The sequence below is a fragment of the Eubalaena glacialis genome, chromosome 1 (assembly GCF_028564815.1).
Source record: "Eubalaena glacialis isolate mEubGla1 chromosome 1, mEubGla1.1.hap2.+ XY, whole genome shotgun sequence".
NCBI classification, from domain to species: Eukaryota; Metazoa; Chordata; class Mammalia; order Artiodactyla; family Balaenidae; genus Eubalaena; species Eubalaena glacialis.
Window position 1 is genome coordinate 238,564,314 of NC_083716.1, and position 71,045 is coordinate 238,635,358.

The 71,045-nt window shown below is 52.2% G+C and overlaps 1 protein-coding gene across 1 annotated transcript; it reads left to right on the forward strand.

Annotated features, from left to right (window-relative positions):
- Positions 1 to 5,305: 5,305 nt before the first annotated feature.
- TWIST2 (twist family bHLH transcription factor 2) lies at positions 5,306 to 55,562 on the forward strand. The gene is made up of 2 exons (XM_061206409.1): positions 5,306 to 5,915; positions 54,883 to 55,562. Exon 1 carries the CDS (start codon positions 5,398 to 5,400, stop codon positions 5,878 to 5,880), a length of 483 nt encoding a protein of 160 aa, XP_061062392.1. The 5' UTR covers positions 5,306 to 5,397; the 3' UTR covers positions 5,881 to 5,915; positions 54,883 to 55,562.
- Positions 55,563 to 71,045: the final 15,483 nt, after the last annotated feature.

A 71,045-nucleotide genomic window follows, 5' to 3' on the forward strand; every position in this document is an offset into this window, starting at 1 on the left:
ATGAGAGCCTGGCCCCAACATTCCTCCCCGGTGCCACTGCAATGTACACGCCTTGCTCACGGGCCCAGCATCTCTTCCAGGGGGAACCTCCCCAATCTCAGGGCCCCCAGGCCCCCAGCCACATGGTGGAAGTCCAGCCAGTCAGGGTTCCATGCTTACCTTCTCTGCTGGAGCAAGAGGAGAAAACTGTTTAATTAGTGTTGCCATCCCAGGATAATATGACCCTGAAGTGTCATGCCTGTCATCCTCAGGCACAAGGGGGAGGGCAGAGTGAGGCTTGTACTAAGACAGAGTGAGGCTCACACATAGAGGCAAGCAGAGCTGCAGGGTGGAGAGGAAAAAGAGGGACACAACATCATTGAAACTCCTGGATCCAGCTAAACCTGAAGCCAGCCAGAGCCTGAGCTTCCCAAGTAGTGAAGAAATTCCTTTTCTGTTAAGCAGGTACAGATTGTGTTTGTATCATCAGCAACGAAGAGAGTGCTGGCCACTGATCCCCTGAGCTCCCAGGTGCAGGGACCCACCCATTGTGGGGACACCCATGACTCTTTCACCCCGTGGATCTTGTCACATTCTCATCTCTCCTGGTAGACTTGCTCCCCCTTTGCTGATGTCTTTCCCAGCACCCCAGACCTGCCAGGCTCTCCCTCCTCAGCCTTCCCTCAGCCCGGGTCCAGCACACTCCACTACACCCCTCAATGTGCTGCATTGCGAAGTCTCTGCTGCCTGGCTCCTACCCCACTTCTTAGCATGGCATGAACCACACAGTCAGTGATAATGAAAAGGCCTGCACTAATACTCTTCTGTCTTCCATTAATTCCTCCCTCCAGTGTACAATAAAGTGCGTGTTTTTATTAGAGTGTAACCATAAGTCCTCTTATCTCTCCACCCATCAGAGTCAACAGGATCTGCTGGGCTCCACTGGGAAGTGCAAAGTTTGAAGAGCAGTGGGGGAGGGAAGGAGAGGGCGGAAGATGTAAGTGACAGATTTTAAGATTAAAAACAAACAAGACAGGACGGTGAGAACTTAAAGGAACTATCTGAAAGGGGTGGGGGGCTGGGGAGAGAAAACAAGCCTTCCTGAGTCATGAATTCAAGTCAAGCTAAATTAAATCCAGCTACTCCTAGAACCATAGTGGATGACAGCCTCTCCCAATCCACCGTGGTGGGAAGCTCCTGGGCAGTAACACGATCCCAGCAGGACCAGGAATCCCTGAAAGCTTCCTTGCTCTCTGATGTAAAAAGATGCACCACGTTTATCTTGTACACGTCTTGCCCCAGACCTTAAGTCAGCCATTTCTTCAAGGATCTGAGACCGCCATATGGACACCGGTGGTGCTCACTGCCCCTGGGTCACTCAATGCTTCTGTGCTTTTTCGATGGTCAGGGTCAAGAAATACATTGTTGAAGAGGAAATACATTATGAGCTCATACTGATATTTCCAACAGATTTAGAAAGCCATGCTCTTACCTAACTTCTTTCATTTTATATTTGTATCTCTTTTCTTTTAGGGTGGAAATCTCGATTCCCAAAGATGTAAACATAATAACTTGCTTTAGCTCACAGTTTCAGAATGACAGCAGCAATACTGTTACTAGAAATATGAATACTGAAAACAGATTAAGCCTTTATGCGGTTCTTTTCTCTCTCCTTTACAGTCTATCCCTCTAGGGATGGATACAGTCAAATCACAGCGTTTAAAGTGATCTTAAATTATTTCTGTCTGCATGGTTAAGCCACCAAGATGATACAAAATTAGGTACATCTGTCTGATTTTGCTTTTGACATTTTAGGGATTTCTATTTTTTTCTCATTTTGGTTTAATTTTTAAATAATTATGTGAAACATTTATATGGTTTCAAAGTCAAATCTACAAAACAAGGTTTATGCAGAGGAGCCTGGCTTCTGTCTCAGACCCCTACACCTTGTTCTCTCTCTCTCCCATTCTTTTTAGGCCATGGTTGATCCTTCCGGTGTTGTTTTTATTTTTATTTTTAAAATTTTATTTATTTATTTTTGGCTGCATTGGGTCTTCGTTGCTGCGCGCGGGCTTTCTCTGGTTGCGGTGAGCGGGGGCTACTCTTCATTGCGGTGCGCGGGCTTCTCATTGCGGTGGCTTCTTTTGCTGCAGAGCACGGGCTCTAGGTGCGTGGGCTTCAGTAGTTGTGGCTCACGGGCTCTAGAGCGCAGGCTCAGTAGTTGTGGCGCACGGGCTTAGTTGCTCCGCAGCATATGGGATCTTCCCGGACCAGGGCTCGAACCCGTGTCCCCTGCATTGGCAGGCGGATTCTTAACCACTGTGCCACCAGGGAAGCCCCCTAGTGTTGTTTTTAAACTGAAATTTGGTATATATTCCATGTGAAAAAAAAAATCATAGCATGAGTTTGTTGCTGATGTGATCTTAAAGGCATTAATAAATGTGTGGCAAAGGCCCATGTTATTCCCACATTACAAGTGAGAGATGTCAAGAAAACAAGGCACCCTGGGAAGAGCCCTAGTGTTCATCTTCTACACTACGGTCCACAGTTGGGGTGTCTCAGAGTTCTTTGGCACAGAACAGGGCCCACACTGGCTAGTTTATGCAGGAAACAACTTATTAGGGAATATGACAGAATTGCAATGGAGCTGATACACAGACTCTAGATAGAGCTTTTGGGACCGACTTGCAAACCATACCACAGACTTGGAGCCACTGCCTCACTGTACCAGGAAAACAGTGATTCCAGAACCAGCCTGGAATCAAGGAGCTACTGCTTGTGCCATGGCTGCCAGCTCCCAGGCTTGCTGGGTTCCACTCCAGAAAAGGGTTGCTTTTCCCCCTGCCTCTAGATGTGACCAGACACTGCAGTGCCAGGAGCAACCAAACATCTCCACCCCTGGACTTAACAAGGACGGGGCAGAGCCATGGCCTTCTTCCCTTCCACATCCCACAGGACTGCCTCTTGCAGACCAGGGCTGCCAAAGTCTGAGAAAGATCATTTGTAGCTTTTCAACTCCTGCCATTCAGGAAGGATCTGTAGAAGAAGGATGGAAAGGAGAGTGAGCACCCGTCCACCATATACAACTGCACACTGGAGGAACCATCCTTTTAAGCCTTGTCGTGGTAACATTAGACGTGCAAGGCAAGGGTCTAACTGTTATTAACGAGGTCTTGTCCTATGCCCTCTTGAGCGATTTTTCAAAGGGAAATTTCCTACAGGAGAATCTTACCTGTAGGTGATCTGTGCCTTGGATATCAGGTGTCAGCCCCTTGTAAGCCCAACTCCACCCTATTGCTGTGGCTTAGGCAGGTGATCGGCTCTTAGAGGGGACTTCCAGAAATTGTCCTCATGCCCACGGGCAGTATGGCAGACAGAGTCGGGTGGAGCAGCCTACAAGGCAGGCTCCTCTCCTCCTTACACGCTCTCTGGGTTCAAGGGCAGGGGGAGGGCGGAGGGATGTCTCTGGGCTTATGCAAGCTGGGCGGGAAACGGGGGCCTGGGCCCTCGGTCTCCGCAAACTGAGTGACACACGGAGTTGGTAATGAGCAGCAAGTCGCTGCTGTTCCCATAAGGCGCAGGCCCTTCAGACGCGCAAAGCCTCGGGAAGGCTGGGCCCCAGCGAGGCCAGGACGCTCCCCAGGCCCCTCTCGCTCCCTCTTTTGTTCCTTAAGTTTTTATTTTAGATTTTTTAAAGAGACACGGAAAGCTATTTTGCTGCGCTGGATAATCTGAGCGCCATACCAGAGCTGGAGAAGGGGGTGGTCAGGCGCGGCGACTCCCAGGACCCCGTAGTCTTAGGATCCTGTAGTTTTCAGATCGTGAAGCCCGCGGGTGGGGAAGAAACTGCAAACCAACAGCGCTCTGACGCAGCCACATTGTGCGCGGGCCTCTCCCCCCAGCTCTGTCTCCCATCGCTAACTGCGGGGGTGGAAAACGTCCCCCTGGGCCGCCCGGGCCGCACACGCAGCCGCTCGCCCTCGGGTTTCCTAACGCGGTGGGCGCGGCCCGGCCCCGCGGAGCAGCCGAGGCCCAGCCACGCCGGCCCCGAGTTCAACTGCAATAAAAGGGCCCAGCCCGTCCTTGATCACGCGGCTCGCCTGACAGCCCGCTCAGGCCCGGGTCTAATTGAGCCCGGGTCACCTGGGAATAGGTTCAAAGGCATCCAGACCGTAAACCACCTCCAGGCCCCGAGCCAGAACGGCCTGGCGAACAAAGAGCCCCCGAACCACTTCAAACGCGCCCGCGCTCGGCGTCCAGATGGCGCGGGGCCGACGTCCCCGGTGTCGCCCGCCGAGGCCGGGCCCCTGCTCTGCGGCCGCCCGGGCTGCCCCGCGGGCGCCCAGCGCAGGGGAGGCCGCGCGGCTCCCCAGACCGCCCTCTGTCCACAGCCGATTTGCGAAGCAGAGGGTGGGCCTCGAGGCTGGGGCCCGGCACCGCGGCCTAGCGGGCGCCCCCGCCCCGCTCCCGCACCCCCTGCGGGGCCAGGCAGGTGGGCGCGGTGGGCGCCGGGCGCTCCCGCGGAGGCTCGCGGTGGCGCTGAGGTTTTAACGCACTTAGAAGGACGGCCTGCGAAGGCCGTCGGGGCCGAGGCTCCCCAGCAAGTTGGGGTGAGAAACTCCCCCATACAACTGCTTGGCAAAGCAGGCCGCGTCTCCACGGATCCCCGCGGCGCGTGCGTGGAGAGCGGCGTCTCCAAGGGCACCCGCGTGTCCGTACGCCCGCGGTCTGGGCGCCAGGGCTACTGGCCCCGCACGTCCCCCACCCCTGGCCGAACGTGCGGGCCACGGCGCGAACTCGCTGTGCGCCCGGGAGCAGGCAAGGCGCACACTGGCCCGGGCGGCCCCGGGGGCTCCCCGCCGCGTCCTCACCTCCTGGGAGCGCATCCAGGGTAGGACTCGCCACCCGCACCCCTCGCGGCGCGGGAGAGACCCCGCAGCCCGGCGGGTTTCGATCTCCAGTTAAGGAGCAGACAAAGCCGGGTCGGCTGAGCCCAGGGCGCGGCGCGGCCGGAGAGCGGTCAGAGCCCGGGATGGAGGCGCGGGCGGCGCGCGAGGGCCCGGCACTCCCGGGTGCCCGCCGCGGCCGGGGCCTAAGGGGGAGGCAAAACTGAAAGTGCCGCGCCGGGGGGCGGGGGCGGCCAGCGAAGGCCCCAGAACTTGTCCTGCCCCCGGGCGCGGCGGCCAATCAGCGCGCCGCCCTCGCTCCTGACAACTATTTAGCAACCCAGCCCGGCTAGGGTTTCCAAAAAAGTTAGAATAACTTCCTCTCCCGGAGACCTCGGTTTTGCACAAGCCGGCCTTGAAATCAGAGCCTTTCGAGCAGCTCGGAGAGCGTGTGCTCGGCGACCGCGGGCTTGGCCAGCGGCGCGCGCTCGGCGCCCGGCGCCCCCAGCCCCACGCGCGCCGGGCGGGCGCCATGGAGGAGGGCTCCAGCTCGCCCGTGTCCCCCGTAGACAGCCTGGGCACCAGCGAGGAGGAGCTCGAGCGGCAGCCCAAGCGCTTCGGCCGGAAACGGCGCTACAGCAAGAAGTCGAGCGAAGATGGCAGCCCGACCCCCGGCAAGCGCGGCAAGAAGGGCAGCCCGAGCGCGCAGTCCTTCGAGGAGCTGCAGAGCCAGCGCATCCTGGCCAACGTGCGCGAGCGCCAACGCACCCAGTCGCTCAACGAGGCCTTCGCTGCGCTGCGCAAGATCATCCCCACGCTGCCCTCGGACAAGCTCAGCAAGATCCAGACGCTCAAGCTGGCCGCCAGGTACATAGACTTCCTCTACCAGGTCCTGCAGAGCGACGAGATGGACAATAAGATGACCAGCTGCAGCTACGTGGCCCACGAGCGCCTCAGCTACGCTTTCTCCGTGTGGCGCATGGAGGGCGCGTGGTCCATGTCCGCCTCCCACTAGCGCCGCGCCACCCACGTCCGGACCGGCGCGCCAGGGTAGGTGCTGCGCGCGCGACGGGCGCCCTCCTCAGCGGGCGGGCCGCGGCGGCCAGGATGGGGTGCGCTTTTCCTCCTAGCAACAGATGGGGGTCGATCGGGAAGCTTCCAGGTGCCGGGGCACCCCTGTGGTTTTGTGCAAGCTCCCAGGCAGGGTGTCAGTCGGGAACGTGCCGACTGGTGACAGTGGTATTTTCCGTCCTTGCTGCTGTGGAGGTGGGGGTCTGTGGGTGACTGTCGGGGGAGTGGGCATCAGAAGAACTGCCCGGAGCCGGCCGGGACAGATCTGAGGACCAGCTACCCACTGCGTCCCTCGGAGCGGAGGCCGCCCGGGAAGCTGCCTGGGCCGGGCCGTGCCAGGCTGTGGCTTCGCCCCGTTCCCGGGGAGTGGCAGAGCGCGCTCGTCGTGCGGACACCCAGTTCTCCTCGACTGCTCTTGCAGGGCGTCCCGGCCCGCGCCTCGGGGACCCGGCCGTCGGCGCCCTGGCCCGCCCGGTGGGCGCAGAGGTGCGGACCGGCGGCGCCTGGGTTTGCCTGGGGAAGGCGGGAGGACGCTGCCCTGTGCTGGCGGCTCCGGGGCCGGTGCAGCCCGAAAGCCGGGGACCATCCGCGCCCCGAGCGCGGAGGACAGGGCCGAGGCTGAGGCGCGGAGACCGGAGCGCGGACACCGCCGCTGGGAACCCCGGCTGCCCGCAGGCAGGTGGAGTGGACCTCGGAGCTGGGAGCCTCTGGCCCCAGCCTTGAACCTCGAGAGTCTGGGAGGGGGCTCTGCCCGCGCTGCGTCCGAGCGTTCGGCCCCGCAGGAGAGCGCGAGGGGTCCAGGCTGGGAAACAGGTTTGCGGGGAAAGGGAGGCGGTGCGACAGGGCCCGGCGCCGGAGAAGGCAAAGGGACACGGCTGCCGAGAGCACTGGAAGTTCTGGATTCCTCTAGTAGAGCGCTCAGGGCGTCCTGCACCGGCCCCTTTTCACCAGACACCTTGGAAGTCCCTTAGACAATGTCTAACTGCGGAGATGCTGTCCTGACCTTTCCAGAAGGCTCTGTGACCATGCCTCTCTCAGACAGGATTTTTGGTGGAGAGAGAGCCGGGTTAAAAATCCTTCGTACTTGGTATGTTTTAGTTTCTCGCTCATCTTGCAGTGTTTTTATTCACGTCTCCACTTCACACAGAAGGAATTTAGATTAATCAAGAGCGTGCAGCCGCCCATTCTCCCAAGCATATCCATTTCTTTCCTGTGTGTTTTATAATATCTGCAAATGTTTTTGCTGTGGCTACGAAAGGCTGATCTAGCACAGGTGGATTTTATTTTATTTTTTTAGTTTTTATTTCTGTGCCACTGAAAATTCTTTTGGTGAAATAGGCCCCTAAGACAATAATCATTTTATGGACTTTTTAAAAAGAATTTTTAGCCGAGAATAACTTACAGGGATCTTCTCCTATCTTTGTCAAAAGCAGATGGAAAGTGTCTCAATCACATATTTCCCTAGGAAAGAAAGTTTGGATTGGCCGAGTACTAAAATGCTACAGTGGGATGATACATTAATTCTGGTTTTTGCTGCCTAAATTATGAGCTTCCATTAGTTAATTCCATGTACCCTTTCTACCACACATAGTTTATAGCACATCTGAAATAAGAAAAAACATGAGGAATGTGATCTTTTGAAAACGTACACATATATAGCTTTGTTTAAGGAAAAAGTCAACAGAATTATCATTAAGACTTCCCGCCAGAAAGTTATTGAAAACAAAAGCAAGAGGTATTACCTTAATGCAAGAATTTCGTAGGATCTTTTAAGATTCATTTGAAAAGAATTGCATTCCTAAAACAGAGAATCAGACATAGAGCACAGTTAACGTTATATAAAAATAAAAGGTATTACTTATAATGAATACATGAAAAGCATTAAGAGTTTTCTTGGAAAAAAGTCCCTGAAATGTAAGAGAGAAACACGTTCAGCTGGAGAGCAAATGATCTCCATGGGGCCCATTTATTTTTATTTTTCTGTTCTTGAATATAACTGACTAGGTCTGATAAACCAGTTTCCTTAGGTGGATAGATACCCACTCTGTACGGAAAGAGAAGGGAAATGTGAAAATCTTTGACACACTGATGATCCTGGGCGCACCTTGTTTTTACTTATCAGGCATGTTCGACAAACTTCTGTATTCTTTCTGTTTTTAAGCTGTTAGTCTGTATGAGTATAAATACAGTCATAATTGGTTTGATTTCCTGAAAATGTTGCTCCGTGGCATTTGTTATTTATTTGTAACATTTTTAAGATGCATTAGGTATATGTATTAGTAAGGAATTTCTAGACCTTTCCATAAATTGTATGTGATTTTAGTGTCTATTGAGATATATGAGAAAAGCTGTGTCTAGACGAGCAGCAACCACATTAAACGCCGAAATTGTCCCTTGATATAAAGAGAAACACAGGGAAAATCAGAGTACTGCTGGTGCTAATGTTTATCCTGACTTTTTCCTTTGGCCTGGTATTTAAAAATACAAATACACAATAAATCAGGTGTCTTTGGACAGTCAGCAGGGTTCATCTCATCTGAAAATCTCCAAAGGAGTTTTCAGTTTTCTCGTTAAATGCCTGAGTCTTCGGTGCAGGGTTGGCGGGGGCACCTGGCTGGGAGGGTGTGGGGAGGTGATGATTACTTATCAGACATTTTTCGTGTTCTCTGCTTTGTGGTTAAAGATGATATCTCTCTAACTTCTGCAATCTGCATAGATTTTCAGTAGGTTCCCATCCTCAAAATACTACCTTTTTTTCCCCAAGAACTTTTAGTTACTTTGGAGAACAGAGTAGGACCCTCTAACCATCCAGTATCTGTAAGCCTTTTCCTCTCTCCTGAAAATTGACTTTTTGGAAGTGTTCGTTAATGGCTAAATTCAGAATGCTAGCTGGTCGTGAAAGAAAATGAATTCCCTATGGTGAATGGAAATGCAGAATCCTAGGAGAGCTTTTGATTGGTCAGGGGAAGAAGTAGAATGAATGGCCCAGCTACTTGAAATATAAGTAATGTTTTGTTATAAAATGCCCACTGAAAAGATCTGATGTAGGGGCTGACCTCTGTTACGTGGGTATTGTTTCCTTAAATATTTGTAGTTACTCTTTAAATCTTGCAGGAAGCAGGTCTTGCTACCCATCTGGCCAGAGTGGGAGCTGGAGGCTTGGGACTTGGAGAGTGGCTGTTTGAGGTCATTTGAAATGTAGTACTTTGCTGAGGTTTTCTGAAAGCTGTACTATTTTCAGACAAGTCTTGAACCTGAAAGAATTGAGTTTTCATCCTCCTTGCTTCACTATATTTTGGATAGACGGCACAGATGCCAGATTCCTTTCGCCTGGTGAAAAGATCATAAAGTAAACTCTTTCTGAGCAGAGCACCATAACTCATAACTGTAGTTTAAATCTGGGCTTTAAAAAAAAACAAATATTTTAATAAGCCAGTTTTAAAGGCTGAACTTTTATGACAGTTTTTAAGCTTAGTATTTATATTAATCTATTCTCACTGGTGTCTTTAAAAACCCTGTGGATGTATGCTGGAAAGTCTGTTTATGTTTGTGTCTTGTCCTGGGAAAGGATAAATGTGCTGCAAAAAGCAAACCAAATACAAAGCTTTCTGCTAGCAAAGAATTCACGGATGAGGCAATAAAATTCAAAGAAGAGATGAATACGTTAGTGTAGCCAAGAAGCAAAGCCATAAAGAAGACATAGAATCTAAGAGATACAGACATGGATGCATTCAAAGGTAAAGCCAAGATGAAACACTAAAAGCAGAAAATGCTTAAAAACATATTTCACATGGTCACCTGAGTCTACACATGTGATAAAACTGTATAGAATGAAACACACACACACACACACACACACACACACACACACACAGGGGTGCACGTAAAACTGGCGACATCTGAATAAGGTCTGGAGAGTGTATCAGTGTGAGTTTCCTGGTTGTGATATTGTATTATAGTTTTTTGAGATGTTACCACTGGGGGAAACCGAGTGAAGAGTGTAAGGGAATCTCTGTGTACTGTTCCTTACAACTTTCTGTGACTCTACCATTATCTCAAAATAAAAAGTTTGAAAGAAAAGATATTCCACAGGAATTTTTAAAATTTCTATATTCAAATGGGCAAATTATATAAGGAATGATTATGCCTATCTCAGAGTAATAAACCAAAAAAATGTGCTTTGAGCAAAAATCCACGTTTTTCCCTGATATCATTTGCATTATTGCACTTTTCAGAATTTTAGGCATTTCTCATATTTGCAATATATAATGAATTAGAAGTGGTTCCTTATAATTCTAAAACAAAGAGTAGAATCCCAGAAATTTAGAGGAGAAATACCAATCAATACATTTATCCCTTTGCTAATAACGAATATATTTTTCGAAGGAATTTTAGGAAATATTCACTTGAAACTGACACAACATTTGCTTTTAAGATACTAAGTCTATATTGACTTACATATCCCCCACACACACTGTTCTAAAGCCGATGATTTATCAAAATTATTCATGCAAGAAGTGTAGAGATTGAAGTCTTAGTACACAGTTGGGGGGTGGGGAGAGAGAAAGACAGAGAGAGAGAGAGAGAGAGAGACTGACAGAGATATCAAATCGTAAACTGAGTCATGGTTATTTTAAATTAATATTTGTTTGTTTTTAATAGGAACGTATTTTGCGTTTGGGTAAGTCTTTGACCACAATTTAGTTATATGCCTTTAATGTTTATTTTGGAGTGAGATACAGTGACATTAACGCTGCGATTTCCATGCTGATGTCAGCTAAGGCATGGTGGGATTTTTCTTCAGTGATTGCTAACAGTTGTCATGCTAAAAGGAGACTCGAATCAGACACTGGAAAAGCCAGCACGTAACTTTATTCCGACCTGAGAAATGTTTCGTGGTTAGTTGAAAATAGAGTCATTTTGAATCAAAACAATGTCTTACGTGCTTTGAAATCTGTATTATTTTATCTATAACTCTCTTGTTTAGAATAATGTGATCCTGTGATTATGTGTAGGAGGGAACGTGGTTGAGAGAGCGAGGCATGGTGTCTGTGGAGGCCGCTGTTACTCAATTTCTTCCCATAATATCGTTTTCCTCTGTTATTTATTTGATCAGGGGAAGATTTAGATGACCCAGCTTCTCGTGGTGTCTCCTGTAGAATGGTAATTTCACTTCTCACATCCTAAGAGCAGTGCCTCTAAAACTGGGCACATCCCTCCTTTCTTTAGACCAGAATTTCCCCATCCGTTGAATGAAGGACAAGGTTGAGCCCAATGAGCTTTAAGTTATCAAATTCGGTTATTCTGAAAAATACTCCTTTCTTTTTAGCTCATGTTCGACCTTAAAAATAGCCACCTGCATCTTTGGGGGGAAATGGTAAATTATGTTGTCTGCCATTAGATTCCTTTTCCTTGCTGTTCGTGATGGAGGGTTCACATTTGTTTTTCTGGACGTGCAGATCCGGTGTGTGACTGATGGGAAAGATTTGGGCAAAAACCCTAATTTTATTAACACTGCGATGGAGACCAAACATCCAACCCCAACCCCAGGGCTGAGGCTTGTGCTGGGGTCCCCAGCCAGGGCCTCTCCGGAGCGTCAGGGAGAGCGACGCAGAAGGGAAACCGGCGGTGGGTGTTTAGCCTTGTGCTTGGGGAGGGGAGGTGTGGGGGTCCTTTGTCCGACTCCCCACGGAGAACAAATGCCCCCACTTTTGTTGTTCATGCTGTTTTTCTATTGCTGCACAAATGAAATACCACACTGGCCTTTCTGTTCAATTCTCTCTGAGTGTGTCCCTCTTCTTAGAGATGCAAGAGATTTTTGCCTGCTCCAGAGACAAGTGAGGGCTCCTTGAGGAACAGCTTGTAAAATAAACAAACTCCCTGAAAGAAAACACAGGCCAATAGTTTCTAGTCTCTGCCTCTGTGGCCGTGGTGGATTTCTGTGTGTGTTCGACTTTGATTTAACATTCTGGAAGTCAGAATGCAAGCAGGCAGCATGTTCTTTCAATCATGAGATCTAGAAATGAACATTGAGCTGCTATTTCCTTTCATTAATCTCAGCTCCTTAAGTAGATTTGTTTGCAGGGAGTGTAGTGGGATCAGAAGTCAAAAGCCATTTGCCTTGTTTGACTTTCTGGCCCTGTGGGTGCGAAAGTGCCTGCTACCTAGTCGTCTGCCTCCATAACTCAGACTGTTAACTCGGGAAGAGTAACAGGGAAAGCTAGCCTGCAGGATTAGGAAGATCTGTATTTACTGGGTCACTTCTGGAAGGCTGTGTACATTGAAAATCCCATTCCTAATGAGAGTGCCTTGATCAACACACAGGTGCTTATCATTTCTTTGGGAAATGCCTAAAATGACTGCAAATTGGAGAGGAAAGGGGCGGGGCGGGGGTGGAAAGGGCTTTATTTTCTTCCTTGAATTGAGAGCATCGCCACGTCTCTATTCATATAATTGGGTTTGACTGATGAACAACATCCTCACTGAAGATTAATTTTCCTGAGTTTAAATCATCCCAAATTGCATACTACGTATACATTGGGTCGTAACTAATCAAAGTCTTCAGAATACACGTGGCCACCTTGTTGTCCTTTTTCATGATATCTGTATGCGTCGGCGGGAACCTCAGAAAGACTTGATCCTTCGTGCATTTTTTCTGTCTGGTGAGCCTTTCTTCCTCAGTTCCTACCCCGCCCCGACCCTACAACCCTGCATCCTCTCTCGTGCTTATTCTTTAGCTGAGATCTATCACGATTAATAACTGAAGTCCACGAAAGCGTTCATATTGTAGTAAGTGATAAAGGATGAACAAAAAGCCCATCATCAGGCCACAGCAACAGCACAAACAGGCATGGGGAATAAACACCCCGTCTCAGGTTCTCTCAGTAGAGCAGTCCTGGGTGTTCTGGAAATTCAGTGCAGCTCAGTAATAGATGTGCAGCCAGACCGCCCGTCCCCCAAACTGTGTGCTGGGTGACTCCCTCTCCTTCGTTGTCTATCGTTACTCTTTTCTAAGAAAATTGTTCCACGGATACTAGAACAAAAGTGCCCCTAACGGATATCTGTACCCTAGAAAGCCTGGTGTGTCCTGTTTTGTTGATTTTTCTTGTGCAAAATGACCTGCTTCAACCACCTGGAACTGCACGAAACCATGTGGTGACTCCACCGGCGGATGCTTGCGGGCTGGTATTTCGCGGTGTCCGTGGTGGGGCTGCACGGGATCTCCACGCACACCCCTCTTGTGTAAAGAGTCCACACAGTCAAGTATTTTAAGGGCAGAATTAACTCAAGGCTATTTTGCCGGGTGTTAAATTACTGCCGGTTCCGGAACTCTCTTTTAGACGATTTTTTGAGGCTAGAGATTTTCTTTTAATTAAACAATAAGCAAAAAGCGTGGATTGTGATCTACTTATCTGCTCGTTTCAAAGATCACTATTATGCGACATCCACTTTTGTTTTATTACATTTCAAAAATGAACGATTTCACATCATTTCACCGTTGAGTGATTTAATCTTCTTACGCGTCTCCAGCGATTCTGGAAACATGAATCGATCATTTATGATTTATATATGACAAAGGTAACTTTTTCAGGAATGGCAAAGTAAAAGAGAAAGTGAAGGTCTGAACGGGAAACGTGACGTGTGGAGAATTTCACACGGAATAGGGCGATTGAGGGGATCGGGGCCCCTTAATAAGGAAACAGAAGGATCAGGTGTGTGTGCGGGCGCGGACCTCCCTCTGCTGGTCCCTGAAGACCCATCGCGTCTCCCCAAGGGTCCCTGAGAAACCTAGAAGACAGTGGTTTATCAGAACAAACACCCTCCCGGCCTTCCCAGAAAAGTGACACTTCGTAAAATCCAGTAGGGCTGCCTCAACGCTGCTGTGATGATGCCCCAGGCGGGAGGCTTTGGGGCCGCATGACTTAACAAGGACCTGCAGAGCCTTCGCCTGCCACCTGCTCCCGGGCATCAGCATCACCCCGAGAGGGCCGTCAGAGATGTTCCAGAGGTGGCGCCCGACTTGCAGGACCCTGCCAGAGTCACCGGGTGCCCCAGGTGCCAGAGAAAGCAGAGGTCCCCGAGAGCTCGGTGGCTGAGGTGGCCCCCTGCATAGGCGTGGGGAGCCCAGGAGGCGGATGCTCAGCTGGGCTGGACCGGCCTCGGAGCTGCTGCTGATCTGCCCTCAGGTCACGCGGACGAACGCCTGAGCGTGAGCCAGCGTGGCTCAGCCTCGGCCAGGGTTAACGAGAAGACGTGGGAACTCAGCACTGGTTTCCTCCTCCTGTAGATAACCTCACTGTCAAATTTCACTTTGAAGCTTTCGCTCGTCCAAAGACAGTAGACTTCCAGGAGATGACACCCGCCCACCTCTGAGGTTCACAGGGGAAGCAGAACGCGCCTGGCTTTGCTGAGAGAAGCCAACTCACCATGCTGGCCATCTCGTGAAGCATCCTTCTGCTGGAGCGGCCGAGTTCTCTGAATGGTGATAAAGCGTTATTTGCACAGGTGACAGATTTCATCCTCCTGGCTCGTTCCTCAGAAGCGTGTCAATGTGCAGATTTTATGAAGCAAGCTCTCGGACAATCAGCTTGTGTTGTGTATGTTTTGAAAGGTACAGCAAGTATCATTCAATGTTAATTACATAATTTCGCTTTTGCTAACCAGAAAGAGGCAAAGAGGAAGTGAGGACACAAAGAGCAAAGCTGGTGTGTTTCTGGCTCCCGGCACCCGCTGTGCTCTCTCCTGCTTGCCTCTCCACAATGTGAATTCTGGAGGTTTTAAATGATCGCGACTATATGTGGTCAACGTGTGTCTCCCCAATGGATTTTGCTCTTCAGTGAAATCACCGTTTCCAGAACAAATCATATGTAATTCTTTCCCTTAGTGAATTTCTCTGACATGGTATTTTTTCTATTTGGGGAAATTTTAATTAGACAGAAAGCAAAGGCAGTTGCTCTTGCAGGGGCAGTCTAGGTCCCCAAGTGAATCTGTTGGGAAAAACCCATTGTCTTGGGTCCAGGGGATTGAGAATCCAAATAGGACTTTTCCTGAATTTGAACATGCAGTGGACATCATTTTCCTGCTCTCAGCCCTATATTTTTGGGCTGAGGCGTGTCATAGCTTCGCTGGGACTCAGTTTTCCTGCCTGTAAAATGATGGGGTAAGTTTCTCATAGTCCTGCGGTTATCAAAATTCCAAGAGCCAGTAGGACCCAGCCATTCCCTCCTGGGTATATGCACCAAAGTATTGAAAGCAGCCGTTCATACAAAAGTGCACACTCAGGTTCATAGCAGTGCCATGTACAATAGCCAAAGGTGAAAACAATACAGATGTCCATCAGCTGAGGAAGGGGTCTGTACAGTGCGGTCTCTCCATACAGTGGAAAGCTACTCAGCCAGAGGGCATGCTCTGGCTCATGCTACAGCATGGGTGAATCTTGAAAACATTATGCTGAGTTAAAGAAGTCAGACACAAAAGACCAAATAGTGTGCGATTCCATTTACAGGAAATATCCAGAAGAGGCAAAAGTAGATTCGTGGTTGCCAGGGACTGGCGGGGAGGCAGAATGGGACAGAATTGCTTAATGGGTGTGGGATTTCTGTTTGGGGTGATGAAGAAGGTCTGGAACTAGATAGCGATGATGTTTGCACAGCAGTGTAAAATTCCCCTGAATTGTATACTTTAAAATGGTTAAAATGGTAAATTGTGTATTTTACCAGCAAAAAAATCCTGAGTCAGACTGTGGGCCTCTCTGGTGACTTGATGGGACTTGGGGGTGGAGGTGTGCTAGACCTTTACCTTTTCTCCACTTTCCAGAGATGTAATCCAGTTTATCCACTTGATTCAGCGCTTGTCAGATGCTTCTCATCTAGTCAAGTTGTGTTGCCTAAAAACATTTTCCTTTCGAAATCTCTTTCCTAATGTGTTCATAAAAAAAGTCCCTCAGACAATTCTGATAACACACTTAGCGGCCTGTTGATTGTACCTCTGGAAGCCTCTCCACGGTGGACTGGGGGACGGGGGGGAGGGGCGCAGGGGCGGGAGTGGCCCCAAGGTTCTGCACTGCCAGCCATCGACCCCACAGACAAGAGCGGGGAGCATCTTCCGCACCTGTTGCAGGAGTGGCCCAGGAGCGTTTGGACCCATCGCATTCAGCGGTGGGCTCCGTAAAGCCCAGGGCCTGCCCACGAGTGAGCCGATTTCAGTCTGGTTCGCAGGCTCAGAGACCCTCAAAGGGGATGCTGTGGCCACCCCGAGCTGGTGATTCCTGAGAAGGGGGGCCTCTGGCCCTGTGCTGCTCTTTTGGGTAAATCCCTCTCTTTCTCCAGTGCCACCTTCTAAGGGCTGGGACCCTAGCCCAGTGCAGAGTGGACATGTGACCAGCATGGTGGGGACCGCGCCCAGAGAGAGGGACATGGGGAAAGGGGTGGCACGCCATCATTCAGGGCCAGTTGGGTGGTGTTTTCTCCTTTGATCTTTTTTCTCTCCTTCCCCCACTGCCAGGTTAACTCCTCGCCTGCTCCCTGAGCCACTGTGCCCCAGGGACCCACCAAGGGAGACGGGTGGGAGAGTGGCCCACCCGGTGCTTCCTCCGCCGTGATTCAGTTCCGTTTCTGAAAACACCGTCACCTTCGTGGTGTCACACAGTCAACACTTTGAGACACTCGCAGAAACCCCGGAGATAGTGTTGGGCTCGTGGACTGTTTCGAGAATCCAGACAGGAGGGCTCAGGAGAACGCGAAGCAGGTCCGAAAGAATCTCGCCAGCAGGGGTGAGTGGCTGAAAGCAAATTTGCTGCTGCTCTTCCCCTCTTCCTGGTCCTCTGTGCACCCCTGCCCCCAAAAGAAAACCACCAGGGAGGGAAGAAGAGAGGCAGACAGATTCCCTCAAGCTGCTGAGAGAGAGAACTCAGATCGAGGCAGGAGGACAGGACTCAGGTTGCCTGCCGGCCCCCTAGTTAAGTTGTGTCGCCGCCTGACAAGAACCCAGGTCACCCCCGCAAGCCAGACGCATCTTGTGCCGGGGCCCCGATGCATCACTGCCGCGTGGTTCCTCCCGCAGCTGCGAGGACGGAGCGCAGGTGCGAGGACGGAGCGCAGGTGCGAGGACGGAGCGCAGGTGCAGAGGGCATGCTCTTTGATGCACAAGTGCCGCCCAGCGCTACTGTGCCTGGGGGATACTGCTCCTCTCTCCGGCCACCTCTGCTCTGAGTAACCGAACCGGGGGCTCGCCATATCCCCCCGGGTGCCACACACTGTGGACACTGGGCCAGCACCCAGGGTAGGGCAGTGCCATGTTGGGCGGGTGGGCTCCATCCTTCCTGCAGCTGGTTTTCATATAACCGTCCGGGTGACGGGAACTAAGTCGGCACCCTTGGGCGCACACACACAGGGTGCCCCCTCCCGCCTACCCCGTCCTTCTCACTGTCCCTGCAGCCAGTCGGGTGTCACAATGTCCACCCACCCAACCTCTCCATGAAAACATCGGCCGTCAAAGCTAATAGAAAATCAGGCCTCCTGGTGAATCGTGGCGGACAAAATGGATGTCGTTTCGTCCCGTCAAGGTCCGTGGCTCTGTCCGGCGGGGATCACTGACATGGGTGCCCACCCCCAGCCCACCGGGTGGGGCGCAGCAGGGGCACCGCAGAGCCTGACGGTGGACACGGAGGGAACGGAAATGACGGTGCTGATGTGGATGGAGCCTTCACAGCCCTGGCTCCTGAAGCTGGTCATTTGAGGAATAGCAGACACAAGTCACAAAGAAAAGGAATAACTGCAACTCAATTAAAAAATTAAACTTCCAAATACCAAAAAACTAGGATGTCCAGAATTTTCAAATGAACTGGGAAGGAAATATTTACACTGTGTTTTACAATGGATCAATATTCTTATGAGACAAAGAGCCCTTAAAAGTCCGTAGGAGAAAAGACAATTACCCAGTAGAAAATAAGGGCAAAATATATGAATTTACAAAAGAAGAAATTCAGTTGGTCGATACACATATAAAAGTGTTGCACTTCAACAATAGCCAAGAAATTCAAAGTAAAACAGGAGGATACTATTTTTTTACTAAAGTGGAAAATATAGAGAGATAATGATAATTCCCACTATTGAGGAAAGTGTGAGGAGACAGGTCCTCTTGTCCCTGCCAGGGAGAAGATAAATTGCAAAATCTTTCTAAAGAGGTTTGAACAGTAGGTAAAAAAAAGATTGAAAAATTGGAAATAGGCTTGGATGGAGCAAATACACTTTTAGGAGTTATCTTTGAGTGAATCACGTTGGCTCTGCCTAGCAGCAGAGACATTCATATCAGCTTTGTTAATATGAGGGAAGTGTTTAAAATGTCCTAAATGAATTGCTTGAATAAACTGCAGTTTAGCCATATTCTGGAACACTATACGGTCAGCAGATTTTGTGTCGTAAGCAAATATTTAATAATGTGAGGGAAACGGTTATACAATGGAACAGAACATATGATCCCAGGTTGAAAATTCAGAGCGTGCTTGCATGGGTGTGTTCGTCCAGAGAGAGAGAGAAAGGTAAGGACAAATGTCTCTAGACCAGAATGTTAGTGGAAAATCTTCCTTTCCTTCTTATTTTTATTGCTTTTCTTTATTTTCCAAATGTTCCGCAAATGCCGTGTATCACTTATGCAATTTGAGAAAACCAACCAGGACTTTTGAGAGGGAGAGTGGAAGGCTCTTACCAAGCATCCCTTCCTCTGGACTCTGGCTAACCCTCCTACCCCCAGGCCCACGCTGGTAAAGCAGGGCTCCCGCAAGACAGCCTTCTGCCCTCCTGCAGATCCGCCCTCGCTGGAACTTTCACTCCACGTCACAACTTTGGTTCCTTCTGAAGTAACATACGAAATATATTTTTTTTGGTATCTTCTGTACTCCACCGCCACTACCCTGTCCCCTGTCCACCGTTTTCTCGGAGTGCCTTTAATGCTGGGATCATTTGATGTCTTCTTCCAGAACCCATCAACTTGGCCCAGCTGGGCTCCCTACCGGGACCCCAGGCCGGCTTCTGGCGGGCCGGGCGGGGGGGACCATGTATCTTTCTGCTTTCTGCCCTTATCTGCCGGGCAGATCGGCATAAGCGCTTAATTACAGGAATTAGCTCATCCTCTTCCCCTGTGGTCACCCCACCCTCTGTTTGGTTTCAGCATCCTTATTTGTCTTTCTTTTATTATTCTTCTCTCTGTATTTGGGGATATATGCTCTTAATCATAAGGCACTTCAGATTTGTGGAAGCAAGTGGAGAAAATACAGTGAACTGACTGTTCCCCGAATCCAGATTGAGAGGAGCCCCAAGAAAGAAGCCTCCTTACCTTCTGGAGGCACTTGTGTTCACCAGTCACTGGAATCCAAGGTTCAAATCAATCACCCCCGGCTCCTGGCCTTCGGGGATGAACGGCACACGTGCAGGACTGAAGGAGAAGCTGGCGGTGCCGGTGGGTTTACACCCCCTCCCATCCTGACAAGTCAGGTTCTCTAGAAGCCTGGACCCCGGTGGTTTGCAGCCTCACCTACTATCTGAATCACACCTGCACCTCCCAACCTAGTGTCACTGGGCTGAGCCCCCAGCTCTGAGTCTCACATTTCCTTTCCAGTTCTAAACCTTAATCTAATTTGCTCTGAGGCTGTCTTCTTTCACACCCTGGGCTGCATCGGATGCATACTTCTGGCACATTCTGGGACCACCCTTGCCAGATGGCCAAATCCTTTTCAGAAAGACGACTGAAATGTTTGTAAGTTTCCATCACCGCCGGGTGAAGTGGCTCTGAGGTCTCCAGGGGGGAGAGCCCTGGGCAGGCACTTTCCTCCAGGCTGTCTGTCCTCTGCAGGACACCCGTGACCACGCGGATGCAGTGAGCTGTGCTTGAATTCTCAATCCGAAACCACAGTTGCCTTTGCCGTAGAGACATAAAGAAACCAGGAGGTTAACGGCTGGGTTAGTCCCCGTCGTGGGCCTCCTGCATGAATCAGAGCCGACGGGGGAGCATGAGTGAGTCAGAGCGATGGCTTTTTGTCTTCTGGCTGTGCAAATAAACAGAGCAGGAAGGCCCGAATGGGGCGCCAGGAGCACAGGGCAGGAGGCAGCGCCCTGCTTCTGAGGGTCAGCCTGGGCAAGGGGAACAGGGGCGCAGGAGGTCGGCACCCAGGCCGGGGCCTAGACCAGGTGGGACCCGGGCAGGGAAGCTGGTGCCATGGGGCACAGCCGGGCCGAGACGGGTCTGGGGGAGGCGGGTGCAGGCCTTGGCTGCTTTGCTGGGACACAGAGCCAGGGTCTCCCCTGCCTGGGGTCCACCCGCCCCTTGGTGCACCCTGCCCAGCCTGCACGGGCATAGGAGGGACATTGTTCCGTGCCCTGCGCTCGGCCCCTTCTGAAGTGCCTGTTGGGCACCTCCCCTCAAGCAGCCCCCTTCTCTGAGCTCCTGTGTGCCACGGAAGGGGGTTTGTGAAGCCAGCCAGGTGCAGCTGGGTGGCACCGAGGTTTGGGGGTGGCTCGGAGGGTTGCCTCCCACCGCAGGCCTGGCCGCGTGGTGTTGTGAGGGCCCTCCTCCCTCCCCCCAAACTGGTACAAAGAGAGGAGCCACGCTGCCCCAGAGAAGCTCAGGGAGCAAAGGAAGACCAGTGAGGGTGTTCACTGAGGCTGTGGTGCGGAGCGTTTACGGGTCCCGGCACTTGGCACGTAGAGTTATTTTAATCCTGAAAATGGCCCAGTCAGGTGGGTGCTTTTACTCCTAATGCCCCGATGGGGAAACTGAGGGGTCTTAGCTGAGACCATCTAGCTAGCAGTGGGCGGAGCCAGGATTGCACCCAGGCTGTCTGTGCCTTTAGCAGGTGGTCTGAAACGTGAGACTCCCCCTCGACGTCAGGTGTGGCCCAGCTCCTGTTCCTGGGATGGGTGGTCACACTGGGGATCTCTATTTCAGACGAGACGGGGACCCCCACATGCCGCTCCCTGGGGAGGGAGCAAGGGCTGGACCTGGATGCTGGCTGGGCACCGGTGGCATTTCCTGCACCCCTGCCCACTGCCTGCGGGAGCCCATGCAGCCCTCTGCCGGGGGGAGGCTGATTCTACTTCCAGCCGCCCCCACTCTCGTCGCCGCACCTGTGCGTTTCTGTTTCCGTGCTGTCAGGATTCGACAAGGCAGGCTGGGCGTGATTCAGCCTGAACACGGGAGCCCCAGGTCCAGAAATGGATTAAACCCCTCCCCAACCCAGGTTACCCTCCTGGGCATCAACCCACTAGCCAGAGGTGAAGCCTCTGAACTTACAGAGCCCGGGGACGAGGTGAACCTTGACTTGTCACCGGAGCTTGTTTTGTTGCTGTGGTATTAGAAACACGTTCTTTCTAACCCAGAGAATCCCTGCTACCTGTTTAAATGTGTGGTGTAAATAAATAAGCAGAGGTAATGCTCTCTGTCAGCAGGGAAGACTCCCCACTGTCTACACAATGCCAGCGTGGATCACATGTGGTTCCCAGTAAGGGAACATTTCCTGTCACTCAGTGCCCTGCACGGCAGGGGAAGGTTGGGGCCCTTCTTCTGGGCCCGTCTTAGGACCTGTAGTCCGCTCTCTCAGGGTCGTTCTTTTAAAAATTTTTGTTTATTTAATTTATCCTTTTTATTCAACTACTTTTTAAGAGCAGTTTAATTTTCACAGCAAAATTGAGGGGGAAGTACAGAGATTTCCCATATACCATCCGCCACCCCCCACACACAGCCTCTCCCACCGGAGTGGAGCATTTGTCACAATTGATGAACCTGCACGGACATGTCATCATCCCCCAGGGTCCACGGTTTACATCAGGGTTCACTCTTGGTGTGGTACATCCTGTGGGTTTGGACAAATGTATAATGATGTGTGCCCACCATTGTAGGGTCATACAGAACAGTTTCACTGCCCTAAAAATCCTCTGTGCTCTGCCTTTTCACCCCTACATTCCCCCCAACCCCTGGCAACCCCTGATCTTTTTACTGTCTCCATAACTTTATCTCTTCCAGAATGTCATACAGTTGGAATCATACAGTATGGAGCTTTTTCAGATGGGCTTCTTTCTCTTGGTGATGTGTATTTAAGGTTCCCCCTTGTCTTTTCAGGGCTTGATAGCTCATTTCTTTTTAGTGTTGAATAACATTCCATTGTCTGATGTGCCACAGTTTATTTATCCATTCACCTACTGAAGGACATCTTGGTTACTTCCAAGTTTTTGGCAATTATGAATAAAACTTGTAAAAACATCCACGTGTGGGTTTTTGTGTGGACATAAGTTTTCAACTCCTTTGGGTAAATACCAAGGAGTGCGTTTGCTGGATCACAGGGTGAAAGAATAGGTTTAGTTTGGTAAGAAACCCTAAAACTCTCTTCCAAAGTGGCTGCACCATTCTGCAACCCCACCAGCACTGACCAAGAGTTCCTGTGGCTCCACATCCTCACCAGCCTGTGGTGATGTCAGCAGTCTGGGTTGTGGCCCTCCTGGTAGGTGTGTAGTGTTACCCTGTTGTTCAGGACATCCGTCACCTAGTCAGCCGGGCATGTTTGCAAGTCCCTGATCTCACCTAATCACCTCCATGGTTGATGGAGAAGTATTTGTAACATGGCGCGCAAAGTGCCGCCTCCCCTGGGCCCTGTCGAATGTCGATTCTTTAAGCATCCCGCCGCCCCACCCCCTGCCCTCAGCGCTGCTGCAGCTTCCCCTGTGACCGCAGCTTCTGCGCACTTCTAGCCCTGGGCATCCTCCCCGATCAGCTCCACCAGGGGACCAGGTCTGTCCCTTTCACGTGGTGCTCTGCACCTGCAGGGGAGCTGCCGGGAGCAGGTGTTCCGTTGGAACAGGTGGAGTGAATGAGCAAATCCTAGTGTTGTGTCTTGAAAACATCCCGTCTCCTCATGCTCTGTGCTAGCGTGCCCCCGCCTCCGCCCCTCTGGTACCCCCGTCCCATGTCCCCTTCTCTGGGGGGACTGTGGCATTTGTCGTGACCCCCCCCATGCTCCCCTCACAGTGGCCCTGTCGCTGTAACTCTCTCCAGGCACGTCTGACTGCCCAGTATCTCTCGAGTGCCCCCGAGACCACGTCTTGCTTATATTTCCACCCGCCTAGCCCAGCCCGAGGCCGGGCATGTGGTTTGTACACAGGGTGTGTTTGTATGATGCACAGATGCAGGGGAGGGGATTGCAGGAGGACCCTCCGTTTCCCTACCAGGTACACAAAGAAATTATGCTGTGTCTGTGATACAAAAGCACATTTTCTCTTGTGACAGGAAAAAGTATCTGTGATTTATAGTTCCCTCGCTGCCTTCTGAGGGGAACGCTCCTGGCAGCTGGGGGACCTTGAGTTTGCTGAGAACAGAGAGTCGGCCTCTCCCTGTAAGAGCCTTCCCCATCCTAGAAGCCTGTGGCAGTTTGCCGGAAGGGGGCTGTGACATTGGAGGGAACACAGCTCCTGAACTGCTGTTTGCAGAAGGAGGGGGTGAAGAGGGAAGTGGGGGGAGAGAGAGAGAGAGGGAGAGAAACTTCTTCAGTGCATCCTAGCAGAGGGGAGAAGAGCGGGAAGAGGTACATCTGGATCTGGGGGGGCGGGGTTGTGATTTGTGATTGGAGGATTGAAGTGCTGTACGCTATCTCCTCTGCCCTCAGCACACACAAACACACAGACACACACACACTCAGTAAAATACCCATTTCTCACCAGGCTTTATGCAGTGGCTTTGAGGGTAGGGGCGCAATAAGGAGAATCGCAGCCCGGCTCCTGGGGTCGGGTGGGCTGTGATGGGAGAGAGTCGAGGCTGGGTACCCTTCGAGAAAACAGAAGAAAGCATTTACCGCAGGGCTGCGGAATGCCCGGCCTACCTGCTCTGGGCTAGTTGCCAGCAAACGGCATCCAGAGACTGAGGGCTGGGTGGACAGGCCAGCCGCCAGTTGTGGGCTCCACGTCATCCTGCCACCCCTGGGAAATGCCTCGAACCCAGGGCTGAAATGCAACAGCGTCCTCACCAGAAAGAAGCTGATGGGCGGGCTGGGAGGCCGGGGGCAGAGCATCCCTCCCAGGGGTCTCTGGGTGCATCCGCAAAGGCCTGGATGATGTGGGCAGGAGGACACCTGGGAACCAAAGGGTAGGGATGTGCCAGGTGGAGGCCAGAAAGAGGAGGAGCCAGACGTGACGCCCGGCAGGACTGAGGCACCAGGCAGGCCCCCCCGCAGCCGAGTGAGGCTCTTCACAGGGAGTGAAAGGATGGTTGAAAGAAGGAATGGAGTTAACGGAAGCCCGGGGAGGCAGCTGGCACTCCTGGACCACCTCTCCTGACAAACACAGACCAACATAGACCAGACATGAGTCCCTCAGACGTAAGCCCGAGTCACTGGGGCCCCTCTGGCTGCACCAGCCCGAGGCTCCCGGAGGACTCCAGGGCCCTTGGGCATCATCTGCCGAGACCCCAGGGGCCTTCTCTGGGGTGGGGTCTAGAGCTGGTGGGCTCCAAGCCCCAAAACTGCCACCTGCCCGGAGCTGGTACATGCTGGGCAAAACCCGAGCCCAGTGGGTGTTGGTTCAGAGGTGAGGCCGTGGGTCTCAGCAAAGGGAGGGTGCTACGTTACACAGAACTTGTGGGCAGGATCAGCCAGGACTGGGGTCTCCTCTCCTCAACGTCACTCCATCACGCCATCAGCGGCTGGACCACAGGAACCCTAGCCGGTCCTCAGAAGACAGAAGATGCTGGGGGATGGGGTGGGCAGCAAAGCGGCTCTGGCCGTGGCTCTGTCTGTGAGATACGCTGTGTTCTGAGCTGGGTGATTCTCTGGGACCAGGGCTCCCATGCTCTCTTCTGTCCCCCCAAACATGCAGATGTGGCTAGCCAGGCTCGGCATGGACAGGACGTAGTCTGATGGCTTGGAGAGTGCTGGGGGAGCCCTGTGTGCCGGGGCTTGTACCCACCAAGTCCCAAAGACAGTCCGGCGATGGGGTAGGGGTGTGGAGAGGCAGGGGATGAAGAAGGAACAAATGCAATGGCTCAGCACGGCTGCGGCCATACGCCCTGCGCTGTGGGCCCTGCCCGCACTGACACTGGTGATGGGGGGACGCCGTGTGGTCGGCGCGGGTGGACCGTGGGGTCCGTGGGCAATCAGATCGTGTGGAGTGGGCATGGGGGATACAGATGCCTGAAGGTGAAGTTGTTTTGTGCAGAGGAAGAGCCCGGGGAGGACTCCACGGAGAGGCAGCACCGAGTGTGTGGCTCACTTGAGGAGGGGGCACCGTGGACTCGAGGGCACAGGAGGGAAATCAGTCAAGAGCGCAAGGGACTTCACAAGAAGTGCTGGCACCGGCTGCCGCTGCTGCGGCTTGTTTATCCCATGGAGATGGAATTTTATCCATCCAAAAAGAACAATCTGGGCTCTCTCAGTAAAAGTTTCAGGAGACAAGCAAACGCAAGCGAAAATAGACAAACAGGACTCCATCCACTTAAAAATCTTCTGTGCGTGAAAGGACACAATGAACAGAGTGCAAAGGCAGCTACGGATGGGAGAAAATATGTGCAAATTGTGTATCTGAGAGGGTTAATGTCCAGAATATATGAAGCACTTCTAAACTTGACAACAACGACGATAAAGATCGGATTTCAAAATGGGCAAAATACCTGAACAGACGTTTCTCCAAAGATGATATACAAATGGCCAACAAGTACAGGAAAAGATGCTCAACGTCACTCATCATGAGATAAATGCAAATCAAATCCACAGTAAGGTACCACCTCACACCCATTAGGATGGCTACTGCCACAAAGCAGAAAAGCAGCAAGTGTTGGCAAGGAGGTAGAGAAACGAGCCCTTGTGCACCATTGGTGGGAACATAAAAGGGTACAGCTGCCGTGCAAAACAGTATGGAGGTTCTTCAACAACTTAGAGATGGGATTACCAGGTGATCTAGCAACTCCTCTTCTGGGTAAACACCCAAAAGAATTGAAAGCAGGGTCTTTCAAGAGATATTTGTACACCATGTTCAGAGCAGCATCATTTACAACAGCCAAAAGGTGGGAGCAACCATTCACTGAGGGTTGAATGGACCAACAAAATGTAGTTTATCCATATGATGGAGTATTAGTCAGCCTTAAAAAGGAAGGAAATTCTGACACAGGCTCCAACATGGATGAACCTTGAGGACATTAGGCTGAGTGAAATATGCCAGACACAGAAAGACAAATACTGTCTGATTCCACTTATATGAGGTCCCTAGAGTGTCAGACTCCTAAGACAGAGGCTGGGCAGAGGGGAAAACGGGAGATGTTGTTTAATGGGTATAGAGTTTCAGTTTTTCAAGATGAAAAAGTTCTAGAGGTTGGTTTCACAGCTGTGTAGATATTCTAAACCTACTGAACTATACACTTAAAATGGTAAAGACGGTAAATTTTATGCTATGTATTTTTTTTTTCACATTTAAAAATAATTGAAATATAGTTGATTTACAGTACCTTGTTAGTTTCAGGTGTACAGCACAGTGATTCACTGATTCTATACATATGTAGAATATATTCTATATTCGTATGTGTAACTGAATCACTATGCTGTACACCTGGACTAACAAGATATTGTAAATATATATATATATATATATTCTTCAGATTCTCTTCCCTTATAGGTTATTACAAAATATTGAGTATAATTCCCTGTGCTGTACAGTAGGTCCTTGTTGGTTATCTATAGTAGTGTGTTATGCTATGTGTTTTTTATTACAATTAAAAAAAAAAAACTTTCAGCAGGTGTTTCTGTCATATTGATGCGAAGAGGAACAGGTGTTGGGCAGTGGGTCCCCACCGAGGGTCCTGCCTTGCCCGCTCCCTCCACGATCTGCTGGTGTCAAATCCCCCTGAGGGTCCCTAGCTGGGAGTCTTGGGTTAGTTCTGTTTGGGGCCAACTTTTGGGCCCTTGGACTTGGAGGTTGGCCCAGGCAAAAGCCATTTGGTTTGCTCATTTTACCTTCCTTCCAGGGGCAGGAATTCTGGGCTGACAGTGGCCTGAGCTGTAAGGCCAGGACTCAGGCATCTTTTTCGTTCATCTGCATTTAGATTTGGTAACTTTTTGGCCAACCCGATGGAGGGAAGTGGGATCCTGTTTCTTTTAGTGCATTCAATGTCTATTACTTTGATGCAGATATGTATCTTTAAGGTCATTCAAACAAAAGGCCTTGGATGTTCTTGGAACGGAGAATTATGAAATAGGACATGCCTGGGGGGTGGGGGAGGCGGGCACGTCGGGCCCAGCAGACGCCAATTCACCTTCTGGACCGTGTCTCCCCCCTCCTGCAGGTGGCAAATCTGAGGTCGCAGACATACGGCCCAGAGCCCACACTGCGTGGGGTAGTTCAGAATAGCTGGTATTATGCGATGGAGTTATTTCTTCAGAGCCCTGTCTTCACATTGCACACACATTTGTTGAGCGCTGACTGTTGGCAGCCCTTATATTTGGGGCTGGAGACTAAAGATGATCCAGATTTGGTCTCTCCCGTGGAGGAGTTGCCCCCCGCCGCCCCACCCAGCCAGGGAGACAGATACGTAAGCCACCAGTTATGATGCCGGATGTCAGCGTGCTGTGACAGTGGTTTGCAAACAAAGAAGCGGTGGATTTATCTCCTGGACGTCATGGGAAGGCCAGACAAAGGTGCGGCACTTCGGTGGACTCGGTCCTTCGTTCGGCAGAGATTTATTGAGGTCTGTCTGTGTGCTGGCCTCCGAGTTAGAGGCTGGGATTCCGGGAAGAGAAAGATGGTCCTCGCCACCACGGAGCTTGGCCTGGGACAGCAGGCAGGAAACACACTAAGAAGCAGACGTCAGGTCAGTAGTCACAGGTGCTGTCCAGGAAAATAAAGCCGGGGACAGGGAGTGGGGTGGCAGGAGGCTGGTGTCACGGCGGTCACTTAAGGCTTCTCTGAAGAGGCGACTTGAGCAGATGCCTGAATGGAGTGAGGGATCCCGCCAAGATCAAGGGTTAGCAGGACTGGGCAGGGAGTGGCCAGAGGAGCCCCACGTGGAGGGGACGGAGCTTGAGAGCACCCAGAGGGTGGGGTGTGCGTGGGGGACGGGTGGGGCTGGCTGGAGGCGGCAGGCTGGGAAGACAGCAGAAATCCACACCTGCATGTCCCCCTACACAACTATGTGTTACCAAGTCACCCCGCCGGGGAGACAGAAGCCAAACCCGACCAAAAGTCACATTTATCTTTGAAAGATTTGATAAGTGAGCCTGTAAGGAATGTTCTGGAACATCTCAACGCCAGAAACAAAATAACGAAGTGTGTTTTTTCAGCTCTCACTTGGGAGAGGCTGGAAGCCTGGGCTTCTCTGGTCTACTGTCCCCATCCCCAAACCTGGGGACTCTGCATCCTCTCAAAGCTGTTTTGTAACTCGCTCTAACCTTGCTGATCATATTTCTTCAGGGAAAAAAATCATAATTCACTTGCAGTTCTACACCAGGCTGGGACTCGGTCTGTGTCTTGGAGAAGTTAGGAGCCCTTCTGGAAGACGCGGGGCCCCTGGCAAGATGATGATGGGTGGGGACATCTTCCCAAATGACGGGTTTCTTGAGGAATGGCGGACCGAGGCTGGCAACTCCGGGTGGATGGGGGGTGGTTAGCCGCCACCACTGTTCAAGGGAAGCCACAGTGTGAGGACACAGCTGTCTCTAGGCACTTTCGTTAACGCCTCCTGCGTTACCGAGTCCAGTACAATGGAAACCTCATTTGCTTAAAGCCCTCGCCTTTCCTCTTGTGGTTATCTTAATGGCAAGTGCAGTGTTCCTCTTCATTCCCACATTACTGGGGCTTGAAAAGTCCAATTTAGTTATTTAATGTCCTTCTTTTGCAAAAGAATGGAAAAAATGTGAGGATGCAGCCCGAGGAGACGTTGCAGTGTCCCTATGCTTCTAAACAAAAGGCTGAACTTTTGCAATGATTTGTGTCATGGTTGGACACTGGCCCACTGACTTTCTCCCTGCTGGGTGCCAGTCTGCACCAACCCCTACCCCGGTCCATTTCCAACTGCCAGCAGGTATTTTTCTGAAGACATACATTCTGGCCCTTTTCTCCTCTCCTGGAGAACCTACAGTGGCTTCCTCCCTGACAAGGCCAAGGTGAGCATCGTTTGGATGCCTGCTGTGCTTCAGGTAGAGAGGTACCTGCCCTGGGCTCCCATACTCCTGAGCCCTCCAGGTGCAGGTGAACCTGTGTTACTGGGATATATTTCCTCTCTCTCTGCCACACTGGACCCCTCCCTGTGGAGTGCCAGTACTCATGTACGCTCTTTCCATGGCTTGGTGTAGAATGCATGAAGGCACAAAAATGAATGAAGGACGGCAGGGCATCCATAGCTTGAAATGATTTATTTTCTTACTACCAGAAGACTCAGGAAACAATGCAGAAAATAGGAAATACTTTCATTGGCTTTCCCAGCTCTTAAATGGCTTGACTCAAGTGGGCAAACCCTGGCTGGGGAGATGGGACATCTGGAGGCCGTCGTGGTCTCAGGCCACAGTGGAGCCAGCTCTGTCTCTTCATTCTGGGGTGAGACACGGTGGACACTTGGCCCTCCAAGGAGCCCTGATGACAGATGAGAGGGGAGGCCCAGCTGCAGGGCTTAGCCAAGGATAAAAGGCCACTTCCAAGACTCCTCCAACAGTGTGACCTGCTGGGACAGACTCCCGTTCCTCCAGTAGCCTCCTCCATGGGGCAAAAATGAATCGGCTCAGCAGATCAAAGAAGAGAAAAGTAAAAGTCTATGTGCTGCCTGCCCTCCAGCAGGGGACCTGGTCCAGGCCCAAGCTGTCATTCCCCAGCCTTTGCGTAAATCATAATCTAATTTTGTAAGCAGGTATATACTGGGGAGATGGTTAACTTAGGTAGAATTAAGCTTTGAAGCACTTCAAACATGAAACTAATAAAGATAATAAACAGGAGTTAAAAAAAAAAAAGTCTATGTAATGGTGGCCAAGCATTCTAACACAGGGTACATCCCGGTTGCTTTGTTTTCACGTGGCTGGCATTTGTTGCTTGTTAGGAAACTCCAGAATTGCACATCACCTTGAAAGAGGGACTGGCTTGCAGTGAGCTGGACATTTAGGAGTACGTGGGTTCCAAGAAAATGCCGTGAACTTCAGCTCCCTGACCTGGCTCACGGGAACGCCATAAATCAGGCCAGACCAATTCCCAGGATGCCCGGTTTCCCTCGGCCCGGTTTCTGGGGATCATGGGTGTCTGTGCATTTCTACCCGGTCCCCAAGTACCAAAAAAATAAATAAATAGATGGAAGGGTTACCTCACCGATCCTTGGCAAAGACCCCTGGACTCTCACATCTCAGTCCCAAGTGGACGCTCAGGAGATTCTGATGCAATAGGGAAAAAAGTCAATAAAAGACAAGGGAACCAGTTTCTTGGGGGGCTCCCCCATCTGGCAGGGCTGGAGGGAGGCACCAGGATGCCTGGAGGGGTGGGTTCAAGTCCCCATCCACTCCCTGCCTGTGGGCGAGGGGGCTGGTAGAACTAAATCCCTGTCGCCTGCCCCTGCCTCGGTCCCCTGGGTGCCTGCGGAGGGTGACCAGGGCCTCCTGGGAGACGCAGCAGCGGCCGAGCCCTCACTAGAGGGAAGCCAAGATGGCCCCAGGCAGGACCCGCACGGGGACCAGGGGCTCTCGATGGCTTGTAACTTTCCTCCCTCCTAAGAATTTCGAAATCGGGCGGAGCAAAGCCTGGGAAAAAATGGTTGTCAAATGTTTCATGAAGTGCCTCCAGAAACGTCAGGCTTCAGGTGGGCTCTGTCCGGGGGACTCCCTTCTACTTTCAAGGGTCCTTCAGGCAGGAAGTAGCAGCCCTGGTGTGCCCGCTCCCCCGGGGACTGAGGAAAAGCCTCCCCCGCCGGGGACCGTCTTGAACATCACGCAGAAACTAGTTCAGAAAAAGAGAAAACACCTCAGTGTTTGTCATAATGATAAACCAAAACCTGTCGAAGATAAAAGAAACAAACAAACAAACAGACCTGTCTCATTAGGAACTTAGATCAAATTCTACGTAAAGTATAAGAAAAATAAACTCAGCAAGGTTTCCAAAGAATAAAGCACATGACAAGGAGGTTTTATTTATGGAGTAGAAGACCAGCTGATACACTGTCAATATGTGTCAGAAGCATTAAAATTGTTCCTAATCCTCCCGAGTCATGCCGTTCAGCCCATCCACAGTCAAGAAAGAAAATAAATATAATCATCTCAATAGATGCTGAAAACGCATCTGAGAAAATTTAATGCATTTCTGATACTAAAATCTCTTCTTCTGGTATTTAAAGTCTCCAGAAGCTACAATAACGATTTGTCCTCACCCTCATGGAGAGCACCTATTTTGAAAGCTGATGTGCCAGTCACTGCCTTGGCATGAAAGTCAAGAGCATCCTTACCAACATTCTGTGTCGTAACACTGCCTGGAACATTTAAATGATTCTGTAAAACAAGAAAAAGAAATAGAGACAGAACAAATAGAAAGCAGAACAGCAACGATGTTATTATTCCGAGGTAATGCAATTATCTACCTGGAAGCTTGCCCCCCTCTCCATCACCAAAAAAAGAAATCCGTTCAGAACCATTAGAACCAAGAAAGCCATTGAGGATGGAGGCCAATTACTAAGTGAAGATAAATTTTAAGTACACCCTCATATACGCTAGCAATAACCAATTAGGTTATATGATGAAACAAAAAGATGCCATTCATAAAAACAAAAACCAACACCTCCTATATCCTTAACAAGAAAAGTGAAGGACTTTTTTGAGGGAACATCTCTTAGCTGGGGAATCCAACACAGTGTGTTTTTGAATGAGCAGCTCTGCTTACTGTGAGGCTGTTTGGAAATACATACGATTGTGAAGGTGCCATTTCTTTCTCAAATTAATTCCTATGTTTAATGTAATTTTTAATTCAAGAAAGTTATTGTCAGGGACGCAGGGAAGACGAAGACAGCAGAAAGAAGAATGACAAGGAAACATGAGGAGGAAGGCTGGGGTGGCCAGATGTGGGATTTCAGAGCTCCGGTACTGAAATCATGGGGGAAGGCTGGGCACCAGAAGAAAACAGCATGCAGTAGGGCCATAGAGAGCTCGGAAACACCCCAAATCTCTGTCATCCCCAGGTATAGGTAGAGGGGGGACTATTCAGAGTGTAATTCCAAAAAAGAGGGGTTGCCAGGTCTTGCAGGAATAGTCACAGGGGTTGTGAAGACCCAGGCTCTCTGTAAATGACCATGACCCCCAGCTCTTGAGGTGCCCTCCTCCCCGGCTGCACCCCACCTTGTTCATGAGCCAGCGGTTCAACAGTGAACCCCGGGATCTCTGTGGGACTTGGGCCCCACAGCTGGCCTTTTGTCGCAGCCCGTCTGGAACCCCTGCAGACAGCCCACTCTTGCCTTTGGAGTTACAGTTACACTTGACTGTCTCCTACAGTGTTCTGATCTGGAGTCAGATGGCAACCAAAGACTGTGAACTCCAGGGCAGCGCGAAGAAAGAGAGGGGGCAGCCCCGCCGGCATCCGAGCCCCTCCCGTCAGGGCCCTCCCGGGTCCTGGCCATCGTCAGGGTCCGGCCAGAGGGACGCGGGCGCTGCTCTCCATGCCTCTCGTGACAGTGCAGGTGGCAGCGCCAAGTTGATCTGTCTTCCAGGTGAGGTCGAGGTCCCCAGTTTCATGTGGAGTCTATTCCTTCCGGAGATAACACAGAACGGAAGCGTTTCCCCAGGACTGTGTGGGTTTCATCTTAATCATGGCCCGAAAGCTGTGCGTGGCCGTGGGGACAGATCTCATGGAGGGGACAGGACGACGGTTGGGCAGGGTGGGGTCAGTGCTTTCAGCTGGAAACCCCACGTGCCCACCACCTTTAGGAGCCCACTTTTATGTTGCATTCAGTGTTACTTCTGGAGGCTCCGGTGAGAATTTGTCTGTGAAACATACCAAGTGAGGGCACGTGATCGCACAGAAGTGCTGGGACACCCAGTAATGAGAGTGAGACCATAATTCTTAAAAAACTTCTAAGTGGATAACATCAAGTGGCACAGTGTGCTCTGTGCAGAGGAAGAATCCAGCAGGCGCCAGAAAGCAGGAAGGGGTCACTGCTGTGGGTGGACACGGCTCTCTCCCCGTTGAGCTTGTGGTCTTGCGGGGACCCAAGCACCTGGAGAGGTGTGGGGTTAGTGCCGTCCTGGTGAGATCAGTGACCAGGGCTCTGCTGGACTGAGTGGAGGTGGAGGGTCAGAAGTGGATGCCCTGTTGCTAGGGTGACCATCCCTGCCCATATCCCCAGGACCATCTCGGTTCACTCCTGTTCTCCAAGCCTGATCAGTAACAGCGCCCCTGTCATTCTCAAAAGTGTCTCACTTTAGCCGGTGTGCCCTGTGGTCATCCTGTCCAGCACGCACACACGTGCATGTGCACACACACACACACACACACACACACACGCACACAGCCTCCTGCCGGGGATGCCGAGCCATTCTCCAATGCTGGGAAGGGGATGTACATTGGAATCGTTTGTAGATTTTTCTACAATACTCTGTCCTCTCTCTGCCCTGCTGCCCCCTCCCCATTCCAGCACGCCCAGCTAGGGAGGCGTGTCCTGAAAATCACTCCCCCGCCATCCTGATGTGCTACCTCCATCCCCCGAAACCAGGGACCTGGCGTCTAGCCGGGGGTTAGCAGGACCTCATCCTGAGTCAAGCCCCGGTCCCTGGGCTGTGGACATCACAGCTGTGCAGACCGGGGCCCCTGGTCAGGTCGTACAGGTGGGAAGCATGCTGGACACGTGGAGGGGAGGCGGCGGGGCGGGGTGGTCGGGAAAGTCTTCCTAAGGCCGGCAGCCTTGGACCAGGCACCCCAAGGACAGAGGACACGCCACTCCCCACAAGGGAGGAGCAGCCATCTTTCTCGGGGCTCTTGTTTGCGGTTCACTGCTCATGGCAGCGCAGGTCTCCACGTTGGAGATCAAGACGGGGTGAAGGGAGGCCACCAGGTGGGGAGTGACTCAGGCGGGGAGGGAGGGAAGCCCCCGTATGCCCGGTGGGCAGAGAAGGACCTCGGACAGAGCCCTGGGGCCGCTGACACATTCAGGCAGGGAAAGCAAAGGGGCGTGACTGTTACTGTCGTTGCTAGTGTTGAGTGAGCAGCGGGCGCTCACCCGTCCAGCCAGCAAGCCCCGTGCACGCCCCGTCCAGCCAGCAAGCCCCGTGCACGCGTGCGGTCTAATGGGGGCGCAGAGAGCAGTCGGCGCCCCTCCATGCCTGCGCTCCGCACGCAGCCCGTGACCCACTCACTCCCCCGTGCCTGCAGCGGCCTCTACCGTAGGGAGGGTTGCGGAGGCTCATACCTGGGCTGGGTTTGGAGGATGTGCCCACCCGGCGTGCGGTCGCTGCCCCTGAGCTGGGACGGGCTCGCCTCCCTGGCTGCGAACCCTCTGCCCCGCCTCAGCGCAGCTCCGTTCAGCAAGTGCGCCCTGAGCATCTCCGGTGCCTGCAGTTCTGTGCAGGTCCCGGTGGGAGCTCTGTGTCTGCACTTGTTTGTGTGAAGGGTGCTTTCTGGGGAGCTGCTCAGCCTTCAGATGGGGACCCTGGGCATCACAGGGCTGGAGGGAGGAGACGGTGCCCACCTGAGTGCACTGGGGCCTCCCGTCCACATGCGCCGCAGGCCTCACACCACCCCCACGAGTCAGGTAACGCCCTTCTCTGTCTCTCTGTCTCGTCTCTCTCTCTCTCACGCTGTCTTGTTCAGAGAGGCACACAGAGTCAGGATTTAAGTCCAGGCGCCTCTGGCTCTGAACCCCTGTCCACACCCCGGGCTCTGCTCTCCTCCTCCTCCCGAGGGCTCTCACCTTCCTCTCCCAGCAGCCCAGTTCCTCCGACCCCAGGGCACCATGTGGGACAAACTGGCCAGCTCTGTGTTCTCCTGGAAGTGCTGGAGCCCTGGCTCTTCTGCACCAGCGCTGCTGCCCACCTGCACTGACTGGCCTTCTCCAAACTGCCAGGACCTGAAATTAGACGGCGGCTGGAAAACAGATTAGGACTTTTTTCCACTTTTGTGCTGTGGCCCAAGCAGAAATGCAGAAGCCGTGTGTCCCTCCCTGTGCCAGGGTGCCCGGCCTCACAAAACAGACAGCTCAGAAGCATGTATAAATTTAATTTGGGTGAACGTTGACTCCTGTTATTATCATCTCAGAGCCCGTTAGCCCAGCTCTGATTGGCCTTCGGGGCAGCAGCCACCAACACCCAGCTCAGCTTCCTCCCTGCTCTGGCCTCTTGGCCAGGGAGTTAATGATCTGTAAAAGCACTTAAATTCATGAGGAGAACTCCTTGGGAGGAGCGAATTTGTTTGTAACTCACGGATTCATTTTGTTCCATGTGAGGGAGCTTTCAGGGAACGAATCTGCTTGGATCACTGAGAAGTGATAAGTCAATCTTAAGAGCTCTCTAAAGACAGAGCTTCTTTTAACAAAGTAGAAGGATGCTTCCCGAGGGGCTCTGCAGAAACCCAGGGCAGTCCCAGCTGCTGAGAGCCAGGGCCTCGGGGGGACAGGAAGACTGGTCCAGGTGTGCGCCCAGGGAGAGCCAGGCTCCCAGGGGACACGCATCCGAGGGCATCTGGGTTTGACAGTGGAACCTCCTGTGTGATGGGCCCAGGGCATTGTCTGGGGAGGCCCAGGGATCAGAACCTGAGACGTTCGTCGGTTGGAGCTGCCCGGCGTGCAGAGGGCTGCCCCATCCTCAGAGCTTGAGTCCGAGAGTGTTCAGACAGGGCTGGACGCCCTCTGGTCAGCATGGCCCCAGGGGACTCAGGGAAGGGGCGATTTGGGGCGAGATGGACATGAACATTTCTTTGATGATTCTTTCCCTCCAGCATCCGTTTTTTCTGCTAATTCTAGAGACCTCAGCAAGGCTGTTGCGTTTCTGGGGCTCCATTTTCTGCCTGTGGTGCCTGATGTCCCTTGGAGGAGAGCGTGGCATTTGTGCGAATCCTGTCTTACTGGGAAGGCGGGGCTGGGGACTGTCCCCCCCGACCACTGAAGTCACCCTGTGGCCTGTCCTCACCCAGAAGCGGGGACCTGTGAGCACAGGTGGGGCAGCAGGCCCATGGGAGTGCAGACGGTGGGGTTGCCACGTCACTCATCCTAAATTCTCTGCGGATTTAAAATCCACCTCACGCTCCCTCCTCCAGCTTCTCATCTCGGAGGAGCTGGGCTGGCTTTCCTCACATTAAATAGGAGAAATAGGGAGAGAAAGCGGAAGTGCAGGGACAGGAGACCCAGGAGGAGTGACGGCCAGCCCATCCTTCACCGCTCACCAGCTTTTAATTCCAGCAGAAAGAAAAGGATTGGGATTTTGAAGACAGATCAGGGAAAACATTCAGCGCTTGAGCAGAAGAGTTTTCTAGAAGCCTGGCCACGGAGGAACTCTGACGCCCGGGGGGAGGTGGGTCAGATGCACCGCAGCTCCTGGGGTGTCCAGAGGGGATCGGATGGGGTTTTTTGGGGGGGGGGGCGGTCTCTGCCTTGTGGAGAGGGAGGTGGCTCTCAGGAATGGAAAGCTGAAGGGCTGTGTTTTTACTGGTTTCCCAGCTGTAAGATGTACGGAACTGGCTTTTCTCTCCTTTTGCATCTGCAAGACGTCAGTAATCGATGGCCGATCAGAGTTGCTCCGTGAAGCCACGGGTCCGTGGGCGGCATGTCTGGCTTCAGTCCATCTGGACCCACAACTTTAAATGCGATTCGCCTCCCCTGCCCCGGTCGCCCGGTGTTTATCTGGGTTCCTTCTAGCCTCCTTCCCTTCAGAAATATTCCGGTTAAACCAGCCTCCTCCCCAAGAAGGCAGTGCGTGTACCCACAGCACTGAGCATCTTCTGGGGAGAGTGAGGATTCCACGGCTTTAGCCAGGCCTTAAAACAGATTTGTCAGATGCCAGCCGTGCCCCTGCAGGGACGTGCGAGTGAGCTCTCGGCTGTCCCCAAGATTCTCAAAAATCACCAGACCCCCAGGGCCGTGGAGACCTCCAGCCACTTCCACCTGGGAGAAGTGAGGTCCAGCAGCTGGGGACAAGACGTGACCAAGGTCACTCAGATAGCAGGTGGCAAAGGGGAGACAGGAGGGGTTAGCGGGGCCTGATGGGACCTTCCTTTGCGAAGCAGCCTGAGCCCTGAGGCAAGTCCCAACACGGAGGCTCTGAAACTCCTCTTGGGGTAGGCTGTCCCGCCTCTTTACAGATGATGGCTGAGATGAAGGGTCCCAGGGTCAGGCAGACTCAACCCTGTGTCGGCAGAGCTGGACCAAGGTGGACCTCCCCGCAGGGCCTGGGAGTCGGGGGAGCTGCTGGAGGGTGGATGGGAAACGCCCTCCCTGCAGCCAGCTCCCGCTCCAGGAGGAGGGTTCCAGGACCTGCGCTGAGCACACTCAGTTCCCCTTCCACCATCCACCAGTCACGCCACTTCCCCTCCCCTGGGCGGGGTGGGTAAGGAGGCAGAGGGGCCAAGGGGTCACCCACTGAGTGTCATCTGTGGAAGAAGACATGGCAGAGTGTAGAATACACATGAAGACGCGTCCCTGGGATGCTCAGGGTTTGGGGTCAGCTTCTCGTGCCTTCAGTGCTCAGACCCTCCCAAACGGGAGATGGGGGGAAGCTGTGCCACCTCCTGCTCGGGGTCCCTGCTGCCTGGTCCTGAGGGTCCCCGCCTTGCTCTCGGACTGTCTTTGGCGCTGGAGGGGCCCCTCCTCTGGGCGTGGTCCACTCTTCCCGACCTCCCTCCCAGTGCCCATGGGGTGACCCGCCAAGGCCCTGATACATGCTGCCTGGTTCAGCCAGTTTTATTTAATCCAGGCAAAGTGGCAGAAGGTGAAAAGCTGGCCTCTCGTGCGTTTATTGTGCACATTTGACCAAGGAAAGAAGACAGCCCAGGAATTTTATTTATGACTCTGCCCCTATGGCTACGCAGCATCCTCAGTGTCTGCTGTGTCAGCCCACAGCCCAGCAGAGGACGTCTGGGTCTGGGGACTGTACCTTCCCGATGTCCTGTGGGTTGGCGCCAGTCAGCAGGTGAGATTGCGTTCGACGATCTTGAGGGTGATGATAAGAATTCGCCATCGAGATCTCCGAGAATCCTGCAAACCAGATCGTAAATGCCGCGTAGCCCTGGGGAGGTGGGGTGGGGGGGATATTATTGAACACTGTAGGGTCATTTCCTAAAGGGATCCAAGGTAGTTTTTACATTTTTAAAGTATGTTTGTAATTTTAACTTGCAGTCTTAACTTATAAAAGCTAATGGTTTCCCCGCTAAGACATAAAATGTGCCATGAACTTTATTCTAAAGACCGACAGCACGGCTCCCATGCTTTCCTGCCTGCCTAGACCCTCTCCTGGGATCTGAGTCCCCAGCTGCTAGTGAAATGACATTAACCCCTGAACCCCTGTAAATATCCAAGGTCACAGCTTTACTTAGTGTTAATTATGCCTTCAACTCAACAACTAAAGTTCCTGAAACTCAAACTAAACTATATTGGCAGGGAAAGTGGTTTCCTTCCACATCTTTCTGGTTCACTAAATAGCTTCGATTTTGCTTCTCTAGTCCACAGTACAAGGTATGAGGGAGAATCCAAGTTCCTTCCCAGAAGATGCCATAGGGTTGCTGGTGCTCTGAAGATGAGCACAGTGTACACAGTAATCCCTCATCCAACCCTGAGTTCACCTCACTCAGAATGTGAGAGAGCCAACTTTTAGGCTGTTTTCTGGAGCCAGGGGGATGTTGGGTGTGTGTACGGCACCCAGGCTGCCATTTTGTGTGCAGTTCTGGGTGATGTCCGTGAGCTGAACAGGGTGAGCGGGCTGGGAGGCGAGGTGGGGGCAGTGGAAGAGTCATGCGTCTGGTCAGTGGGAACCCTGTTTTCAGCACAGAGCCCCACCAGCAGGAGAAGCTTCCCTGTGAGGAACATCCCGAGCCAGTCTCCCAGCCACACCTCCTGGTCCTGGAAGTGAAGTGACCAAGGTGACTTCCGGGAAGGAGAAGGAGAGGCATTTGTCCAGGCAGCCCTGAAAGACCAAATTTGGAGTAAACGCATTAGCAATGTCCAAGAACACGCTTGGACGAGGATGACACCCCAGGGCAGCGGTGCCAAGAGGACTTCAGTGAAAGGCCAGCTCACGCGAGCCCTGTGGAGCTTTCTTCTGAGCTCACCGAGGACCCTTCACAAAACCCTGGGGCATCGAGCAGCGACACTGCGGGTCCCTCCAGCACGACGAGCCTCCTGAAGTCACCGTCCCGGCGGAAACTTCACACCAAGGACACCTGCCGCTGTCCTGAGGACCAGGTGGCCCGTCACTTGGAGGGAGGAGAGGAAAGCAGGGGCGGCACCTCGAAGCCGAGTAATAACTCACCTCACCACCCTTCCAGCCGCCACATCATCTCAATAAAACAGGGTGTGAGCTCGTGAGTGAGACCCCGTTGCTACCAAGTTAACGTGGATTCACGTCATTGTGTTCGCCTTGGTGTTTTGCCCTTATGGCTGACCTTAATGACTGTTTTTTTAAAAGTTAAGTTCTTTCACACATTCATTCAGTATCTGGCTGTCTGCACCTTTCCCCCCAAAATACCGAGCTTCCCCAGCCGTGATTCTGCTACCCGTCAACGTTCAGGACTCTGATGCCCACATTTGGAGAAGGTAGTGCAATCACATGATCAGATGGTTTCCCAAGTGACCATCTACAACCTACTTTTTGTGTTTTGGACAAACCTTTGTTCAAAAACCTTGCCTTGGCCCTTGGGGCCAACTCAGCGGCACCACCAAAGCTTAGCCCTCCCCCTCCCACTCCCCGGACCCTGCGGTTGGGCAGGGTGACTGGTGCCAGCCAGTGAGCTTCAGGAGGAAGTGGGAGCAGCATCTCCAGGAGGAAGTGGGGGACACTTCAGTCTGTCTTCCACTGCCCGAGCGGCTGGAAGGCCACATGCCCGCAACGGTGCAGCTACAAGACGGTGGAGACCCTGCCAGCCTGAGTCCTGAGTGACCTGTGGAGCCGAGCCCCAGCCGGCCTGGATGAGCAGGGACCACACGTCACCCCAGGAGAGGCGGGACCTTGTCTGCAGTTGCAGCCTCGCCACCCTCGCTCCCACTGGACCAGCCCTGTGATGAGAGGGAAGACAGTCGGACACCGCAGGGGTCTCTCTCGTGTCCTGGAGCCTCAGACATGGTTACTCTGCTTTGCGAAATGGGTGTGTGCATTGGGAAAACTGTCTAAACTAAGTTGTTTCAGGTTCATCTTGGGAGAAGCTCAATTTCTAAAGGCACTTTTCACTAAAGTTTTTAACATATAAAACTTTTTCAGAGTGTAACCGTGGCTTCATTTATTTGTTTGCCAAACATGAGCCTCTATACCCCAGATTTCCTTGAAGTAACTCCTGTTAGATGTTGAAAGCGTTTGGGTTGTTCTGTGCTTCCCCTAAGCATTATTCGAATTCTTATCTTTGGTTCAAGGTGTATTCGCTGATTTGCAGAGTCCTGCCTCCATTTGGGGTTTTGTTAAAGCTTTCTTCTGTCTGTTAACTTTCCTCCTCTGTATGTGCTTCCAGAGTAGTGTTTTATTTTAAAGTGGATTCAACCTGAATTCTTTAAAACTACACAGAACATCTGTATCTCACCTATTTATTGACAAAGCCTGATTAAAGAGAGTCTAGAAGGGAAGGTGGATTGCTGGATCTAAGATTTAAAGTAGCTGCCGAATCCCTTTATAAACATTGACATCAACGCTGCTTTCCATATTCATGGGTCTGTCTCGGCAAAAGAAATTACTATAGGATGTTAAGCTGGAGTCCAAATGGTAAATAAATGCATTAAAAATGGGCAGATTATGCAAGGATGATTCCCACTTAAGGAGCGTAGCCTTTGACTTGGTCAGAAATGTGATAGCAAATATTCAGACTTCAGCTACCCTGCTTTGGTCATAACTCCAAGGTCTCATCCCCTGTCTCTGGGTCTTAGCGCTGGTATCTTTCTAATTAAAGTAGTCGTTTCCGGCTTTCAAACTCAGGAGTATTGTTGCAATCAATGCAAAAATACAGGGGAATATTTGGGAAATACACAGCTCTGCTTGTCACATGGGCATCTGTGATTTGCACGACTGACTGTCAGGCTGATTCTTCCAGAAAGGAAGAGAAGGGAAGTCTTGGCACTTGAGTGATTGAAAACGTTCTTTTAAGAAGAGGGAGTCCTGTCCTCCTTGGGCAGGTTCCAGGGTGCAGAGAGGCTCTTCTCCATCTGCTTTCCAGTGCTCAGCCATCCCCAGAACTCCTGGAGCCGTGGAGCTGCACTGAGCAGTCACGCCCAGGAGAGTAGCAGGGTCTGATCGAACTCTGCCCCGAAGTCACGCCAACTTCTGCGCGATGGGCCCATTTGGACCAATGTGACTGCATCACCTCTACCCCCAAACTGTGAATTCAGTAGTTAACGACTGCAGCAAACTCAGGACAGAGGTGACCCTCCTTAGAGAAGGGTGCGGCGTTGTGCGTCTGAGTGTTTGTACATGATATTCGTACGTGTGGGGGGTGTGTGTGTGTATGTGGTACATATATACACACGTATATGGGATATGATGGCATGTGCGTATACACACAAACACACATACTATCTAAGTACCAAAGGCCCTGAAGCCCCTCGGCCCTGCTCCCCCTGTCCACCCCGCCTGCCGGGTCTACAGCAGAGCTCCACGCACGCTGTGTGCGCGATAGATGCTAGTTGTTGAGCGGCCGCATTTCAAAGAAAACTCTATTTGTATTTGTACCGTAAAGTCAGGCTACTTGAGTCTCTCAGCCTGCAGTGCACACTCATCCCAAACCCCAGGGAAGCCAGTACGTGTGACACGGAACAGGATTCCGTCCCTCGAGTGCCAGTGGCCTCATTTGTAACACCCCCCATGGATTTCTCAGCACCAGGTGAGCATCCATTACGTGACAGGTGCTCACTCACCTGGGGCAGGTAGAACCAGCCCACTTTATAGACAGGGGAGACGGGACCAGGCTGTAGGCTCAGCGATGCTGGGCAGCACCGCCTTTGCAGGACGTCCCAGTGTCAGGCCTGGTCACAGCCCCGGGGCAGAGGTCAGCGCCTCCCTGTCCGGGCATCCAGGGAGGGCCTTTGTTTGCTCTCAGATGCTTTGCTCCGGCAGCCCCCAGCTTAGGAGGGGGCTCCGAAGAGCCGGTGGTTCCACGAAGCCTGTAGAAAAGAGGGGACACATTGTGTCACCGCACCATCTAGGACATGGGGTCCCACTGAGGTTTGCTTCCAGAAATGCACGTACACACACGGGCGGTCACTTCTCATCCGTGCCATCTTCTGTGGCTGTGTGGGAAAATACAGAATTATTCAGGGTTTTCTTTTTTCCTACTCAAAAACAGTTTGAAAACACAATACATTCCGTAAGATTCATTTGAGCCTGCTATAATTTATAAATGTGGGATTTCAATCCAGGAAATTTGGATTTTTAAAAATCGAGCAATAATGAAAGTATTTCTGTATCTCTTTACTTGGCCCTGGGGGCCGAGAGCCGTCTGGGATGAGGGCGTGACTCTAAACTCTCGCGTGGAAGCCAAGGCCAAGAGGGCCCCTGAGAGCACCTGTCCCCCAAGACCTGCCCTTCCCAGACTGGACTGCTCAGTCCCCAGGGTCAGTCGGCACGGGGCGGTTACCAGTGGGCTGATAAGAGTCTCGTACTAAGTGAAGTAAGACAGAGAAAGACAAATATTATGTGATAGCACTTGTATGTGGAATCTAAAACAAATGAGACAAATGAACTTATTTACAAGACAGAAACAGACTCACAGACACAGAAAACAAACTTACGGTTACCAAAGGGGCAAGCAGGGCTGGGGAGGAGGGATAAATTAGGAGTTTGGGATTAACAGATACGCACTACTATGTATAAAATAGATAAACAAGGACCTACTGCATAGCACAAGGAACGATATTCAGTATCTTGTAATAACCTATAATGGAAAAGAATCTGAAAAAGAGTAGATATATATAAAGAATATATATGTGTATTATTGGATCACCAGTTTGCTGTATACCAGAAACTAACAGAACACTGTAAATCAACTGTATGTCAATTAAAAAAAACAGAGTCTATCGCCCACATTCACAGGTCCTTCTAGGTTCAGTGCAGACAAAGGAGCCCTTAGATTTGTGTATTGCGAAATTAGAAGTTTGAATCTCAAAAGCAAATGGTTGGGAATTACAGCTCTTCGTTGGAAGGAGAGTGATGGATGCCTTTTTTAGGAGGAAATATCTAACGCTTTTTCCAGAGGCGACACCAACTCCAGGTGCTTTGAAGGTCATCAGGGTAACATTGACCTTATCCGGTGGATGGGGACCCCCGGTTGATCCTCTTCGGCTGACAGCAGACCCCCCCTGTTAATGCCCCCGGGACCCCACTCCCTCGCTGCCAGGAGCCGGAGCATCTGTACGAGATTCTTCACAGACTTACCTCGGGGCTTGCTGGCATGAACTTGACTTCTGTTTCTGTGTCTGCTGCCCCTGGGGCTTGAGGGCCCCCAGGTGTCAGCTGGGGGTAAGAGGAGAGTCCATCAGATGTCCTTCCCCTGGCAGGTCTACGGGGTGAGCGAGCGAGGGTGTCGGCTTCACCCGCCAGCAGGAGACCGTGGTTGTGAGCAGCGCGTGGAAGCCCAGTGGGAAGACACACAGGAGCCACAGGCCGGGGGGTCGCCCTCTCGCTGGGGCCGGGAGCTGGCGGACGGGGCCTGCGGGCTGCCTGGGAGGGGTGGCCGGTCTAGGAACGCCGAGTTCTCTCTGCGTTTGCCCTGAGACACCTGAGCGCCTGTCCTGGGCCCATCAGATGTCTTCCGGTTGGCGTTAGTGACCGCTGGGGGCAGGGAGCCAGGCTGTGCAGGAGGAGCTGGATTGTTGCAAGCGCGAGAGGTGACATTTAACAGCCGGGCTTGTTCGTGGACCGCTTACCGTCTCTCTGCCATTTACCTACTAAGTGGACCGTCCATTCACTCCCCTTCCCCTTCAGCTCTCATCGGCCGTTAAACACGCACGTTCAGTTTTATTTCACCACGTGCCGGGGTGTTGACTTGTTCCCGTGGAACCCACCCCAAGCCCACTGCGCACACCTTTCCTCGGGACCCCGGGGCTGGCCTCCACCAGGAGGGTCAGCGCTTTCCCACCTCAGCCCTGGCCGCTCACAGCCACGTGGCCGGTCCGGCTGGGGGTCGCTCACTCACCCCGTCCTGTTTCTATGAGCTAGTTTTTCCTGAACCCCTGAGGCCCTTCCACGCTTGAGTGTGGGCTGGTCGATTTCTAAGTATGATGTTTCCCAACAGAGATAAGTTTTACTCGGGTGGTGCTGAGGTTTGAGAATAGGAAATGGGCTAAAAGTAACTGAATCCAGAGCTTGGGAAGCAAAAGGCCTTGCCGAAGGGGTGGGTTAGCCCAGCCCCTGGCTGGTCTCCGGAAAGCTGGAATATCCCTGTACCTAGAAGGACATCCTCCTGCCAGGGCCCCCTGGGTGCTGTTGGTTTGTCAAAATCAATCCCATATCTCAAGAGGCTGCCAAAATCAGGGTTCCCAGAGATGGGCAGGACCGGGGATTGGGTCATAGTAGGATTCTTAGTAAGGTTTTTGCATTCTTCTGGATGTGCACACCTATATGCATAATATTTCAAAAGTAGCATATTTTTTTTCTGGGTGGTTGGAAAAAAGAGGGCCCAATAAAATAGATTTAGGTGCAGTTATTTCTGTAAACCATTTTGCATTTTAAAAATTGCCTACTTTTCTGAGATTAATTGGGGAACTAAAAGCTGGCAGTAGTCAGGCAGAGGTCATCGTCACCACCAATGCATTCCTGGAAACAGTGTTTCTATCCCCCATGTTTCATCGTTTGTGGGAAATGTTCTTTCGCATTTTCCAGGCCGTGCTCCCCCGTGAGAGATGGGGTGGCACGCTCTGGAGACAGCGGGAGTCTGGGTTTCATTCCCAGCTCTCGCTTCTCTGCTCTGTGACCCGACTGGTTTGCAGCCTCTCCAGGCCTGGATGTGTTTATGTTGAAGACGTGGAAATGCGGGCAGAATCCATGTAGGAAGCCAGTTCCCGGCATGCTCTCTGTGCTCCAAACGTGCAGAAGGCTGCTCCCAGCCAGCCCAGTCCCCACTGCACTGGACCTGCCCTCCCCAAGGTCACCTGCTGACCGCCCCCATGGCCAGGGGCAGGTCCGAGCTCTCCCCTGCGATGCAGTCCTCCCGCCAGCATGGGGCGCTACCGGCCAGCTCCTCCGGCCTCTTCCAGATGGTCCCCGCTCAGCCTTCCCACCTCCCCTGAAAGTGTGACCCTAAAGGCCTGCAACCCCCAGTTCTACCCCCAACAGGAGGCTCAGAGATGGAGAATGAGGTCCGGGTTTGGGATCCAGAGGCCTGGGTCCAAATCCTAGCACAGCAAGGTATCCTCATCCCTTCCAAGGGGAGGGTCTTGCTCATAAGTCTGAAGCCCCCAACCCTCTTCTGGGGTTCCAAGCCGCACATCCTGCTGAGTGAACTTAACCTTCATGGTGTCACGAAAGCACTGAGAACTTGGCCCGACCAGCACTAGTCTTATTTCCCCACAAAAGCACCTTCTCTCGTGACCCCCATTTAGTCCCTGGGGTCACGACCCCTCCTGTTGCCCGAGTTGGACCCTCGGTCACCGCTCAACTCTTGCTGATTCTCCAGCGCTGCTGCGTCTCCCCAGGGTCCTCAGCCCTTTCCTCCTGGACCACAAGGGGGGGCCGCCCCACCCAGGCCCCGCCGGGGTCTCCCCGTCCTGGCATCCTTGGGGCCGCCCCACCGTTATCTCGGGAAAGCCCAGCTCATCGTGCGGTGCACTCCTTATTACCCCTTTCATTGCCTCCCCACTGCTCTGTGGGTCCTGCCCATCTCTGCCCCCCAAAAGTTGCCTTCACCATTACCCCCAAATCCTCACCTTCCTCCAGCCCACCTCGCGTGTGCCCTTGCGCCCTCGCCTCTGCCCACGAGGCCCTTGCCCCTTCCCGCCCAGGACCAGACTCCTTGAAGACCCAGTGCCAGCCCCTGATCCCGTGAAGAGCTCCCCAAAGCCCTGGAAACTTAATCGTTACGTTATCTGTGCTTTTATTATGTGCTCTTTAATACTTTTATTGTAACATTTCTTGTATTTTGCTATAATCATTTGTATTTATAATATTTGTATTTTAAAGTAAAATAATTGTAGACCTTTACGTACCTATATTATACCTCCATTAGCACACATTACATTTTTGTTGTAATAATTTATTTTATTGTCTGTCCCCAAGTGAACTATGAACTGGTTGAGGACAAGGGAGCAGGTCCTCCTCACCCTTACATGCCAACATCCAGCAGGATGCCTGATGCCAGAAACCCGTCAGTTAATATCCTCTCGAGCTGGTGCTGCCGTCACTGGGACCCTTGTGTCTTCAGATACTCATGTGTCAAATGCGCAGAGACATTTATTCACTCGGTGCCCCCAGGTTTGGACGCGAGTGAAGGGTGTTGTGGGCGTGAAGTCGGTGGTGGGAGAGGAGGGACTTCCGGCCCAGGGCTTAGCTGACCTGAGTTCTGCTGGTGATTGTGCACCTGCCTGGTGACTTGGGGTAAGTCACCCCCAACCCCAGGCCCCCACCTCCTCATCTCCGAAGTGATGTCATTGGATGGACCATCCTTAAAGGCACTTCCTGCACCTCCAGCCTGAAATGGGGCGCCTGCAGGGTGACTGTTTACTCCGCCCTCTAACACTCAGGAGTTTTACTTGGAAGCTGAATGTAGTGACATCTGGAGAAATCATAAGTCACCGGTTAAACTAGTTCCTGGGTTTGGAGGCCTGTGGACCCGGAAGAGGCTGCATCCTCCTCGTCTCTGGTTACTCGGGGCAGCTCGCCCTCACTGTCTCTGCAACGTGGGAGGACCCTTTGCAGCGTCTCGTGTCTCGTGACTCATGGAGAAGAAATGGGACGGTCTCCCTCCGAGGCAGCGCTGAGGATGGGTCCGCGGGGACCCCTGGCCTTCCTGTCACAGCTCCCCTGGGAACTGAGCAGGGCTGGCCCTGGGGAGTCTCGGGCTGCCGGGGGTGGGCTCTGCAGGGCGCTGTCTCCAGGCAGTGACATTGGGAGGCACCAAGTAGGAGGGACCTGCCTGGACGCCCAGAGGCAAGCATGCCCCCTCCCCAGCCTGTTCTCAGGGCCACTTCCCCATGGCAGACAGGTCACTGCAGACATAGCCTGAATCACTGAAGCCAAGCCCAAGCCGGGGCCGGGGGAGAGACAGAGAGAGAGAGAGGGAGGGAGGGGGAGAGAGCGCTGTTTCCACTTCTAAGTGGACGTGAAGTTCTCGGTCCCCTGCAGGAGCAAGGCCAACAGCTCCCCTGCAAGCCACCAGGGAGCCACAGAAAAGTCCTGGCATCGTAAACGCGGTCATTCCAAGGAGGATTCCTCTTCCTCACGCACGGCGGGCTGGCTGGGGTCAGACGTCTGAGGCGCGGAGCTTGGAGAGAGGGGCCACCTGTCCTCACCCTCCTCACCCTTCCACTGACCCCAGACCCTGAACAGGGCAGGGGCCCCTGGCAGGTGGGGTCTGCAAGCACGGGGCTTGTCTGGGACACAGAGAGGGGGCAGAGAGCACAGGGGGCGTCGGTGGCTCCAGCACAGACGGTCACGGCCCCTCTGGAACCCACAGCCTGCGCCGGTGTCCGGGCAGCAGTCCTGAATGTCACACTCGAGCTGAACGCGCAGGTCCTGGAATCTTTGAGGTCCCGGCAGAGCCGAGAGGAGCAGGCAGTGCCTCAGGCATCCCCGCAGGGCAGCAGAAGCCCCTCCACCCGCTGGGGGTCCTGGGAGCCTTGTGGTATGGTGGTGGGATACCTCCCACCCAGCCGTTCCCGGGAAAGCAGGACTGTCCAGAAGGGATGGGCCAGCCCCCGGCAGAGAAGCTCCGGGTCTTAACTCTGGCCCCATCTGCCACCTCCTTGCCGCTCACTGGCCTAATGAGACTCACATGGCTGCAGCCTCTGTCCCACTCTTTAACAAAGGGCCCAGGGGCCTGTAAAGAGAGGCCAGGGTGTCCTGCCTTCCCAGCCGCTGCTTGGTTCAGGGACCACTTACAGCCCCTTAAAGGGCAGGGACTCCGCAGTGGGAGGGAAGGACCGGGCGAGGGAGGGAGGTGGGACAGCCGTCCAGAGGAACCTTGTAAAAACGCAACAATCTCACAAGCCCAGTGCTTTCTGCTTTACATTTGCTGGGAGAGGAAGCAGTTTGCCTTTTGTCTGAGCCTCCTTCGCCCCACAGGGATATGTCCTTAAACTTCTCCTTTGAAAATCAAGTCGCACTTAATAGAGTCCAGCCTACGGGAGGATGGCTCCGGGCTCCCTCCTGCCGTCCTAGGTTTTAGAAGTGGATTCCCAAATAGTCATTGGGACGGGGTCCGTTTTGTCGTTTGGCATTGCCGGTTCTCTACCCTTCTGCCTCTTGGGGCTTCCAGGCCCGGCTCACAGCCAGGAGAGGTGCCCAGAGGCCACAGGGAGGGAGGGGGCCTGAACTGGGAGGACAGAGGGCCCCCATGTGCAGGGGCAGCTGGACCCCCGCCTCTCCGATCGCCCAGGTGAGCCTGGCACCTGCCCCGGCAGGCCTCGGCCGCTGGTCCCTAAGGGAGGGCGTCCTGTTTACATGCTTTCCCGTTATCCAGGCCTGATTGGAGCTCGCTGCTCAAAGCTTCGCATTGTCTCCAATGAAAGCAAAACCGCTCTTTCCTCCCGTCCCTGCACAAACATTTGTCACAGAAACAGCCTTGGGGCAAGCGGCTCTGGGGGAATGAGCTTTGTTCTGGCCACCCACTGGCACTGCCCATCCCGGCCAGGCCAGCAGGCGGCAGGGAGGCGTCCAGCACCTGCCTGCACCCAGTGCCCCATGGTCTCTTCAAATCCCCTGCCCAGAGAGAAGAAGAAAACCCGTCCAGCTGAGTGGGTGATCCTTCCCAGACTCCCTGCAGGGGCTGTCGCTGGCACCCCTGCTGCCCGCGCATTCAGGTGGGTGATCATCGAGGTGCAGCCAGACGAGCTGGACACGGGTTGGCTGCACAGCTGTGTCCACTGCGTGTCCCGGGTGGGCCCCGGGGGGGGGTCTGTGTGTCTGGGGCTCTCAGGCAGGATTGTAGCGGCTGGCACAGCCTCAGGGCCTGGCTGCCAGCGGGGGCCCCGGCCCCAGCAAGGAGCATCGTGAAGCTGGAGTTCTTGTTTCTCCGCCCAGCCACGTGCCCCTGGCAGTCACAGCCCATCTCAGCCGCAGTTCACGTCTCTGAACAGGGGGGCGGGTGATGCAGGCTGCGCACGATCACCCACTTCTTCCTGCTCGGGGAGCATCTCCGAAGAACTGGGATTTTGCCAGAGTGCAGGTGCTGATTCCTCAGTTCCGGGCGAGACCTGCCGTCTGCATTTCTCACAAGCTTCCGTGTGTTGCCGATCCCGCTGGTCTCGAGGAGCAGACGCTTAGAATGCACGGGAGTCCGAGTGCGTTACAGAGCGCGGGTGTTACAGGGAGCCTGGAGCTCCTGGTCACCTGGGTGACCGTCACCTCTGCTGTCTGTCTGACCTCCTCATTGTCGTCCCTCTTTCAGCAGGTATTTATTGAGCACGTACTGTGTGCCAGGCGCTGCTCCAGACCCTGGGGACCCAGCAGGGGAAGAATAGCGCCCTGCCCTCTTGGGACAGAAAGAGCGTTGACCACAAGCGTCTTACCTGTTTGTCTGGTTTGCGGTGGGGGGATTGTTAGATCATTTGTTGCCATGCCTGCAGAGACAGAGCCCAAGCTACTTTTCATCTGATGGAAGACGTTTCCTAGTAGTGTTTCCCGGAAGCGGGACCTGATAGGTGTGTTTCCTGAGGTCTTAAATGCCTCATGTTTCTTTCCCTGCCCACGGGGTCCGTGGATTCTTGGGGAACAGAGCTCCGGGGACGCCGTTCTTCTCCATAGAAACTCTTTGCGTCCTGGGATTGTCAGTTAGCAGGTGGTATGCGCACAGGAGAAGTCACCCCAGTCTGGTTCTTTTTTGTTTCTTTTTATGTCTGGAAGCCTGTAGGAGGTTTTCTCTAGTCTTAGAATCCAGAACTTTGTGATGTGGCTCGGTTGCTTGTCTTGTTGGGTTTCTTTTCCAGAACTCGGTGTTCCTTTTAATCTGAAACCCTCGATCGTTCTTGAGCGTGGGGACTCTTCCATCGGTATCTCTCCTGTGACTGCGTCCGCTTCCTCCTTTCCACATACCTTGTCTTTTTGCTCAGATGCCGGGAGATTCCATGAGTCAGTCTCCAATTCATTAATGGTTTTTCATCAGTGTCTCTTTTGCTATTTTGCTTCTATTATTTTTAAAAAATGTCTACTAATATTCTTTTTGTGATTTCCAAGAGCCCTTTTCCCGTCTCCTGGTTGTTCATGCTCTTTCCAAACAGCACATTCTCATTTTATCCACACACTCTCCTCTGGCTTCTCCCAAGATGATCATTTCCGCCGTTTTGAAAGGTGGATCCCCATTCACTGGGCTGTTTGGGTGGTGCTTAGCTCGGCAGTTTCCCCACTGTGGTCCTCAGTTGCCTGATGCGAATCATCGTTTGTTTTCTACTCGTATTTATGGCACGTTTTGTTGGTGATACGAAGTTGGTTCTGTCCCTCCAAACCATTCTTGGGAGCTGTGTTCAAACGGTCAGGAGGCTGGGGGCAGGCTCGGCCAGGGCACAGAGGGCCCCTGTTGAAAAACAGTGCAGGACAAATGCCCACGAGGGAGGGGGGGCTGGCCCGTGCAGAATGGGCGAGACCCACCAGGGATGGTGGCAACTGTCAGCTCTCCACCCCTGGGTCCATTACTGCTCATCTCCCCCTGGCACGTTCCACCCCCGCCCCTGCACAGTGTACCCGGGAGCCCAGGTGTCGAGTGTCTTTGTTTTAGGCGTAGTGAGCGGGAGGAGGGGGGCAGCAGGGGGCCGCAAGGGCAGCCTGATAGGGGGAGCCTCTTCAAGTGGGCTGGGCAGTGCCAGGGGCCTGTGGAGGCAAAGATGCCTCCACCTTTCATGCTGAAGGGGCAGTGAGAGCTGGCACAGCGCCCTGGATGTCTGCTCTGTGCTGGGGACCGTGGCCACGCCCCCGGGCTTCTGTGAACAGCTCCTGGCCTCCTGATCCGCCCCTTCTGTCCCCCAGTCTCCACTGGCAAAGCCTCAGGTGTGCACATGTGTGCATGAGTGTGCTGTATCTGACTGGGAGAGATTTCACATCTGTGATCATCTCCCTCCACCCTTATTCCTCACCCTACTTTTTTTGGCAGCCCAACCAAGTCCAAGGTGCTTTTCCCCTTCCCTTCTGGTTGCAGAGTCTTAGCTGCACTTCCTCTAAAAAAGTTGTCACTGTCTACCCTGAGCTCTAGTTGTTTATAAACATGTTACTCCTCCCCTGGTAGATTTCTCTGATTCACCTCTGGGCTTTTTAAACAGCTAACAGCATTCCTGGCACATGAAAGATGCTCAGTACATGTTGGAAAGATAGATGGATAGGTGGATGGATGGATGGATGGATAGATGGAAGGGTGGATGGGGGGGATAGATGGAAGGAAGGGTGGGTAGATGGATGGTGGGTGAATAGAAAGAAGGAAGGGAAGAAGGGAGGGAGGGAGGAAGGATGGTGGATGGATGGATGGGTGGAAAGAAAGAAGGAAGAAGTGAGGGAAGGGAGGGAGGGAGGGAGAGAAGGGAGGGAGAGAAGAAGGGAGGGAAGAAGGAAGGAAGGGTGGATGGAGGGATAGATGGAAGGATGGTGGGTGGAGGGATGGATGGGTGGAAAGAAAGAAGGAAGAAGTGAGGGAAGGAAGGGAGGGAGGGAGAGAAGAAAGGAGGGAGGAAGGAAGGAAGGGTGGATGGAGGGATAGACGGAAGGATGGTGGGTGGATGGATGGATGGGTGGGTGAATCAGTGAATGGATGGAAGGCCTTAAAATGAATGCTTCCCTCTTAAGCCCGCCCCTGCCTCACTTTCTGGAGAGCTTTGTTGATGTGCCCCTCCCTGTGTCAGGCCCTAGGGATACAGATTCGAATAAGACCCTCTGTTGCTTCTCAGTGCCCAATGGTCCGGTGTGGGTGAGAGAGGCGGACAGCCACCCTCTCAGTCCAGCCGCTGCCCGGCCTCTCTGCCTGCCCCCCTTCCTGGCCGGGCAGACAGATGCAGAGTGAACTGTGTACAGGACACACGCACACGGTTTCAGGTGGCTCTCACACGCGGGAGGCTGTCGGGGCCCCAGATGTTTTTCATTTGTGGCTGAGAACTCTGCCCATGTCAGCAGACACAGCTAGGGTCAGGGTGACATCAAGGCGGCCGGCCCCGAAGGCTCTCGGTCAGAAAGACTAATGAACCTGCCGCTCGCTCCTGCCCAAGCCCTGGGCCCCGCAGGCATGTGGAGTGAACCCTGAAACCTGCGCTCCTGGGGGCGGCCCTGTCGTTTCTGGCTTTCCACGGATGATGCTGTATTTCCCCTCGGAGGGCTGGCGCAGCTCATATATCAAAAACTGCTGTAATTATTTCCTCCCACTGAGGAAGGCTTCCATTTAGCTTTCTCTAGCTGCCCCCCTTATTAATTATCTAATTACAACCACATTCTCCAAGAGAGAGCAGCCTTTGACTTTCTGCCCAGGACCACTTAAAAAGGCTTACATATTTGGAGTGCTCTGAACTTGAAAAAAAAAAAGTGCATGTGTGTTTCCACGCACTGGAGTTTTAGGGAAAACGTGTCTTCGCTTTTGCAGAGCTTTGTCTTGATGCAATAAAGGTTTCTAGAGTTCCCTGAGCAGCTGGGCTTTAGTGTGGAGCTCAGGGTTCCACGGGGAGGGAGCTGGGGGCGCAGGAGGTCAAGGCACATACCTCCTGCTGCCCCTGCCCAGTGGCGTCAGGCCACACACCCACACACACCCACGCACACACGCTGTAAATTCGGGATTGGCTGCAAGCTGGCTGGGTGTGCTGTAGCACTGGGTCCTGCAGGACTGGGCAATCAGCAGTCCACGGCCCCAGAACAGCAGGCGACAGGCCAGCAGCTGCCCCAGCCACAAGCTGCCTCCTTGGAGTGAGGTGAGGGGCCCACTGTGCTCGCCCCCAGGCCCTTCAGCATCCGCGCGTGGGACCTTTCCAGCGCGTGCTGAGGTCCTTGGCCAGGTGCTCGTGCCCAGTGACGTCCCCGGGGCCCTCCCGCTGTCCCCACTGCGGAGACTTATGACCTTGGCTTACGGCGGCTGCGTCACTCACTCTGTAGTCTGGTGGTGGGACACCCTGGCCCGGATCTTCTCTCCAGCACATTTTCTCCAGCAAGCCTGTGGGCGCAGATGGCAGCCCGTGAGGTCCTGAGTTCCGGGGGCCCTGCCCGCTGTGTCCGCCCGGCACATGCCCCTCCCTCTGCCACATCACTTGGTCCCCCTCCTCCCTGTCAGCAGCAAGCTTCACTCCCCAACCAGACCTCCCGGTGGGAAGGCAGGGGTGTTTCTGGTAGAGCGTGGCCTTTGTCACTTGAACTGCTTCCTGGGAGCCTCACTGGCCAGGTCCTGCGGGAGGTGGTGGAGATGGGGGTGAGGGGCTCTGGAGACGGCGGCTGGAAGCTGGCCCCAGAGCTGCATTTTGATCGACCCACCTGCGCTTTATGGATCAATTGCATGAGCTCCGGGGCCTCCTGGGGCTGGGGATTCGACAGTTGTGTATCTTGATCGCAGTGGAGGGTGCCAGAATCCACAGGTGATGAAATTGCCTGGCGCACAGACAGACACACACACACACACACGCGCACATACACACACCTGGTATGACCTCCTTCCACCCCCAACACACACACACACACACACCCCTGGTACAACCTCCTTCCACCCCAACACACACACACACACACACACCCCTGGTACAACCTCCTTCCACCCCAACACACACACACACACACACACACACACACCCCTGGTACAACCTCCTTCCACCCCAACACACACACACACACACACACACCCCTGGTACAACCTCCTTCCACCCCAACACACACACACACACACACCCCTGGTACAACCTCCTTCCACCCCAACACACACACACACACACACACCCCTGGTACAACCTCCTTCCACCCCAACCCACACACACACACACGAGTGAAGTGTGAACAAGCCTCGTGCTGTGCCGAGGTCCCTCTTCTGTTTGTGATGCCTCACTAGACTAGTGCAAGGTGACACCAGTGGGGGAAACCAGGTGAGAGGTGCATGCGACCTCCCTGTACATTTTTGTTTTGCGTTTGTCTGTGAATCTGTAGTTTTTTCAAAAGCACAGCTGTAGAAATTCATCCCCTCTGACAGCTCCTGCCCAGCGGCCGTCCCATTTCTCTGCGTCCTCACCCCCAGCCCTCCACAGCTGGCTTTGCTCGCACCGCTGTCCCGAAGCCCCTGCAGCCGCCTCACCCCAGCACCCCTTCCCCTTCCATGGGGGACTGCTCTTCTCCGTGGAAGCTCCACTCGGGAGCGGCTCACCCACGGGGTCAGCACCGCCCTGCAGGGCACCTTGGGGGGCAAGGCTTTGGTGGGCACAGGAGACAGGAGATCCGGCCCTCTGGGTCTGGGTGCAGCTGGAGAGGGCGGAGGTGGGGAGGGGAGGGGGAGCTCCAGGCCTGGCCTGGTTCCCTGGGGGCCACGGCCTGCAGGTGCCCGGTGACCCTGACTACTGCTCACCTGTCCAGCTTCTGCCAGGGCGGACAGGGAGGAGACGGGTGTCAGAGCGGCTCGCACCTGCCCCGTCCCGTCTGGGGGCCCCTGAAGGAGGGCGGTCCCCGGACACCGAGCCATGCAGCGGCTTCTCAACCTCCCTCTACCTTGTTTTCCAGACTGTCCCGCGGGGCTGAGCGCACGTGGAACTGGGGTGCATCCGAGTCTGTAACTTCTGAAACCCGAATGACCTCCGGGAAGCCCCCCCTCTCAGTGCTCCAGCACGGTGCCTAGACCAGGGCACAGCAACAGACCCCGGACCGCACGGCCCCCTCCCCGAGACGGTCCCCGCAGAGGAAGTGGCGCTCGTGGTCCTTCTTGCCGGTGACATGTTCATTGCCATCCTCGCCACTGTTTGAGGGTGGGAACAGACCCAGGCCTGGGTTTTATTTTTTTATTTTTATGTTTTGAGGGGGGCGGGGATTTATTCTTTCTGAAAATCGCTAAATTCAGGAACACATTTTACAAGGATTTTGGATTTGTATTTCCCTCTAAGTGCCTTTTTTTTAGTGTATATTTTAAAAAATAAGCCAGAAATGCCTTCCTGTACAATTCTGTTTAAACTGGACCAAGGCTCTCAGAAAAAGAACCTCGTGCTTCCTTCCCACCCCCAAGCCCCTGCATGATTGTCTCAAGGAAGCCTGGAATTCTTCTCACTTCTCCCCTTTCTCTTTCTCCGTGATTTGCTCAGCTAACCTTTTTTTTTTTTTTTTTTTCTGTTTCAGTGTATATGTTGCTTATTTGTTTTATTTATTGAGATATTTTTAACAAGCTCAGTGACTGCACTGTGGCTTTGTATACTGCTCCCTCCCAGGAACAATAAAGACGTCCTTGCAGCCCTCGTCTTCCGTCTCTTCTTTTCTCTACTTTGCAACACGAGAAAGGGCCTGAGAAAGTTGGAACGGGTTGCAAAAATAACTATCATTTCACTTTAAAGGGGACCAGAAAGGATGTGAGACATTTTATAGCATACGCAATTGTAGAACTTTCTAGAAACTACCAACACTAATGCAGTTGAGAGTGTTAACAGACCCAGGCCTGGGAAAGCAGGTGACGTTGGCCTCAGCCCCTCTAGGTGCCCATCTGCTCACCTACTACCTACGCCCCAGACTCAGAAGCTAGAGGTACGCTCTCCAGACCATTTCTTGTTCTTCAGATCAAGAGTCACCCATCCTGTGTCCCAGGCCTGCTGTTCAAGGTCAGTGCTAGCCAGTGCCAGCGCTGCGGAGCCTTCCCAGGTGGAATTCCTTACTCTCCCCAGACATGGCATCCATGCCCTCCTTCACACTTCTCCCAGTGGGTTACAGTCTGCTCTGCATACGTCCAGTCCCCCTGATAACGTGAGCTCCACGGGCAACTGTCCCGCTCTGCATAGCCCTGTGTGTGCCACTGGGCCGGGTTAAGGTTGCAGCACCCGTATATGCAGGTAAGGGTGGAGCGCAAGAGGAGAAGCCCCAGAAAGGCCACAGTCCAAGTCTGCATCCAAGAAGGAGAACCTGGCTGGGGTCTGGTCTAGGCGGGCAGGGAGACGGGGCAGACACACCTCCATGTGGGGCAGGGAGTCCCACACCCCACCTGCTGGCCTCCGTACTGTGTCTGTGGGCATCACTGGGGGTTGGGGGGTGGCTCCCAGGTTAAGGGCTTCCGGTTGGGGAACTGCAAGTCAATGGGTCACCACCTTGAGCCACCAGAGACATGTCTCCTGGGGGACAGCCGATACCTGGGGCTGCTGGATGGAGCTGTCCACAGATGAGAGGCCACACAGACCCCACCCAGCTCCCAGACGGGGTTCTGGAGAGTGGGGGTTGCTGGCAGGGCTGTGGTGGCCCGTGAGCCCTCTTACCCCTCTGCTACTCCTGCTCCCAGGCCCACCAGAAAGGCAGGAGCTCCAGAAATACCAGCCTGTCCTCAACTTCCATCACCTGGCTGGCCCCTAGGAGTGACCGGGGGCAGCACCTGCATCTCTGGGGGCTGGCACCACCTGGAGGGGTCCCTGCGGCACAAGCCCTAGCACCCACTGCACACAACAAAAGCAGGCGTGCGCGTGTGCACACACGCACACACATACACACACCTGGACTCCTTGCTGAGACCTTGGGAAGACAGAGCCGGGCAAGCTGCCATCCTGGCAATGAGAATCCTGCCCTGTCCTGTGCTATCCCACAGGGTCCTACAGAGGCCTTTGGAGGCCTTGAAGACTGCAAAGGTCATGGTCTCTCGCCATGGAGAGATTAAAAGAACACCAAATCATATCACCTACAACTTACAGGTGGGGTGCCCAGAATTTCTTTCTCGATTTCCAAATTGTGAAACCCACGCTCCTTCCTCCCAGAGCTGGAACCAATGTCACCCTGCAGAGTGACCAGCCCCTGGGTCTCTACTGTGGGTGACCAGGCCCTATGAACCTCCCACACCCAAGCCCAAGGCAGAGGGCTTGGCTAGGGGTGAGGCACAAGAGGTACCCATGCAGGTGACACACGGCCCCCTTGGGAGAGTCAGGGGACCCCCAGGCCAAAGTCCAAGGAAAGAACCCAGGGCACATCTTGGGACCTGGAAAACCGTACTCTTTGCCCCTGGATCCCCTTCCCCATCCAGACACAAACACGCTCAGAGGAAGCCCCACTTCCTCCAGGGCCCAGACCTTATAATGAGAATAGCCATACCCCCCATTCGGCGGTTTTATATTCACTCTCTACGCATCATGTTGTCTTTGAGTACTCACTTAAATATGCCTCCCTCCCTCTACCTAATCAGGTGGATTTTCTTCATAGACATTAAAATTGTCATCCAAAAAGTTTCCATGGAAATATGGAAAGAGGTAGCAATACATAAGTCACAGGAAGCATTTTCCAGAAGGCACAAGCCGTGTCCATCTGGGTCTCGGGGACTGACAAAGCCAAGATTACAATTCTAGGGAGGACCTGAACACACGTCACAGAAAAGACATCGAATAAAACCCTTGCATTGCCGGGTTCCACCTGAAAACAGCTGGCTGAGGGCACTGAGGCTGCTCGTCCTCCCACAGCTGCTTCAGGTCTTGTGTAAGGAACAGAGCCCACTGGACTAAGGCCCCCATGGCTGAAAGTGAACACCATCATTAGTATTTGAGGATTCTCCTCCAGGAGTGACGCGGCCAAGTGTTTGTATCTCAAATAACACACCCACCTGGATATCGTCTGCGTTTACCTTAGAGGCAGCACATACATTCCATTCATAGTTGACCTACTCACCATCGCTCTGGGTCCATCTGCTTAAACATCCCTTTTGTTGACATGCTCTCCACCTTGGACTGTGGCCCCGGAGTACCAGAATGGTTACCTGCTCCTCTCCTTCCGCACCTGAAGGGGAGGTGGGAGGGCCCGACTTGGCATCTTGAGAATTTCAGGTTGTGTTGACGCCATGACCCACCGTGGCCCAAGCTTAGAAGAGCAGTCGAGCCCTCTCTGCCTTATCTGGGGCGTAGAAATGCGTGGAGCCCAAGCCTTGGGGGTTCTCAGCTTCCCTTCCCAGCCTGGAGACGGCTGCTCTGCCTTGGTTACCTCAGTGCCTGGACTTCATGGTGGGAGCTCAGGGACAGGGAGGCTGGAGAGACACAGGTGGGGATGGGGGAGGATGGGGGACCGCAGAGGCCAGAGGTGCCTGTGGGGAGGGAAGAGTGGGCGGGGCCCAGGTTGAGAGTGAGGGGAGCAGAGTTTGGGGGGGACAATGATGGTATTGAAAGTGACTGGGGAGACAGAGGTGTTGAGACACGTGCCCCCCGTGAAGAACACACCTTCCCCCCATACGTTTCTTGGGACGCCAGTGAAGATTCGGATTGTCTCAGCATTAGGTGGTTTCTTTATTAAGAGGTGACTCCCGTATTACAGGGACGTCTGGAGGCAGGGGCAGGTGCTAAGCTGGGCGCCCACGTGGGGAACGTGGTGGACGTCTACCCTGAGACTATGGGGGCACTGAGGGAAGGACAGGCCAGGCAGGCTGGGCCTCGGGAAGACATCTTGGGGAAGCAACCAAATGAGAAGACAAAGAAGTGATAATTGATGTTCAAGCACGGAGACAAAGATCCTCAAAATAGTAAAGCTACGAACACTCGCAATAGTAGAAGTATCCACATCCTGTCACCGGTTTCTTCTCCCCACCTGTCTTGGTCTTGGTCTCCCCAGCGACAACCCGGGGAACAACAGTGCCTCCCTTGGGTGGTTGTCAGGACCGGGTGGGGCACTCAGCACGGTTCCTGGCACCCAGTGAGCGTCCGGAGTGGGAGCCATTGTTTCTGATCCCAGTGGGGAGCGGCTGCCCACTTCGCCTCTCTCCACCTCAGTTTCTCCTTCTATAAACTGTGCTGTGGACCAGTGACCCGTGAAAGCCACTCAGGTTTGTTATAGGTTCAGTTGTGTCCCCAAGTTCATATGTTGGAGTCCTAACCTCCTTTGAATGTGACCTTATTTGAAGTTAAGGTCTTTACAGAGGTCATCAAGTTAAACTAAGGTCATTAGGGTGGGCTGCATTCCACATAACTGGTGTCCTTATCAGAAGAGAAGATTAGGACATGGACAGAGGGGCAACCATGTAAGGACACAGGGAGAAGACAGCCGTCTACGAGCCAAGGAGGGAGGCGGGGACAGATTCTCCCTCGTGGCCTCAGAAGGAACAGCCCTGCCGATACCTTGATCTCAGACTTCTAGCCTCAGGCCCTGAGAGACAAGACATTTTTATTGTGTAAGCTGCCCAGTGTGTGGTGCTTTGTCATTGCAGCCCTGGACAAAGCTGTAAAGTTTCCTGCCCATGTGTCTGCTTTGAGAATAAAATAGAGAGGGAGAAATGAAGGCAGAAATGAAAGGAACTCATGGGGTTGGCATTCCGTCCCAAATTGCAAATGCATGGAGGGCGCAGCGGCAGGTTCCAGCCAATCGCAGCCCTGGTCCCGGCTTCTCTGGATGCAGGGAGGGAAGTAGGGGTGCAGCCGAGGAAGACAAAGGGGTCTGATGATGTCGGGGATGATGACTAGCTACTTGGGCAGAAGTGTTGTTTCCTGGTCTCCTTGGTGGCACTGACCGGAGAGGGAAATGACGTGTGGACACGGAGACGAAGTGTCCCTCAGCTCCTCCCCGCCTGTGGGAGAGGGGGAGAACGCCTTGTGCCCTCACTTTGAGCACGTCCGCCTGCAGACAGCCATCCTCCACAGAGGCTAAATGATGCTGAGAAACCAGGGTGCTTGGCAGCTTGCAGATTTAGGGCCCGAAAGAGACACCCTCTCTCTCTCGGTGAGTTTCCACTCCACTTCAGATGTGTCCAGCCTCGAGAGCTCTGTGGTCACCTCTCCCTTTGAAGTAAAATGTCCAGCTTGGAGCAAAAACAATCCAAATACAGGCACAAATGCTTCACAGGCTGAGCTCCTACTTAAAAGTGCACTTCTGGGGGGCAGACCCCGTCACCCGACCCCTACCCCAAACTGCGGTGAAGTAGGACTTCAGGGCAGTTTGGGAGTTCCTTTCTTGGGGCGGCCAGTGGAATGAGCAATTCGATCCTCCCCTGCTGAGTTCAGAGCTGCTGTGGAAGACTTCTGGCCCTGCTAAGTGATTTCCTGGTTCCTTCAGGTCAATTTAAATTTACGAAACTCAGGGCTTCAAAATCAAGGTTTGATTTAAGGGAGGAGAAGGCGCGATTGCAGGGCCATAGAGACTCAGTGTTCCCCAAAGCCCCGCACGCCCACGGGGTGGAAGGGAAGCGGCCAGCTTTAACCATGGGTCCGCTACCGTCAGACCGGAAACCATCTTCGGGTATTTTTACACATGAAAACGTTTCCCGTTGGAGTGTGGCAAACTGGGTCTGTCTCCTTGGGCAATAACAAAATCAAAGGGCATTTAGAGATTAACTTGCCGAAATCCGAAGAGACCGTATCAGAGGAAGAAGGGGGAGGTGGAGAGTTGAAGGGCCGAAATCTCCACTGCTACAGGTTTTGCTGTAAAGCGTGTGCCCTTTGACGGTAACTCTCGCCTTTCCGTGAGTGTGAACTGTGCTCGTGGGTTATGATTTTTCTTCTCCAGCAGCAGCTCCAGAAACTCTTGACACCTAAGTTTTGCTGGAAGGGGGTTGAGCTGTCAGCATCATAGCCTTCTCTCTGGACTGGAGGTTGGATGCGTCTTGCTTCCCGTGCTGTGGTCCAGCTCTCTAACTAAAACGTTCCAGGCCAAGAGGTCTCCAGACAGCAGTCATGGAAAGAGAGGCTCAGAATGGGGTGCAAGATGGGCTTGGGCTGGAAACCCCTCTGACAGGCTTTTGGCTGCAGCACCCATAAACAGGTAAGGAGAAAATGTCAGCAGGTGTTCCTGATGAAGGGGGTGGCCCGGCACCTGGCCCCTCCCTCACACGTTACTCCAAACACACCTTCTGGACCCTCCATCACCCACGGCCCGGCCTTCGCACGCAAGGGGCAGGCTCCACCCAGAGCGACACTTGGCACGCGTGGCCTGGGTGACAGCGTCCCCCCATGGATGGACAGGGCCTAGTCCGGAGCTCCCCGCTGGGCTCCAAGGACCTGGAGCTTTGCCCGGCTGCACTCTGCACTCACCTTCTGCCACTCTGGTGTTGGCGTCAGTCCGCACGCTTCTCCCAGGTGTTTGGGTCTTTTCCCAGCATCGCCGTGCAGCCCACGTAACCTGCTGGAAAGGCTGCAGGTTGAGTGAGAGGTGAACAGAGCTCTGAGTGGCCACTCTGGGGAGGCGGCTGCTGCCGGGCAGGTGGATGTGCTGACCCAGGAATGGGGGAGACCTCTGTGCTCCCATCAGGGTGCAGCCGGCCAAGGCCAGGGCATGGCTGTCCAGGGGCCGGAGAGCATCAGGACGTCTCAGCCCTCATGCTCCAGGGCTGAGACTCAAATTCACCCGGTGCTGGTCAGAGAGGACCAAGGAGGGCAAGTGAGACAAACCTCCCCGGGAGGGCCCGACCCTCTCCGCCCTGAATAAGGTCTCCCTCTGAGCCTCGGAGAGCCTGTCTGTGCACACCAAGCAGTGAACAGTCCACCCAAAGAAACAGGGGTCGTTTCGGTTCTGTTGTTACTGGTGATTTCTGTCTCCTCTTGGCTGTTCCGAAGCTGTTGTTTGCAGCATGTGTCATACCGTGTTCCCGGACACGCAGGGCAGAGTCACTGTTGGAAACTTACTTTGAGGTCCCAGTTTCCTCAGCTGTAAAATGGGGATAAAACCCCAATGCTACCTCTCTCATGGGGTTTTGTGACGATAAGCAAGGTAACCTGTGTAAAAGCATCTCGTGACTTGACTCATAATCAGTAGATTATCAGCAGGACCCTGGAATGAATAGAAACATGACACCACTCTGGTAACACAGGCTGAGAGTTTTGTTTGTTTCTCGGGTTTGTTTTTTAACCAGGTGATTGATTTTAGGGGGCGGGGACGAAGCAGGAGGGAGCCTGGGTCTCCCTTCACACATGCCATTCAGTAGAGAAAGTCAAGGAGAATGCTTTCTCTGCACAGACCCCAACTCCCAAACATTCTTCAGTTTCTGTTTCAAAACAGTGATCGCGCTGTTCGCAGAAGCTTAGCTAAGCCAATGGGCCAGGTCCTCGGAAAACCAGCTGAGAGTAAAGTTTCAGCCGAGGAGAGGAAGGGCCAGCAGAGACACCCCTGCCCCAACATTCCCTTCTTCCTCCCCACCCTCCTGGTCCCCCCAGCAGACGGAGCAAAGTGACTCGTGGGTAGCGGGGGCGGGCAGAGCCCGAGAGACACTCAGCTTAGTCAAACGTCTAAACGAGCGAAGAAAAGGAAAGGCATTGGAAGAAGGCACTTTGTAAGAGGCACGTCTGATGCTCCTGGGCTTTGCTGGAGGAGCCTCGGCTAAGCTCAAGGTCAAAGAACCGCAGAAGGATGACTCCAGAAACTGTGCTGTGTCTGGGGAGGGTCAGGTCGTCAGGGTGGCGGGGACAGTGCCTCATCTCAGGCCCCAGGAATGGACATAGGGAAGATAGTGACATGACTGCCCATCTCACCTGGCTCCGAGTGGCTGGTGATTAGAGCACGTGCTCACGGCAGCTCTCAGAGCAGGTGCTGGATGGGCTCCTCCTCGGAGCCACCCCACCCCACGGGGTTCTGAGCCTCGGGATCCTAAGGGGAGCCCTTCAGCAAGTGGCCCCCACGCAGGTGCCTTCCAGTGCATGGTCCCTGTAGGGCCCCACCACCTGGGGAACCTGGGGGCTTGAGGAAAATACCTCTGGATCCAGGAAAAGACAGGAAGGGGGCTCAGTGAACCTCAGGACTCTTGCTGGGGACAACTCATCTTCTTCAGGGCAGAGTCGGGGCTGCAGGGACAGGTCCCTCTGCAGAGCCACTAGCTATGAAGGGGGAGCAGTGTGCCTGAATGCTGGATCAAACCTCTCCTGAAGGTCCCCGAACCCATGTCCTCTCCCCTGAGGTGACCAGTACATGGTCCTTGTTGTTTACACCCATTCGAGCTGAGCTCCCTGTCAGTTTACGATGCAAAAAGTCCTAACAGAGAGTGCGCTCCAAACTTCCACCAAAATAGGAATTAGATCATCGTTTGCTAACAGTTGTCATGCTTGCAGAATTTTGTGAGGGAAGAAAGAAACCTTTTTGACATGTTGACATCATAATAACCCACATCCAAACAGTAACCTTTACAACGACACTGGGGAAAATAGAACTGCTGCCAGGTGTGACAATCTGGGAATCCAGGTGAGTGTGAGGGTCACCTTCACACCTGTCCAGGCCAGGAAAGGCCTATATGCTTTCCCGTTCCTACCGTTAGAAGAAGAAAGACCCAAGAGACAGTTCTCTGATTTGACAAAACACAACACAACAAACAACCACAGCAAATAACCCATTTTCCCTGTTTCCCCATCTGTGAGGCAAGGGTCCTGGAAACCAGATGTAACCCGCAGGGCTCCTGGGGACATAAATGTGACAACACATGAGCAAATCCCCTGGGAAGGGCAACGCAGACATGTGTTCTCATTTCGGGGGGCTGTGTTGACGCCGCACCTTCTCAATGCCCGGAGATTGGAAGAAACTTGGGAAGATGGAAGATGAGTGTCGGGATCTGAGTCCAGCCTCCGGGTTCCTGATCTAAAACGTCCAGGATCAGGTCATGCAACCAGGGGTCGCGGATTGACAGGTGGGCACCTCTCATCTCAGACTGACACGCTAAGAATAAACATCCTCTTGGGGTCCAGGTGCCCGAAACCTGTGCTCGAGCTCCTCTTGGCCTGTGGTGACATTCCCGCTACCCAGTGCTCCTCAGGAGGGTGGGGGCCACATGCTTCCAGACCAGGTGAGCCCCGCGAGCAGTGCTGAGGCCTTGGGGGGGTGACACGTCCGTCCTGAGACTCACGTTCTCTCATATCCAGGTCAGATGAAAGCGCCCCACCTCCCAACAACAGGGGGTTAAATATTGACTCTGCACACAGAGTGTTTTTTCTCATTATTTTTTTTTTTAACAGACTCTCCATAAAACAGGATGTTACTTCTTTTGTCTTGTTACTGCTTTATTTTAGTTCAGATTTTGAAAACACATCATTTGGATGCCAAGATGAACAAAATCTGGCTCTTTACGATGTTGGGAATTGACCCAACAATTCACAGATTAAAAAAAAAAAAAAAAAAGCAAAGCTAATCAAGCTGGAAAAAGTTGCACATTCTGTTCGTCGGATGATCTGCTGACCCCGCAGACCCAGTTCCTCCCACTGTCCATTTGGGGAGTCGTAAGAAGTAATAAAAAACAAAATGAAAGCTCCCTGCTTCATTTGTATGTCCTTTGTGTTGCTAGTGTCTTCCTGCCCACAGCTCTTCTGGGTAGACGGCCATCTCCCTGCACAGCCACCCACGGCCCCCACTCCTGTCCCCCTGCCTCCGCCATCGGGTGGCTGCTGGGCCCAGCAGCAGCTGACTGCCAGGCTGCCAAGGGCACGTGGCATGAGTGGCCTGGGTCAAAAAGATGAGCTGGGCCAAGCAGAGTCCTCCTGGGAATTGGGAAACAGAGAGACTGGTCTCATTGAAGGTGGGAGCCGAGGCCACAAGTCTGTGCGTCTGGAGTCACAGCAGGGATGGAGGTGTGGTGACATTGGCCCCCAAACAAGCTGGAGAGAGAAAGGGGGAGAATCTACGAGGGAGGAGAGAGAGCCGGCAGGCGGAAGGGCCGTGGAGAGAAGTGGAGGTGACCACACTGTCCCAGGTGCAGGAGGAGAGAGGAACACCTGATCCTTGATGTCCTTAACTTCCAGACCATACGTTCTGTGGTACACGGCTTTGTCCAGACATCTCTTAGGGCCTCTCTCACATCCTCCTGACCTGCCTGTTTTCCAATCCCTACGGAGGAATGAGCTGTGTGGAGCTGTGTCCTGACTGTTTCACCAAGGGCATCAAGTATTACTCAGCCACTGCCCTGGAGCTCCCAGCCACTACTCATGGATCTCTGGTCTGTTCTGGTGCATTCTCTCAAGTGCTAGTGCACGGGAGTTCACACACCCTGGGGTGACTCTTTACCCATAGGACAGTGGCTGGAAGAGGAATATTCCCCTTCCACATCTCGGGAGGACAGTTCTGCTCAGAGGGTCCCCAGGAGGGTGGAGCCCTGTTGTCTGCAGTGCAACCAGCTCAGCGAGGCACCCCCGGATCAGTGTTCCCTCCTCCCCTGTTTCATTGTCCCAGTATCCCCATCCCTCGTTCCCTGGAAACTTTACAGAATAAGCCATCTGTGCAAAAGTCTTGTCTCAGACTCTGCTTTGAAGGGGAAACCAAGCAAAGACACCCCTTTTCTTGAGGTGATGTAAATGAATCCCTTTTACTGGCAACCAAAACCACTCCATCCAGAAGGTCCTTTAAAAAGTAGTTAGAATCTTCTACTTCCAGGAACGTGACAAACTAGGTTACTCAAACCAAATTCCTGCTGAAAACAAATAGGCTGGAAAAAAAAAATCTTTTCAAATTGTCTTAAAAGCAATGAAGAGCAAACAAGATGGTAAGAAATCAACAGGCTAAAATGTAGAGAAAAATGGGGTCCAGAGAGACAAACAGAACATGGCAGCTGCAAGTGGCCCGAGGGTGTTTGAAGACTCGGACAGACCTGGGCTGCAGCTTTGACAGTTTACATGATGCAGAGACCTCTCAACATGGCAAGCTGAATAAAAGACCCTCTCCACATCAATCTAAGACTCCCAAATGGACCATTGCTTTCCCCAGACCACATTCAGGGGACTTTAAGGAAAGGTGCCTTGGGGCTAAGTAGAGAGGAGAACACACCTGTGAGGAGTTGTAAACACAAGCCAATCCTGACATGTATTTGCACCTTAAATTTACATTACTTTGTGGCCAGAACGTAATGAAAATGGAATTTTGAAAAAATGTTCAAGTAACCCACAGGAAGACAGGAAAAAGATAACAGAGAAATGACAAGCAGAGAGAACAGACAGACCCCCCCCACCATGCAGATTTAAAGCTAAAGCAGTGCTGAGAGGAAAATTTATAGCACTAAGTGCTTACATTAAGAAAGAGGAAAAGCCTCAAATCAGCATGTGAGCTCCCACCTGAAAAACCCATAAAAACAATAAAAGAATTCAGAACAAACAGAAAGAAGAAATTCATGAAGATAAGAACAGAAATCAATGACATTGAAAACATAGCAATAGAGAAAATCATAAACAAAGGTGTGGTATTCTGAAATAATCAATAAAATTGGCAAACCTCTAGAAATACTGACAAAGAAAAAAAGAGAAAAGACAAAAATGACCAATAATGAAACAAAGGATGTCATTACAGACGCTTTAGACATTGAAAGGATAGTAAGCAAATACTACAAACATTTGTCAGCTTAGATGAAATGGACCAATTCCTCAGAAGAAAAATACCACCACTCACCTAATATGAAATAGATCATTTGAATAACTTACAAGTATTAAGGAAATTGAATTCACAATTTTAAAGCTCCAAGAAAAAAAAAAGAAAAGAAAAGAAAAGAAAAAGTACTCTCTGGCCTAGATGGTTTCACCAAAGAATTTTACTAAATGTTTAAAAAGAATTAACACCAATTTTACACAATCTCTTCCAGAAAACAGAAGAGGAGGAAGTCTTCCCAATCTACTTTATGAAGTTAGTATTACCCTGATACCAAAACTGGACAAAGACATTACAAAAAAATAGAAAGCTGTAGACCAATAGCTCTCTTAAATATAGATGCAGAAATCCTTAACAAAATATTGGCAAATAAAGTTCACCAATATATAAAAATAAATATACACTATGACCAAGTAGGATCTATTCTGGGCATGCAAGGCTGGATATAAAATTAAAAATACAATACCATTTACAATTGCTCCAAAAAAATGAAAATTCTTAAGTATAAATCTAACAAAACATAAATCTGAAAACTACACAATGTTGGTGAAAGAAATCACAGATGATCTAAATGAATGAAGACATTACAGGTTCATGTGTTGTAAGACTCAACATAGTAGAGATCCCAATTCTCCCCAAATTGATATACAGGTTGAAAGCAACTCCCATAAAAAACCCCAGCAAGAGTTTTAGCTAGAGACAAAATTATTCTAAAATCTATATGCAAAGCAAAGTAACCAATAGCTAAAATAATTTGTAGAAGAATAAAGTAGAAGGAATCAGTCAACTGAATTTCAAGACTTACTGTATAGCTACAGTAATCAAGATTGTGTGGTATTGGCAAAGGGACAGACATATAGGTCAATGGAACAGAACAGAGAACACAGAAGTAGCCTCATGCAAATATGCCCATCTGATTTTTGATAAAGGAGCAAAAGCAATTCAATGGAGGAAAGATAGGGTTTTTAACAAATGCAGCAGTTGGACATTAAAAGGCAAAAAATGAACCTCAACTTAAGTATTCCTCTTTATGAAATATTAACTCAAAACGGATCATGGACTTAAATATAAAACCTAAAACTGTAAACTTTTCAGAAAAAAAAGATGAGAAAATCTTCATATCTTAGACTTGGCTAAAAAGTTTTTAGAACTGATACCCAAAACACAACCTATAAAAGGAAAAATCAATAAGCTGGACTTCTTCAAAATTTAATAACTTTTGCTGTGAAAGACTGTGTTAAGAGAATGAAAAAAACAAATAACAGACTAGGAGAAAATATTTACAAACCACATACCTGACAAAGGACTAATATCTAGAATATGTAAAGAACTTTCAAATCTCAGCAGTAAGAAAGAAAATCAAACAGTTCAATTAGCAAATGAACACACGATGTGGACAGACATTTCACCAAAGAGAACACACAGAACACAGATAAGCACATGAAAAACGTTCAACCTCATTAGCTACCAGAGAAATGCATATTAACACCAAAACAAGGTATGACTATACACCTATCGGGTTATCTAAAATAAGAATTAGTGACGACACCAAATGCTAATGAGGATGTGGGGAAATTGAATTATTTATTCATGGCTGGTGAAAATGTAAAATGACACAGCTGCTCTGGAAAAGTACTTTGGAAGTTTCTCAAAACATTAAACATGCAACTACTATATGACCCAGCAATTTTATTCCCGGGCATTTATCCCAGAAAATGAAAACTTATACTCACACAAAAACCGTACATGAATGTTTGTAGCAGATTAATTTGTAATAGCCCCAAACTGGCAACAAACAGAATTTTCTTCAGCAGGTGAGTGGTTAAGCTGTGGTCCACCCATACCATGGAACCCACTCAGCAATAAATAGGAATGAACTACTGATACACACAACAGCCTGGATGGATCGCCAGAGAATTACGGTGAATGAAAATAGCCAGTTCCAAAAGATTACTTGCTGTATAATTCTATTTATATGACATTCTTGAAATGACAAAATTATGGAAATGGAAAACAGAATAGTAGCTGCAAAGGATTAAGAAGGGGAGGCAGAAGGGAAGTGGGTGTAACTATAAAGGAACAACATGATGGCCCTCCTGGTGATGGCACGTGGAATGATGGAATGATGAAATGGTCTGTATTGCGACTGTATCTACGTCAGTTTCCTGACTTTGTGATACTGTACTAAAGTTTTGCAACATGTTACCATTACATAGGATCTCTATCATTCCTTACAACTGCATGGGAATCAACAATTGTCTCAAAATAAAGATTTTAATTAGAAATAAACAAAGATACATTCAAAATACAACTGAATGAAGCGGGTACTCTCCACTGTGAAGAAGGCACCTCCACACGTTGTGACACTGGAAGAAGCAGTGACAGACATGGGGAAGCTTGGGGACCTGTGTGTGATCACAGCTGCACCTTTAGGAACGGTATGACCTTCAGCTCGTCACTGCCCTACTTTGGGTGTCCCCCCTTTTCATGTGAGAGATGAAAGAACTCATGATTTTAAAAGGCTCCAAAATCTTCCAAACTTTTTTCCTTCCACATTGGAAGCACAATCTAGGCATCTGTGCTTGTTGATGTCCTGGCGGTGTTTGCATTGGGGTCCGTGTCGCTGATGTCCTGGCGGTGTCTGCATCAGGGTCTGTGCTTGCTGATGTCATAAGCGACGCTCCTTTGTGAGGCACAAGAGGACAAGGGGCAGAGGCTGCATCTGCTCTTCTGCCTTATTTGTCTGTGTTCGTTAATTGCAGCTTAAGCCGCATGAGGGTCTGGTCATTGCCTGATTTGTTCCCTGCTGGCTCTCCAGGCCCCAGCATGGGGCTCAGCCTATAGCAGTTGCTCAATGAAATCCAATGGTCCAGTGTGCCAGCCAGACTGCCAATCCAAGGCGGAGGGCTCAACCACTCTCGGGAGAGCCTCCCTGCGCCTGTGTGTGAATATTCGCTCCACTTGCCCATCGGTTCCTGTCTAATTTCTCCCAGCACCAGACAACGAGTCTGGTGCACCAACAAGTCACGGCTGAATGAAAAGCTCACACACACAGGTGAACACGGCGAGTCCTGGAGAAGCACAGCCGTGCCAGTCACGCCCTTTCACCCCCGGGTCCCCCCCCAAGGCTCAGTGCCCACTTAGAGGTTCATTCTCCACCTGTGTATTTGTCCCCGTGGTTCCCAGGCGTCAGCCCTTCTCACTGCCCATCAAGCTGCCCTCCCCGTTTTAAGGCAAAGTCCGATATTTGCCATAGTGTTTCTGGATTAGTCAGGATTCTCCAGAGAAACAGTACCAATAGCACATAGATGTAGATATAGGTATATAGATACGGATACAGATACAGATATATAAGAGGGGATCTGTTATAGGAATTAGCTCACGTGATTATGGAGAGTAAGAAATCCCACGATCTGCCATCTGCAGGCTGGGGAACCAGGAAAGCCGGCGGTATAATTCAGTCCAAGTGGAAGGCCGGACAGCTGGGGCAGCCGATGTCCGAGGGCAAGAGAGGACGGGGTCTCAGCTCAAGCAGGGAAGCAGCTTCACTCCTCCTCCGCCTGTTTGCTTTCTTCAGGTCTCAAGGGATCGGATGACGCCCACCTGCATTGGAAGGATGATCACTGCTGAGTCCTGCAAATGCTCATCTGTTTGGGAAACACCCTCCCAGACACACCCAGAAGTAATGTCTTACCAGCTGTCTGCACATCCCTTAGCCCAGTGAAGGTGACATGTAAGATTAACCATCACGACTTCTTTATATATGAAGAATTTAAGATGTCTTTGTGACTGTTAGTATTTTTTTTTAGGTTTTGATATAGATGAGTATCATTTTTTATTTTTATTTTTTAGATTGAAATGTAGTTGCTGTACAATATTATATGTTACAGGTGTACAATATAGTGATTAATAATTTTTAAAGGTTATACTCCATTTATAGTTACTATAAAATATTGGCTATATTCCCCATGCTGTACAATATATCCTTGTAGCTTATTTTATACCTAATAGTTTGTACCTCTTACTCCCCTGCCCCTACATTGCCCCTCTCCTCCTTTTTAATTATGATTTAAAAAATTATGATTATCGTTCCTGTGTTGGTTGTTTGGTTACAAACTTGTAAAGGTTTTTGCGTTTGGATCATGCGCCCTTGTGGATTCTCATGCCCACTGCGGTGTGAAGCTTGCGGCCTTCAGCAGTCCACAGCACTGCCCGGCGAATCCGACTCCAGCCAGCCTGAGATGCTCCCTGGCGCGATGGCTGAGTGCTTCCCGTGGGCTCTGCCTTCTTCCCATCCGTCTCCTGTGCAGGCTCCTGCGGGCCCGTACACACTGTCCTTGCCCACGGGCGGAAGAGCTGAACCCACACGGGTTAGTTACCAGCCAGGGTTCTCGGACGGGCAGAAGCGAGAGTCAGAGCCCTGG

Coding starts and splice junctions, on each gene's coding strand:
- TWIST2 (XM_061206409.1), top strand. CDS start 5,398: ATGGAGGAGGGCTCCAGCTCGCCCGTGTCCCCCGTAGACAGCCTGGGC.